The sequence below is a fragment of the Oncorhynchus tshawytscha genome, linkage group LG10, assembly GCF_018296145.1.
Source record: "Oncorhynchus tshawytscha isolate Ot180627B linkage group LG10, Otsh_v2.0, whole genome shotgun sequence".
Classification (NCBI taxonomy): domain Eukaryota; kingdom Metazoa; phylum Chordata; class Actinopteri; order Salmoniformes; family Salmonidae; genus Oncorhynchus; species Oncorhynchus tshawytscha.
In genome coordinates, this window is record NC_056438.1 from 2258697 (window position 1) to 2329812 (window position 71116).

The following is a 71116-nucleotide window of genomic DNA, read 5'->3' on the forward strand; positions in this document are numbered from 1 at the left end:
AATAGGGAAACATTTGAAACGGAGACACTATCATTCTCTAAAGATACACTGTTTAGTCCTTCCTCATCACTCAGTGAACATCAGCTTGCCTGAGAGAGAGGGGGTATAGGGGTGGCAGGTAGCCTAGCAGTTAAGAATGTTGGGGCCAGTAACTGAAATGTTCACTGGTTCGAATCCCCGAGCCAACTATGTGAAAAATCTGTTAATGTGCCCTTGAGCAAGGCACTTAACCTTAATTACTCCTGTAAGTCGCTCTGGATAAGAGCATTTGCTAAACTACTAGAATGTAACATTTTGTGAAGGAGGGAGTGAATACTTAGGTTCCATGTGTAATTGCATGGCACAGTCTGTTCAACACTCATTGACCAATGGCGCCCTCTGATGGTGAAAATAGCACAATGCCTCAAAATTCATATCCTCCCTCTTCACTGTATTGAGCCCCCTAAAGGTCAAAAACAGGGGAATGGTTCCAAACCTTACTCCTCCATTAATTTTTTCATAGGGAATTTTAAAACACTTAAAATAAGGGCTGAGTTTTGTGTAGGCTTTACCCTGACCCTTACCCTTTCATGTCAATATCTTTGGACAGGGTGACTTTTATCAAAATATTCGGCTCTATTTTCTCTCAGATTTGACATGGTTATCAAAACGCCACGTCAGTAAACGTAAACCGACACAAAACACAGCCCTTATTTGAAGTGTTTCTACAATCCCTTATGGGGGGAAATTAATGGTGGAAAAAACAATTGGAACTATTTGCTTGTTTGACCCCTAGGTTTTCTGGGTATTATGACTCATACTGTGGTACTCTATAAGTATGCAGTCATATGGTCTGTTATTATACCCCGTAGGTCGAAGCCATAGATATTGAAACCAGTAGCACGTGGTCCTGTGTGACGACAAATAGTCAGAATGGATCACTATTTAATGAAATATGTAGTAGTCAGAATGGATCAGTATTTAATGAAATATGTAGTAGTCAGAATGGATCAGTATTTAATTAAATATGTAGTAGTCAGAATGCTAACGTATAGAATTGTTTTAAGATGGTCATAAAATAGATCATTTCGACATTTAATTTTTTATCTTAGGACCCCTGTAGGGACAAAAATATATATAAACAGGCCTCCCGAGTGGCGCGGCGATCTAAGGCAATGCATCGCAATGCTTGAGGCGTCACTACAGACCCGGGTTTGATCCCAGGCTGTGTCACAGCCGGGCCGTGACCAGGAGACCCATGAAGAGGCGCACAATTGGCCCAGCATCGTCTGGGTTAGAGGAGGGTTTGGCCGGTCGGGATTTCCTTGTCCCATGGCACTCTAGCTACTCCTGGTGGCAGGACTGGGCGCCTTCAAGCTGACTTCGGTTGTCAGCTGGGCGGTGTTTCCTCCGACACATTGGTGCGGCTGGCTTCTGAGTTAGGTGAGCAGTGTGTAAAGAAGCAGTGGGGGTCGTGCTTGGCAGGGTCGAGCTCTCGACCTTCACCTCTCCCGAGTTGCAGCAAGACTGGACATCATGAAATTGGAGGGGAAAAGGATAAAAGTACACACAAAAAAAGCATATATAATTATATACAGTACCAAGTAAAAGTTTGGACACACCTACTCATTCCAGGGTTTTTCTTTATTTTTTTATCAACACTATGAAATAACACATATGGAATCATGTAGTAACCAAAAAAGTGTGAAACAAATTAAAATATGTTTTATATTTGAGATTCTTTCAAAGTAGCCACCCTTTGCCTTGTATGACTGACAGTAAGCCCTGTATAAACCCTGTATGACTGACAGTAAACCCTGTATAAACCCTGTATGACTGACAGTAAACCCTGTATAAACCCTGTATTACTGACAGTAAACCCTGTATGACTGACAGTAAACCCTGTATAAACCCTGTATGACTGACAGTAAACCCTGTATGACTGACAGTAAACCCTGTATAAACCCTGTATGACTGACAGTAAACCCTGTATAAACCCTGGATGACTGACAGTAAACCCTGTATAAACCCTGTATGACTGACAGTAAACCCTGAATAAACCCTGTATGACTGACAGTAAACCCTGTATAAACCCTGTATGACTGACAGTAAACCCTGTATGACTGACAGTAAACCCTGTATAAACCCTGTATGACTGACAGTAAACCCTGTATGACTGACAGTAAACCCTGTATAAACCCTGTATGACTGACAGGAAACCCTGTATGACTGACAGTAAACCCTGTATGACTGACAGGAAACCCTGTATGACTGACAGGAAACCCTGTATGACTGACAGTAAACCCTGTATAAACCCTGTATGACTGACAGGTAACCCTGTATGACTGACAGTAAACCCTGTATAAACCCTGTATGACTGACAGGTAACCCTGTATGACTGACAGTAAACCCTGTATAAACCCTGTATGACTGACAGGAAACCCTGTATGACTGACAGGAAACCCTGTATGACTGACAGTAAACCCTGTATAAACCCTGTATGACTGACAGGTAACCCTGTATGACTGACAGTAAACCCTGTATAAACCCTGTATGACTGACAGGAAACCCTGTATGACTGACAGTAAACCCTGTATGACTGACAGGAAACCCTGTATGACTGACAGGAAACCCTGTATGACTGACAGTAAACCCTGTATAAACCCTGTATGACTGACAGTAAACCCTGTATAAACCCTGTATGACTGACAGGTAACTCTGTATGACGTCATCGTGCAGCCATCTTGGTACCTCTCCTCCATTGTAAATCATATTTTGGAAGATTTATAAATACATGATTTTTTTGACAATTGTATTATATTAGACACCTTTAATGCATGTTAATTATATTATGTGAGTTAAACATAAAACGTATAAAAGGAAATAATATATATTTAGAAAATACTTAAATATTTTAGTACTAATTTTACTGTCCCAACTACAACATCAACAAAATATACTTAAATACATTTAATTCCATTCATTGACGGAATTCATTGGGGTGGCCTAGTGGTTAGAGCGTTGGACTAGTAACCAAAAGGTTGCAAGTTCAAACCCCTGAGCTGACAAGGTACAAATATGTCGTTCTGCCCCTGAACAGGCAGTTAACCCACTATTCCAAGGCTGTCATTGAAAATAAGAATTTGTTAACTTAACTGACTTGTCTATAGTTAAATCAATTGACTGCTTTTCTGCCAATGACCGGTGGCCATAACATTTATTTAGCGTCATAGCTAAAACGCATAGAATAACACATACGTTTTGAAGTGTCTATCGGAGGGATTTGAAAGCCACGTTATTCGCAGCACATTTACCCCAGATGACTCAGCTGAAGTTGTCACGAGCCCCATGTTAGGCGCAAACGTTATATTGGCGGAAAGAGAGGATTGAGCTGCAGACAGCTCATTTACCCTGCAGACACTACAAGAAACGGTAAATCTAGCAGAAACACACCGGGAACTATTCAATATTCAAAATGACCAACGCACGGGTGCTTCAATCGACTCTAGGGGTTTTAAACTCTCGTAGGGGATCTGCTTATACATAATAGTCTAGGTCTGATAACTCACCAGAGTTGGATTCAATCACCTCTAGGAAAAGGATAAAAAAACAGCCAACACTGGAGTCTAGTCGAGGCTACTTTCAGTTTCAACAACCAATAAGAACAACAGTTGACGACTCCTCATGTTATTCTGTCATTATAACCTGGGAGTGGGCAGCCGGTCAGGATGTGTCACACAGAGTTGTTGGTTATTTACTGGAAATGAGTTATTACCAAATGGCACCCTACATATGGCTCCGGTCAGAAGTAGTGCACTAAATAGGGAATAGGGTGCCATAGAGCTCTGGTCAGAAGTAGTGCACTATATAGGGAATAGGGCTCTGGTCAGAAGTAGTGCACTATATAGGGAATAGGGTGCCATAGGGCTCTGGTCAGAAGTAGTGCACTATATAGGGAATAGGGTGCCATAGGGCTCTGGTCTAAAGTAGTGCACTATATAGGGAATAGGGTGCCATAGGGCTCAGGTCAGAAGTAGTGCACTATATAGGGAATAGGGTTCCATAGGGTTCAGGTCAGAAGTAGTGCACTATATAGGGAATAGGCTGCCATAGGGCTCAGGTCAGAAGTAGTGCACTATATAGGGAATAGGGTTCCATGTGGACTCGTGGTGTTGTCCAGTCAGTCACGGGGGTAGCCTCATCTAAAACTAAATTAGAGAGCTGAGGTGAAACGTTAACTAAACAGCTGATCTGAGTGACTTATATTATGCCCCGGAGTCAGGGACAAGACAGTCCCTCATGATGACGGTGAGTCATTTGAGCTCGAGCTTCAACAACGTTCTGGAACGGGCGGATCGTTGAACGAGAAGTGACTCACTGAGAGGGGAGTGGCCTTGGTGTACCTTATTTGGGCAGGGAGAACCAGTTATCTGACTGAATTTTTTTTTTAAAGACCTTTAAATTTAATCGACACCTTTTTATATGAAATTGGGCTATTATATAAAAATATATATATATAGAAATGAACATTCTGGATAGTTTTGAAAATGGATCAAATGTAATAGGAAGCTATGGGGGCGTGTTTTGATGAAGGGGGCGTGTCTTGTCTGACAGGAGGGGAGCTGTGATTTACACACCCAAGAGGTAAGAGAAGACAAATCAACAGAGGAGGAAGACAAAAAAGGTCACAGACTTGTTTCGAACTTTCACGTTACTGAGCACAGGTAAGCTGTTTTTTTTTATGTGGGGATACATTGTTTAATTAGCCTAACTTGAGAACGTTTGTTGGTTCCTTTTCCCTAAGAGCGCAGGTAAAGTTTTAAGAGTTAGAGAAGGTGTTGTCGGTCGCCATAGCTCACCTTTCAACAGGTGAATTGCTTCCGACTGGCTTTGCGGGTCGAATGTCCAGTTAATATTAAATACTTAACTTAATTTCCAGTACTTAAACACAGAGGACTCCTAACTTATATTTCACCTACGTAAATCCTTCATGTTATTATCGCCCGGTGAGAATGATAATATTTGTTATATACCCGTATGTTGTGATGATGGCGGCGAGAAGGGTTGCTTACTTTGAGCCTGTTCCATTACGCCGATTATGTTGCAAAACGGAATGCCACGGGGAGGGACCTGAATGTGTCCAATAGAAACTCTGGTTTTGTTTTGTTTGGTTCTTAATTAAACTGTAACCGGTTTGCGTTATGTTTACACTCCTCTCCCTTTGACTGTGGCGTGTGAATGATGCCGCGTTCAAGACAACCGGGAACTCGGTAATCTCCGAATTCCGAGCGTTCAAAACAACTGGGAACTATTTGAATGGTCATCCAACCCCCAACTTGGGAACTCGGGCCTCTTGACATTCTAATTGATATTCTAATTGGCATTCTAGTTCTTACATTCTAAACTATGAGGGAATAATGTGGACATTGCCTGACTATATAGATTGGATCCTTGGTGATGTTTCTATGTGCCCAACACATGCACACATAATAAACCCATGAATAGTGGTAGCATTATAATCTCACTATTGCTGTTTTTGTCATCACAAAGTGACCAAAAAAAACAGGTTTCTTTTTTTAATGATAGGATTTGTATGGAAAGCCAAGTTGAAGACAGCATTAGATGTTGTCATTAGATGCACTACTTTTGTGAAGAAAAATAATGAACATTTCAACAACAAAAATAAATAATAATTCAGATTTCTCAGGGGGTGCTGCAGCACCCTTACTTACCACGGCTATGATAATATCCAGAATCATTATTAGGAAGAGCCTTTGGTGTTGCTGCAGTAGTCTATCCGAACAGTAGACGTAGTGTCCAAGACTTAGTGTCCAATCCATATGAAAATATGGAGTAATTTACCTTGATGCTGTAAATCAAGCAGACAACAACAGAGGGCCAATATCACTAGAGATACAGACAACAACAGAGGGCCAATATCACTAGAGATACAGACAACAACAGAGGGCCAATATCACTAGAGATACAGACAACAACAGAGGGCCAATATCACTAGAGATACAGACAACAACAGAGGGCCAATATCACTAGAGATACAGACAAACAACAGAGGACAACAACAGCCAATATCACTAGAGATACAGACAACAACAGAGGGCCAATATCACTAGAGATACAGACAACAACAGAGGGCCAATATCACTAGAGATACAGACAACAACAGAGGGCCAATATCACTAGAGATACAGACAACAACAGAGGGCCAATATCACTAGAGATACAGACAACAACAGAGGGCCAATATCACTAGAGATACAGACAACAACAGAGGGCCAATATCACTAGAGATACAGACAACAACAGAGGGCCAATATCACTAGAGATATCACTAGACAGACAACAGAGGGCCAATATCACTAGAGATACAGACAACAACAGAGATACAGACAACAACAGGGGCCAATATCACTAGAGATACAGACAACAACAGAGGGCCAATATCACTAGAGATACAGACAACAACAGAGGGCCAATATCACTAGAGATACAGACAACAACAGAGGGCCAATATCACACTAGAGATACAGACAACAACAGAGGGCCAATATCACTAGGGACAGACAACAGACAATATCAACAGAGGGCCAATATCACTAGGGACCCAGACAACAACAGAGGGCCAATATCACTAGGGACCCAGACAACAACAGAGGGCCAATATCACTAGGGACCAGAGGGCCAATATCACTAGACAACAACAATATCAGGGCCAATATCACTAGACCCAGACAACAACAGAGGGCCAATATCACTAGGGACCCAGACAACAACAGAGGGCCAATATCACTAGGGACCCAGACAACAACAGAGGGCCAATATCACTAGGGACCCAGACAACAACAGCGGGCCAATATCACTAGGGACCCAGACAACAACAGAGGGCCAATATCACTAGGGACCTTTTTGCATGCCCAATTTTTCAGTTTTTGATTTGTTGAAAAAGTTTGAAATATCCAATAAATGTCGTTCCACTTCATGATTGTGTCCCACTTGTTGTTGATTCTTCACAAAAAAATACAGTTTTATATCTTTGTTTGAAGCCTGAAATGTGGCAAAAGGTCGCAAAGTTCAAGGGGGCCGAATACTTTCGCAAGGCACTGTAGCATGAGTACACTCACTCACTCAATACACTTTTCTCCAACACCGTGTGTGTTACGTAACGGTGTTGTTTAGTTACCTAGGTAATGTAATTGTTTTAGAGGATTGCATTGTGATTCACATTCTATGAATAGCCCTTCCATCCCTCCCTCCACCCCTCCCTCCATCCCTCCCTCCACCCCTCCCTCCATCCCTCCCTCCCTCCACCCTGCCAGTTGTTGTAGCAGTCTGAACTCCTCATTGTTCTGCTTCAACAAGACTATTAAAGCACACAGAGGTGTGTGTGTGTGAAATCACCTGTGGTTTAACGAGTGAGGAATGTGTGTGTGTGAGGTTTTAAGGTGTGGCTCTTTCTCTCTCTGGTTACTCTGAGTCAAAACCAACATTCCTACAGGTAGGATCGGAACATCTCTCACCTGTGTTGACTGAGTGTGACTGTACAGAGAGTGCAGGTAGAAGAGAACACACCTTGTTACCTGCCTGTCCTCTCTGACCACTGAGGGCTGGTTTCCCCAGACACAGACTAGTCCTGGACTAAAAAAGCATTTTAAATAAGGGGCATTAAGAATGCTTTTCAAAATCCTAGAACTAGGCTTAAAATGTGTCTGGGAAACTGCCCCTGAGAGCTCTGAAAACAGCCTGTCTTTCTGTGTGTCAGTGGAGTCTGTTGAGGGGAGGACGGCTCATTATAACGTCTGGAACGGAGCCAATGGAACAGCATCAAATCATGGAAACCATGGAAACTGTTTGATGTGTTTGATACCATGGAAACTGTGTGTTTGATCCCATTCCACTGACTCCGCTCCAGCCTTTACCACGAGCCCGTCCTCACCAGCCTCCTGAGCTATGGCCTGTGAAACAGGTTTTCACCCCTTCCTCCTCTTTTTGTACATTTCAGTTCCCTTTATTTGATCGGGTAGAAACAGGTTCTCGTCTCCTGGACAGTTTCTGATGTCTGTGTATTTGTGTTTTCCAGGTGTTTCCAAAGGTCTCTGACATTGTTGATGACCTCAGAGCTGATTGATTTGACCAGACTAGAGCTGATAGGATTATTGATCACATTGATCAGGTACCTCTAACCCACCAAACATTATCGGAGGTCGGAGGTCACACCTTGCTGGAAGTTTCTGGATTATATATTTGTTTTTGGAGACTGCTGATTGGTTAAAGGACATGTTTGGAGCCTGCTGATTGGCCGGTTGAGTGTCTTAAAACAGCCACCCCAGAACTGATGCACGAAGACGAGGCGAGACCGACTGGAGGCCACTCCCACTTTGAGGTCTCCGTGACAATGGAGTCCCAGCCGCCGCCACCACCTCCTCACATCGTCTCCAACGGCAACCCTCGCGGCAACCCTTCGTCATCAACGATAACGGACCACATCCCTAACACTAAGTCCAAGCATAACCAGGACGACCGACGGACCAAATCCAGCAGACTGATCCGGTCGCTTAGCAACGGTCTCCGGAAACACAGTGACTACGTCAAGATTTCGGTACCGGAAGGCCGAGGGAACCGGTTGCCGCGGGAATGGTGGAAAACAGGGGTGGCGTTTGTGTACGCGTTATTCAACCTCATCCTGACCACCGTCATCATCACCGTCGTACACGAACGGGTACCGGATAAATCGGTCAGTCCCCCGTTACCGGATAAGTTCTTTGACTATGTGGACCGTGTACCGTGGGCGTTTACGGTCACCGAAGTCAACGGGATGGTGTTGGTGGGACTCTGGTTCATACAGTGGCTGTTCCTCAAACACAAGTACGTTCTTTTCAATTCAAATAACTTTATTGGCACTGGAAACACATGTTTACATTGACAAAAGCAAAGTGGGGAAAAAATAAATAAACAATAGACCATAAATATTACACTCACAAACGTTTTTCAAAGGGATAGAGAGATATTTTTAAATGTTATATTATGTCTGTATACGTTGTTATAACCACTGTGACCGAACTGTGTTTTTGGACTATTGGTGTAGACTGCAAGGCTATTGGTGTAGACTGCAAGGCTATTGGTGTAGACTGCAAGGCTATTGGTGTAGACTGCAAGGCTATTGGTGTAGACTGCTGTTCTAATTGTGGTGACTTGGTGTAGACTGCTGTTCTAATTGTGGTGACTTCCCCCTCCAGGTCCATCATCGGTCGGAGGTGTTTCTTCATGATTGGGACGTTGTACTTGTACCGTTGTGTCACCATGTACGTCACCACGCTACCTGTCCCTGGCAAACACTTCACCTGCGCTCCCAAGGTACACAATGATCATCAAATGTATTTATTAAGCCCTTCTTACATCAGCTGATATCTCAAAGTGCTGTACAGAAACCCAGCCTAAAACCCCAAACAGCAAGCAATGCAGGTGTAGAAGCACGGTGGCTAGGAAAAACTCCCTAGAAAGGCCCAAACCTAGGAAGAAACCTAGAGGAACCAGGCTATGAGGGGTGGCTAGGATAAACTCTCTAGAAAGGCAGGAACCAAATGAGGATTCATGATTCACATAGAGACTAGATGACTGATGGGGCACCATTTTGTAAAATATATTTTGGAATCTACAGAAATGCATTTATAGTGAACAAAAAATATGAAGTCAACATGCAACAATTTCAAAGATTTTACTGAGTTATAGTTCATAATAGGAAATCAGTCAGTTTAAATAACTTAATTAGGCCCTAATCTATGGATTTCACATGACTGGGAATACAGATATGCATCTGTTGGTCACAGACACCTTAAAAAAAGGTAGGGGCGTGGATCAGAACCAGTCAGTATCCGGTGTGACCATTTGCCTCATGCAGTGTGACACATCTCCTTCACATAGAGTTGATCAGGCTGTTGATTGTGGCCTGTGGAATGTTGTCCCACTCCTCTTCAATGGCTGTGTGAAGTTGCTGGATATTGGCGGGAACTGGAATAAGCTGTTGTACACGTTGATCCAGAGCATCCCAAACATGCTCAACGGGTGACATTGAAGAACTGGGACATTTTCAGCTTCCAGGAATTGTGTACAGATCCTTGCGACATGGCCGTGCATTATCATGCTGAAACATTAGATTGTGAGGTGTATATATATAACATTTTCCTTTAATTTAAGCACTAATGTTATTGTTCCCACAACAACAACAACAAATAATAATAAAATACATTTAATTTTGTCCTTGAAACTTTTAACTGAAATACTGTAGAATTCCATTCATTCCTATTGGCTCCTGCTGGGTAGGGCCAATTTGGCTGACCGGTGGCTTCAACGCCTCTCATTGAATTCCATTCATTCCTATTGGCTCCTGCTGGGTAGGGCCAATTTGGCTGACCGGTGGCTTCAACGCCTCTCATTGAATACCACATTATGAGTCATAATACCCATGAAACCTAGCGGTCAAACGGGGAAATAGTCACCTTTTTTACTCGGTTATCAAAACGCCCCATCAGGGTAGACCTACATGAAACACAGCCCTTACTTTAAGGTTTTCTAAAATCCCCTATGGGGGAAAATGAATGCTGGAAAAAACGATTGGAAACATTTCCCTGTTTGACCGCTAGGTTTTATGGGTATTATGAAACCTCCACTGTGGGGCTCTATTTGGCCAATACATAGCATCAGCAATTCAAGGATTATATATGTCATTGGACACACACACACACACACACACACAACACACACACTGTTTCTCCCAATGGTTTCACTATTACCAGGAACATTGTAGAAATTATGCATCGAATACACCAGGATCAGTCCATTGCAGTATGTTAAATAAGCCAGGATCAGCCCATTGCAGTATGTTAATTAAGCCAGGATCAGCCCATTGCAGTATGTTAAATAAGCCAGGATCAGCCCATTGCAGTATGTTAAATAAGCCAGGATCAGCCCATTGCAGTATGTTAAATAAGCCAGGATCAGCCCATTGCAGTATGTTAAATAAGCCAGGATCAGCCCATTGCAGTATGTTAAATAAGCCAGGATCAGCCCATTGCAGTATGTTAAATAAGCCAGGATCAGCCCATTGCAGTATGTTAAATAAGCCAGGATCAGCCCATTGCAGTATGTTAAATAAGCCAGGATCAGCCCATTGCAGTATGTTAAATAAGCCAGGATCAGCCCATTGCAGTATGTTAATTAAGGCCAGGATCAGCCCATTGCAGTATGTTAATTAAGGCCAGGATCAGCCCATTGCAGTATGTTAAATAAGCCAGGATCAGTCCATTGTTAACTAAAACTCTCTACCCCCCCTCCTAGCTTTATGGTGACTCTGAAGGGATGGTGTGGCGTATCCTGGGTCTGATTAGTGGAGGAGGCCTGTCAATCACCGGGGGTCACCTCATGTGTGGAGACTTCCTCTACAGTGGACACACTGTAACACTCACACTGGCATACCTGTTTATCCAAGAGTGTATGTACACACACACACACACACACATTCTCTGTAACCCTCACAATGACATACCTGTTTATTTAGTGTAAGAAATGAGAAATTCTTATTTTATTTAGGAAATAGAGAAGTGTTACAGGAAGGAGGCCACCCCTCTAGTGGGACCGGGTCGGGGGCCTCTCTAACCTGAGACCGGGTCGGGGGGCTGTAGCCTCTCTAACCTGGGACCGGGTCGGGGGCCTCTCTAACCTGGGACCGGGTCGGGGGCCTCTCTAACCTGGGACCGGGTCGGGGGCCTCTCTAACCTGGGACCGGGTCGGGGGCCTCTCTAACCTGGGACCGGGTCGGGGGCCTCTCTAACCTGGGACCGTTCTAGATGATTATGTTCTTCCAACTTTGTGGCAACAGTTTGGGGAAGGTCCTTTCCTGTTTCAGTATAACAATACCCCTGGGCACAAAGCAAGGTCCATACAGTAATGGTTTGTTGAGATCAGTGTGGAAGAACTTGACTTGCCTGCACCGAGCCCTGACCTCAACCCCATCGAACACCGTTGGGATGAATTGCCTGCACAGAGCCCTGACCTGAATGCTCTTGTGGCTGAATGGAAGCAAGTCCCCACAGCAATGTTCCAACATCTAGTGGAAAGCCTTCCCAGAAGAGTGGAGGCTGTTATAGCAGCAATGTTCCAACATCTAGTGGAAAGTCTTCCCAGAAGAGTGGAGGCTGTTATAGCAGCAATGTTCCAACATCTAGTGGAAAGCCTTCCCAGAAGAGTGGAGGCTGTTATAGCAGCAATGTTCCATCATCTAGTGGAAAGCCTTCCCAGAAGAGTGGAGGCTGTTATAGCAGCAATGTTCCAACATCTAGTGGAAAGCCTTCCCAGAAGAGTGGAGGCTGTTATAGCAGCAATGTTCCAACATCTAGTGGAAAGCCTTCCCAGAAGAGTGGAGGCTGTTATAGCAGCAATGTTCCATCATCTAGTGGAAAGCCTTCCCAGAAGAGTGGAGGCTGTTATAGCAGCAAAGGGGGACTAACTCCATATTAAAGCCCATGATTTTGGAATGTTTGATGAGCAGGTGTCCATATACTTTTGATCATGTAGTATATTTACCAGTCCTGTGAGGCTCTGAAAAGTGTATTTTGAATTGGGGAAAGGACTGTTTTGGGGGGGAAAATTGGGGGAAAAGACAATTTGACACATGAGGTTGTGTTGTAACTATGTTTATTTGTTTACCTCCTCAGACTCCCCCAAGAAGATGTGGTGGTACGTGTGGTTGTGCTGGTTGCTCAGTGTTGTGGGCGTGGTCTGTATCCTGATTGGTCATGAGCATTACAGCATTGATGTTGTCTTCGCCTACTTTGTTACGTCACGCCTCTTCTGGTGGTATCACACCATGGCCAACACACAGGTAAGAGATATATATATATATATATATATATATATATATTTTTTATTTTTTTTAATTTTTAATTTTACCTTCATTTAACTAGGCAAGTCCGTTAAGAACAAATTCTTATTTTCAATGACGGCCTAGGAACAGTGGGTTAACTGCCTGTTCAGTGGCAGAACGACAGATTTGTACCTTGTCAGCTCGGGGGTTTGAACTTGCAACCTTCCGGTTACTAGTCCAACACTCTAACCACTAGGCTACCCTGCCACCCCATATACACACACAGGTAGGAGATATATATATATATATACACACACATATACACATATACAGTGTCTTGCGAAAGTATTCGGCCCCCTTGAACTTTGCGACCTTTTGCCACATTTCAGGCTTCAAACATAAAGATATAAAACTGTATTTTTTTGTGAAGAATCAACAACAAGTGGGACACAATCATGAAGTGGAACGACATTTATTGGATATTTCAAACTTTTTTTAACAAATCAAAAACTGAAAAATTGGGCGTGCAAAATTATTCAGATATTATTTTTTTGCCTGAAATGTGGCAAAAGGTCGCAAAGTTCAAGGGGGCCGAATACTTTCGCAAGGCACTGTATATGACGGAGAGAGAGACGGAGAGAGAGACGGAGAGTACCATGAGGACAGACTTACTTCTTGAACTGTACATGTGTGTGTGTATATATATATATATATCTCACACTGCTCAAAAAAATAAAGGGAACACTTAAACAACACAATGTAACTCCAAGTCAATCACACTTCTGTGAAATCAAACTGTCCACTTAGGAAGCAACACTGATTGACAATAAATGTCACATGCTGTTGTGCAAATGGAATAGACAACAGGTGGAAATTATAGGCAATTAGCAAGACACCCTCAATAAAGGAGTGGTTCTGCAGGTGGTGACCACAGACCACTTCTCAGTTCCTGTGCTTCCTGGCTGATGTTTTGGTCACTTTTGAATGCTGGCGGTGCTTTCACTCTAGTGGTAGCATGAGACGGAGTCTACAACCCACACAAGTGGCTCAGGTAGTGCAGCTCATCCAGGATGGAACATCAATGCGAGCTGTGGCAAGAAGGTTTGCTGTGTCTGTCAGCGTAGTGTCCAGAGCATGGAGGCCCTACCAGGAGACAGGCCAGTACATCAGGAGACATGGAGGAGGCCGTAGGAGGGCAACAACCCAGCAGCAGGACCTCTACCTCCGCCTTTGTGCAAGGAGGAGCAGGAGGAGCACTGCCAGAGCCCTGCAAAATGACCTCCAGCAGGCCACAAATGTGCATGTGTCTGCTCAAATGGTCAGAAACAGACTCCATGAGGGTGGTATGAGGGCCCGACGTCCACAGGTGGGGGTTGTGCTTACAGCCCAACACCGTGCAGGACGTTTGGCATTTGCCAGAGAACACCAAGATTGGCAAATACGCCACTGGCGCCCTGTGCTCTTCACAGATGAAAGCAGGTTCACACTGAGCACGTGACAGACGTGACAGAGTCTGGAGATGCCGTGGAGAACGTTCTGCTGCCTGCAACATCCTCCAGCATGACCGGTTTGGCGCTGGGTCAGTCATGGTGTGGGGTGGCATTTCATTGGGGGGCCGCACAACTCTCCATGTGCTCGCCAGAGGTAGCCTGACTGCCATTAGGTACCGAGATGAGATCCTCAGACCCCTTGTGAGACCATATGCTGGTGCGGTTGGCCCTGGGTTCCTCCTAATGCAAGACAATGCTAGACCTCATGTGGCTGGAGTGTGTCAGCAGTTCCTGCAAGAGGAAGGCATTGATGCTATGGACTGGCCTGCCCGTTCCCCAGACCTGAATCCAATTGAGCACATCTGGGACATCATGTCTCGCTCCATCCACCAACACCACGTTGCACCACAGACTGTCCAGGAGTTGGCGGATGCTTTAGTCCAGGTCTGGGAGGAGATCCCTCAGGAGACCATCTACCACCTCATCAGGAGCATGCCCAGGCGTTGTAGGGAGGTCATACAGGCACGTGGAGGCCACACACACTACTGAGCCTCATTTTGACTTGTTTTAAGGACATTACATCAAAGTTGGATCAGCCTGTAGTGTGGTTTTCCACTTTAATTTTGAGGGTGACTCCAAATCCAGACCTCCATGGGTTGATAAATTTGATTTCCATTGATAATTTTTGTGTGATTTTGTTGTCAGCACATTCAACTATGTAAAGAAAAAAGTATTTAATAAGAATATTTCATTCATTCAGATCTAGGATGTGTTATTTTAGTGTTCCCTTTATTTTTTGGAGCAGTGTATATACATACAAACATACATACACAGGTAGGACATACAGTGGGGCAAAAAAAGTATTTAGTCAGCCACCAATTGTGCAAGTTCTCCCACTTAAAAAGATGAGAGAGGCCTGTAATTTTCATCATAGGTACACTTCAACTATGACAGACAAAATGAGAAAAAAATGGTAGGATTTTTAATGAATTTATTAGCAAATTATGGTGGAAATTAAGTATTTGGTCAAAATATATATATATATATATACACACACACACACACACACACACACACACAGGATATATATATATATATATGTATATGTATATGTATGTGTATACACACACACATACATATATACATATGTGTGTATACATACATACATACATACGTGTGTGTATATATATATCTCAACCATAATGTCTAGTAATGATGGTTGCTGTGTGAATATAGATAGTTACGTCACACAACAGCCTCAACTGATTTCAAAGTGTTCTCTTTAGTTCAGACTCTAACTCTGACCTTTCTGATTTACATCGGGTCTCTAGGAATCCAATGGCTTATTATACGATTGTCCTTTTCAAAATAAACCCCTCAATATGTATATTTCTTGGTTTTAAAAAAATATTTAAAATTCTAAACCAATCTTTACTTTTTGTGTTCAGGCTCTGCGCGGGGCTTCTAACAACTACCTGTCAAGGACCTGGTGGAACCCTGTGTTTAACTTCCTGGAGCGTAACGTCATGGCAACCGTTCCCTGTGTGTTCTCCTGGCCCGTCTCTCTGCCCTCTGCATGGTGTAACATTAACCCCTGTGAGAGATACTCCATGGTAGAGGGGGATGGGAACAGAGACCAGTAGAGGGCCTGTCTCTGCCCTCCTCGTGGTAACAACAACCCCATGGTAGAGAGGGATGGGACTGGAGACCAGTAGAGGGCCTGTCTCTGCCCTCCTCGTGGTAACAACAACCCCATGGTAGAGAGGGATGGGACTGGAGACCAGTGATCCATTTTTCTGTCCATCCCTCCCTCCTCCTCTGTTCACAGATCCCAGGCTGTAGCTTGGGACTGAAAGAAACCAGTGAAGGGCCTGTCTCTGCCTCCTCTGGTGTTCTTCAGCAACCCCATGGTAGACACATGGGACTGGAGACCAGTGATCCATTTTTCTATCCATCCCTCCCTCCCTTTCCTCTGTTCACAGATCACAGGCTGTAGCTTGTAATGAAAGAAACCTTCCTGAAGGCTCGGTCATTACTACCTCTGGTGTTCTTCAGCACGGACGCTACAGGCTAACACACCTGCGTAGGGGATAGGGGTGCACTGCGTAGGGGACAGGGGTGCACTGCGTAGGGGATAGGGGTGCACTGCGTAGGGGACAGGGGTGCACTGTGTAGGGATAGGGGTGCACTGTGTAGGGGATAGGGGTGCACTGTGTAGGGGATAGGGGTGCACTGTGTAGGGGATAGGGGTGCACTGTGTAGGGGACAGGGGTGCACTGTGTAGGGGACAGGGGTGCACTGTGTAGGGGACAGGGGTGCACTGTGTAGGGGACAGGGGTGCACTGTGTAGGGGACAGGGGTGCACTGTGTAGGGGACAGGGGTGCACTGTGTAGGGGACAGGGGTGCACTGTGTAGGGGACAGGGTGCACTGTGTAGGGGACAGGGGTGCACTGTGTAGGGGACAGGGGTGCACTGTGTAGGGGACAGGGGTGCACTGTGTAGGGGACAGGGTGCACTGCGTAGGGGACAGGGGTGCACTGTGTAGGGGACAGGGGTGCACTGTGTAGGGGACAGGGGTGCACTGCGTAGGGGACAGGGGTGCACTGCGTAGGGGACAGGGGTGCACTGCGTAGGGGACAGGGGTGCACTGTGTAGGGGATAGGGGTGCACTGTGTAGGGGATAGGGGTGCACTGTGTAGGGGATAGGGGTGCACTGTGTAGGGGATAGGGGTGCACTGCGTAGGGGACAGGGGTGCACTGTGTAGGGGACAGGGGTGCACTGCGTAGGGGACAGGGGTGCACTGCGTAGGGGACAGGGTGCACTGCGTAGGGGACAGGGTGCACTGCGTAGGGGACAGGGTGCACTGCGTAGGGGACAGGGGTGCACTGCGTAGGGGACAGGGTGCACTGCGTAGGGGACAGGGGTGCACTGCGTAGGGGACAGGGGTGCACTGCGTAGGGGACAGGGGTGCACTGCGTAGGGGACAGGGGTGCACTGCGTTGGGGACAGGGTGCACTGCGTAGGGGACAGGGGTGCACTGCGTAGGGGACAGGGGTGCACTGCGTAGGGGACAGGGGTGCACTGCGTAGGGGACAGGGTGCACTGCGTAGGGGACGGGTGCAGGGGACAGGGCGTGCAGGGGACAGGGGTGCACTGCGTAGGGGACAGGGGTGCACTGCGTAGGGGACAGGGGTGCACTGCGTAGGGGATAGGGGTGCACTGCGTAGGGGATAGGGGTGCACTGCGTAGGGGACAGGGGTGCACTGCGTAGGGGATAGGGGTGCACTGCATGGAGAATATGGCATCATTTGAGACTGATGTGTTGTGTATTGGGTCAGAGATTGGAACGTCAGAATTGGCAGTGTATTCCCTGTGCACTGTATTAGGGTGCCATTTCAGACATCCCACTGTGAGCGAACCCAAGGACCAAATATTGATGTCATGACGATAACGTGTTTCAACATTTATGCAAATATTTTGTTAGCCTGATCCCAGGTCTGTTTGTGCTCTTGCTAACTACAAACTAAAGACTATTTCCGTAAGGAGCAGAAACCGATCCGGCTGTTTTTTGGTTCAGTAAAATAATGAATATAAAGTCGTATCATCTGTAATCCATGTTACTGAAATATGTTTTGGTTCTGTTTTCATTCTTTTTAATCATATTTAAAGTTGTCGTAACTTGATTGTTGTAATATAATGTTCATTTTGAGGGGAGGGGGGAGGGGGGAGAAACTGAATAAAATGGCCAAACTCTCCTTCAAGACCCGTGTGTGCAGAGATAAGCCTATGAAAGTGCTTCAGTGGATCCACAGTGCATTACCGGTTTGTCCAGGACCAAGTTAACAAGCTGTTTCATATAAGAAAGTAATGACCAGAATGCATTTTAGGGAAAGAATATAGATTTTATTAAATGTATTCAATTGTGAGTTTGATCAATTCCAGTCCCGTTGCCGAGGGGATCCGGGGTCCTCCCAGGGATAACTTTTATGTAGAAGGACTGAGAAGCTCAGTTCTGGGGACTTTTTGGAAAGATGTTCTACTCTAAAATGAACCTATAGCCCAACTGATGCAGCATAGTGGCTAGAAAAGGTACAGAAGCCTGGGGTTGGTCTCACTTCCTGATTGGTATTATATTATTAAAAGGTCCAGAAGCCTGGGGTTGGTCTCACTTCCTGATTGGTATTATATTATTAAAAGGTCCAGAAGCCTGGGGTTGGTCTCACTTCCTGATTGGTATTATATTATTAAAAGGTCTAGAAGCCTGGGGTTGGTCTCACTTCCTGATTGGTATTATATTATTAAAAGGTCCAGAAGCCTGGGGTTGGTCTCACTTCCTGATTGGTATTATATTATTAAAAGGTCCAGAAGCCTGGGGTTGGTCTCACTTCCTGATTGGTATTATATTATTAAAAGGTCCAGAAGCCTGGGGTTGGTCTCACTTCCTGATTGGTATTATATTATTAAAAGGTCCAGAAGCCTGGGGTTGGTCTCACTTCCTGATTGGTATTATATTATTAAAAGGTCCAGAAGCCTGGGGTTGGTCTCACTTCCTGATTGGTATTATATTATTAAAAGGTCCAGAAGCCTGGGGTTGGTCTCACTTCCTGATTGGTATTATATTATTAAAAGGTCCAGAAGCCTGGGGTTGGTCTCACTTCCTGATTGGTATTATATTATTAAAAGGTCCAGAAGCCTGGGGTTGGTCTCACTTCCTGATTGGTATATTATTAAAAGGTCCAGAAGCCTGGGGTTGGTCTCACTTCCTGATTGGTATTATATTATTAAAAGGTCCAGAAGCCTGGGGTTGGTCTCACTTCCTGATTGGTATTATATTATTAAAAGGTCCAGAAGCCTGGGGTTGGTCTCACTTCCTGATTGGTATTATATTATTAAAAGGTCCAGAAGCCTGGGGTTGGTCTCACTTCCTGATTGGTATTATATTATTAAAAGGTCCAGAAGCCTGGGGTTGGTCTCACTTCCTGATTGGTATTATATTATTAAAAGGTCCAGAAGCCTGGGGTTGGTCTCACTTCCTGATTGGTATTATATTATTAAAAGGTCCAGAAGCCTGGGGTTGGTCTCACTTCCTGATTGGTATTATATTATTAAAAGGTCCAGAAGCCTGGGGTTGGTCTCACTTCCTGATTGGTATTATATTATTAAAAGGTCCAGAAGCCTGGGGTTGGTCTCACTTCCTGATTGGTATTAAAAAGAGTTGTTCGGTTGGCTCCCATATTATTAAAAGGTCCAGAAGCCTGGGGTTGGTCTCACTTCCTGATTGGTATTATATTATTAAAAGGTACAGAAGCCTGGGGTTGGTCTCACTTCCTGATTGGTATTATATTATTAAAAGGTACAGAAGCCTGGGGTTGGTCCATCTGCATTTGGACACTTCCTGATTGATTGATTGGTATTATTCATATTTTTTTACAAATAATTAATTAATCACTCAAATGTTAAACATTTTATTTTTTTTAGTTTCTATTACAAATTTATGTTGCCCTTTCTTTTTTTTAAACCCCATTGTCCCCTTTGAGCTCTGTGGCATAGTAACAGGTATTCCGAGTCTGTTCTGTGAGCCGTTCAATTAAGAGTCGTTCGTATGGCTCCGCTCAACTGAAAGAGTCGTTCGTTTGGCTCCGCTCAACTGAAAGAGTCGTTCGTTTGGCTCCGCTCAACTGAAAGAGTCGTTCGTTTGGCTCCGCTCAACTGAAAGAGTTGTTTGTTTGGCTCCGCTCAACTGAAAGAGTGGTTCGTTTGGCTCCGCTCAACTGAAAGAGTTGTTTGTTTGGCTCCGCTCAACTGAAAGAGTCGTTCGTTTGGCTCCGCTCAACTGAAAGAGTCGTTTGTTTGGCTCCGCTCAACTGAAAGAGTCGTTTGTTTGGCTCCGCTCAACTGAAAGAGTGGTTCGTTTGGCTCCGCTCAACTGAAAGAGTCGTTTGTTTGGCTCCGCTCAACTGAAAGAGTCGTTCGTTTGGCTCCGCTCAACTGAAAGATTCGTTCGGTTGGCTCCCAAAAGGGTAAACGGTTCACTACAGGCTTAGAAATGGAAAAGCCATTAATAAATAGTCTAAATTTAAAACCTAAAATGTTACCTACCATTATATCAGTTAGTGAAATGTGAGTTAAAATACATTTTTACCTGACCAAATTATTAGATGGTCTGAATGTTTTTATTTTTTACTCACTGAGAAAATGAGTTTAGACCAGAATGAGGTTCCCTCCTGTCTATATTGTTCCTGCACTGAGGAATTACCATCTTCAGAGAATGTTATTTAAGTAATTGATCTGCAGATAAAACATTTCAATTTTTTTTAAACAGTAGTGTTTCTTACCTTTTTCCAGAAGAGTTGCAGCCTCCTTGATGCTCTGTGGAACTTCCTGAGTAAATCGACCAATCAAATCCAAATCAAATGTATTTATATAGCCCTTCGTACATCAGCTGATATCTCAAATTGCTGTACAGAAACCCAGCCTAAAACCCCAAACAGCAAGCAATGCAGGTGTAGAAGCACGGTGGCTAGGAAAAACTCCCTAGAAAGGCCAAAACCTAGGAAGAAACCTAGAGAGGAACCAGGCTATGAGGGGTGGCCAGTCCTCTTCTGGCTGTGCCGGGTGGAGATTATAACAGAACATGTCAATATGTTCAAATGTTCATAAATGACCAGCATGGTCAAATAATAGGTCTGGGACAGGTAGCACGTCCGGTGAACAGGTCAGGGTTCCATAGCCGCAGGCAGAACAGTTGAAACTGGAGCAGCAGCACGACCAGGTGGACTGGAGACAGCAAGGAGTTCTGGCATACAGCCGTGGACACCTCCACAAGAGCCCTGGGATTTCACTGTGAATATCGTGATGGATTTCACTGTGAATATGGTGACGGATTTTACTGTGAATATCAGGTGACGTGTATTGTGGGGTATGGTGCTAAAACACCTTGGCAACTTTCTAGTCTTTTTGGAGAGTATATTTTATCAAACAGTCCACTGCCTCCCTTCCCTCTTGTCCAATGTTCCCCTCAGTGGTTGCTGGTTTGAAACAAGAAACTCAATAATGTCCACAAATCGCCAACAAATACATGAGATTTTTTTTGCCAGATACCCATCAACAAGTGTTGACCCCGATGTTCCCATAGCACTTCCACTTCCAACTAGCTTTTTTATTTCCACGGTGCAGTACGGATTTTGTGCCAACTTGTCACTCAATCATTTAAAAACTTTGTTGCTATTTTTATACAGGGTTAGGGTTAGGGTTAGGGTTAGGGTTAGTTGTTGTTATTATTATACAGGGACATAACTTCACCAACTGGAGTGGAAATCCTGTACACTTTGTGAAACGAAAGGGGACTAACCCTACGCCCATTAAAACCTCTATTCCACTATCTAACCCTACGCCCATTAAAACCTCTATTCCACTATCTAACCCTACGCCCATTAAAACCTCTATTCCACTATCTAACCCTACGCCCATTAAAACCTCTATTCCACTATCTAACCCTACGCCCATTAAAACCTCTATTCCACTATCTAACCCTACGCCCATTAAAACCTCTATTCCACTATCTAACCCTACGCCCATTAAAACCTCTATTCCACTATCTAACCCTACGCCCATTAAAACCTCTATTCCACTATCTAACCCTACGCCCATTAAAACCTCTATTCCACTATCTAACCCTACGCCCATTAAAACCTCTATTCCACTATCTAACCCTACGCCCATTAAAACCTCTATTCCACTATCTAACCCTACGCCCATTAAAACCTAAAACCTCTATTCCACTATCTAACCCTACGCCCATTAAAACCTCTATTCCACTATCTAACCCTACGCCCATTAAAACCTCTATTCCACTATCTAACCATACGCCCCCTCTATTAAAACCCTACGCCCCCATTAAAACCTCTATTCCACTATCTAACCCTACGCCCATTAAAACCTCTATTCCACTATCTAACCCTACGCCCATTAAAACCTCTATTCCACTATCTAACCCTACGCCCATTAAAACCTATTATTCCACTATCTAACCCTACGCCCATTAAAACCTATTATTCCACTATCTAACCCTACGCCCATTAAAACCTATTCCACTATCTAACCCTACGCCCATTAAAACCTCTATTCCACTATCTAACCCTACGCCCATTAAAACCTCTATTCCACTATCTAACCCTACGCCCATTAAAACCTCTATTCCACTATCTAACCCTACGCCCATTAAAACCTCTATTCCACTATCTAACCCTACGCCCATTAAAACCTCTATTCCAATATCTAACTCTACACCCATTAAAACCTCTATTCCACTATCTAACCCTACGCCTTAAACCTCTATTCCACTATCTAACCCTACGCCTTAAACCTCTATTCCACTATCTAACCCTACGCCTTAAACCTCTATTCCACTATCTAACCCTACGCCCATTAAAACCTCACCACTATTCCACTACATGACCCTATCTGATCCTGCAGCAGGCCGGCAGCCTGGGAGAACGGGACACTATCGTTCATCACACCTTGTAACACTTCTGCAGTAAAATCTCATAACCCGAGGAGTTCTCTGCAGCTACCACCACAACATCTATTTTCAGGTGATTTATGTTCCATCTCTGCGGTACAGTTGATAACCATGGCCATGAACGCTAAGAAACCAACCTTACTGAAACACATATCACTCGTTGTCCGATCCCTCTGTTCGGACATGGATCTACTGCTCACAGGGATCCTCTCAGAATCCTTCACCCTTGACCCATCCTCCTCTACTTTATTCACTGCTTCAGCATACGACACCTTCTGCACTACTCTGACACTAGCCACCTCAACCTGTCTCTCTCACACCGGACACTTCCGTACCCCAGCAACATGTGCATCCCTACAGTTGAGACAACTTTTTCCACCGAAACTACACATTTCTCTATCACATGTCCTCCTGCACACTTCCCCACATTTTGGAATCTCCCTCCTAACACACTGCTGTGACATGACCATACACTTGGCACCTGAAACACTGTAATGGGTTCAGCACAAAAGCTTGCATAGAATAACTGATATATCCTTACTTGACTTTGTTAGGTAAAGACTCGGAGTCAAAACTCAAAAGGACAGACAGTGTCTCTGTTTCACCACAGGGTTTGCGTCATGCCAAACTGCAAGCGTCCCAAACACTGGGAATCTTCAACTTCAATTGATCCACCTCCACAAATAACGCTACTCCAAAAATCACTGGTGCCCTGTTCCTAAGAGCAGAACAAGGAACAGAGTCGCGTGGCAGATCTCCTGCTCCCTCTGGGCGGAACAAAAAAAACATCACAAGTCCACCTGGGTTTACCTTCCACAGATTCAACAGTACCAACTTCTTTTCTACCCAACCCGATACCACATATGGATCAGCCAAAATGGCCTGGATCCACTTTCTTCAAGAATCTCACTCCCACTGGGCCAAAATCATCTTCATCATTGGGGATGAGACTCTTCACCATACCTCCCTTCCAACTGAAGCACTAGGTTCGATTTGATTGACAGCTGCTGCGTTCTAATATTGTTCAAAAGCACCTCTCTCTCCTTTCCTTTCCTTTCGCAACTGGGACCGTTGTGAACCTTCCTAACTGTACCATTACGAACTAACCCATGTTCACTGTTCATCAAGGACGTTAGACAGGTAAAGGATATTAGTTTTTATAAGAGTTTGAGGCTGAAATGACGTGGTTTCCTTTCCTCGTTTCCTTGTCTCATTTGCTTCATCTGATCTCCATCTCATCTACTCTCCCCATCTTTCATCTCTCACTCCTGCCTCAGCCTCGTCCCTCCCTTTATCCAGTCCTCCCAGGGGCTGTGGAACCCCCAGCTAGCACATAACGTTCTCAGAACCATATGTTTCTTCGAGCTTGGTGAGAGCATGGTTGTCCTATGGTTATTTTGCATAGAACTTTCCCACAACCTTCTGGGAATGGTGCAGGATACCCAGCTAGCACATAATGTTCTGAGAACCATATTTTTTTCTTAGGTCGGGAATTTCAGTACTTTAGCATAATGCTTCCTACAGGTTTCCCCATAGTTCTATTTAAAGTAATGTCATTGTTCAGACAACGTTATTCTGTGGGAATATCAGGACTTCAGCATAATGCTTCCTACAGGTTTCCCCATAGTTCTATTTAAAGTAATGTCATTGTTCAGACAACGTTATTCTGTGGGAGTATCAGGACTTCAGCATAATGCTTCCTACAGGTTTCCCCATGAGTCTATTTAAAGTCACGTTCTCAGAACATTAAGAAAATGTTCTATAAAAAACACAACATTAGTAACGTTCAAAGAATGTTCAAAACAGTTAACCTAAGCTAGCAGCGTTATTAAAATTGTTATTGAAACGTTCTCAGAACATTATAATTATGTCAAATAACCAATATTTAGTCAGAGATGATCACAGTTTAGAGATGATCACAGTTTAGAGATGATCACAGTCAGAGATGATCACAGTCAGAGATGATCACAGTCAGAGATGATCACAGTCAAGAGATGATCACAGTCAGATGATCACTGTTTAGAGATGATTGCAGTTTAGAGATGATCACAGTCAGAGATGATCACAGTCAAGAGATGATCACAGTCAGATGATCGCAGTCAAGAGATGATCACAGTCAGAGATGATCACAGTTTAGAGATGATCACAGTTTAGAGATGATCACAGTCAGAGATGATCACAGTTTAGAGATGATCACAGTTTAGAGATGATCACAGTTTAGAGATGATCACAGTCAGAGATGATCACTGTTTAGAGATGATCACAGTTTAGAGATGATCACAGTCAGAGATGATCACTGTTTAGAGATTATCACAGTTCAGAGATGATCACAGTTTAGAGATGATCACAGTTTAGAGATGATCACAGTCAGAGATGATCGCAGTTTAGAGATGATCGCAGTCAGAGATGATCACAGTCAGAGATGATCACAGTTTAGAGATGATCACAGTCAGAGATGATCACAGTCAAGAGATGATCACAGTCAGAGATGATCACAGTTTAGAGATGATTGCAGTTTAGAGATGATCACAGTTTAGAGATCATCGCAGTTAGATCATCCGAGGGTCTTTACACAAGGTGTTGTTCATATTTTCTCACCCTCCTCAACCCAGTTTGATCTAGATCAAGTAACACTGACACATGTATGAGATCACCAGCTGTTCTGGACAACTGTGTAATCACTCTCTCCGTAGTCGATGTGTGTAAGACCTTTCAACAGGTCAACATTCACAAGGCCGCAAGGCCCGACGGATTATCAGGACGTGTACTGCGAGTATGCGCTGACCAACTGGCAGGTGTCTTCACTGACATTTTCAACCTCTCCCTGACTGAGTCTGTAATACCAACCTGTTTCAAGCAGACCACCATAGTCCCTGTGCCCAAGAACACTAAGGTAACCTGATTAAATGACTACCGACACGTAGCACTCACGTCTGTAGCCATGAAATGCTTTGAAAGGCTGGTCATGGCTCACATCAACACCATTGTCCCAGAAACCCTAGACCCACTCCAGTTTGCATACCGCCCCAACAGATCCACAGATGACGCAGTCTCTATTACACTGGCCTTTCACACCTGGACAAAAGGAACACCTATGTGAGAATGCTGTTCATTGACTACAGCTCAGGGTTCAACACAGGGTTCAACAATCCCCTGTATATAGCCTCCACATTGACTCTGTACCGGTACCCCCTGTATATAGCCTCCACATTGACTCTGTACCAGTACCCCCTGTATATAGCCTCCACATTGACTCTGTACCGTAACACCCTGTATATAGCCTCCACATTGACTCTGTACCGGTACCCCCTGTATATAGCCTCCACATTGACTCTGTACCGTAACACCCTGTATATAGCCTCCACATTGACTCTGTACCGGTACCCCCTGTATATAGCCTCCACATTGACTCTGTACCGGTACCCCCTGTATATAGCCTCCACATTGACTCTGTACCGGTACCCCCTGTATATAGCCTCCACATTGACTCTGTACCGGTACCCCCTGTATATAGCCTCCACATTGACTCTGTACCAGTACCCCCTGTATATAGCCTCCACATTGACTCTGTACCGTAACACCCTGTATATAGCCTCCACATTGACTCTGTACCAGTACCCCCTGTATATAGCCTCCACATTGACTCTGTACCGTAACACCCTGTATATAGCCTCCACATTGACTCTGTACCGGTACCCCCTGTATATAGCCTCCACATTGACTCTGTACCGTAACACCCTGTATATAGCCTCCACATTGACTCTGTACCGTAACACCCTGTATATAGCCTCCACACTGACTCTGTACCATAATAACCTGTATATAGCCTTCACATTGACTCTGTACCATAATAACCTGTATATAGCCTTCACATTGACTCTGTACCAGTACCCCCTGTATATAGCCTCCACATTGACTCTGTACCGGTACCCCCTGTATATAGCCTCCACATTGACTCTGTACCAGTACCCCTGTATATAGCCTCCACATTGACTCTGTACCGGTATCCCCTGTGTATATAGCCTCCACATTGACTCTGTACCGGTATCCCCTGTATATAGCCTCCACATTGACTCTGTACCGGTATCCCCTGTATATAGCCTCCACATTGACTCTGTACCGTAATACCCTGTATATAGCCTCCACATTGACTCTGTACCGGTACCCCCTGTATATAGCCTCCACATTGACTCTGTACCAGTACCCCCTGTATATAGCCTCCACATTGACTCTGTACCGTAACACCCTGTATATAGCCTCCACATTGACTCTGTACCGGTACCCCTGTATATAGCCTCCACATTGACTCTGTACCGTAACACCCTGTATATAGCCTCCACATTGACTCTGTACCGGTACCCCTGTATATAGCCTCCACATTGACTCTGTACCGGTACCCCCTGTATATAGCCTCCACATTGACTCTGTACCGGTACCCCTGTATATAGCCTCCACATTGACTCTGTACTGGTACCCCTGTATATAGCCTCCACATTGACTCTGTACCAGTACCCCTGTATATAGCCTCCACATTGACTCTGTACCGTAACACCCTGTATATAGCCTCCACATTGACTCTGTACCAGTACCCCTGTATATAGCCTCCACATTGACTCTGTACCGTAACACCCTGTATATAGCCTCCACATTGACTCTGTACCGGTACCCCCTGTATATAGCCTCCACATTGACTCTGTACCGTAACACCCTGTATATAGCCTCCACATTGACTCTGTACCGTAACACCCTGTATATAGCCTCCACACTGACTCTGTACCATAATAACCTGTATATAGCCTTCACATTGACTCTGTACCATAATAACCTGTATATAGCCTTCACATTGACTCTGTACCAGTACCCCCTGTATATAGCCTCCACATTGACTCTGTACCGGTACCCCCTGTATATAGCCTCCACATTGACTCTGTACCAGTACCCCCTGTATATAGCCTCCACATTGAGTCTGTATTCGGTATCCCCTGTATATAGCCTCCACATTGACTCTGTACCGGTACCCCCTGTATATAGCCTCCACATTGAGTCTGTATTCGGTATCCCCTGTATATAGCCTCCACATTGACTCTGTACCAGTACCCCTGTATATAGCCTCCACATTGACTCTGTACCGGTACCCCCCTGTATATAGCCTCCACATTGACTCTGTACCGGTACCTCCTGTATATAGCCTCCACATTGACTCTGTATTCGGTATCCCCTGTATATAGCCTCCACATTGACTCTGTACCGGTACCCCCTGTATATAGCCTCCACATTGAGTCTGTATTCGGTATCCCCTGTATATAGCCTCCACATTGACTCTGTACCGGTACCCCCTGTATATAGCCTCCACATTGACTCTGTACCGGTACCCCCTGTATATAGCCTCCACATTGACTCTGTACTGGTACCCCCTGTATATAGCCTCCACATTGACTCTGTACCAGTACCCCTGTATATAGCCTCCACATTGACTCTGTACCGGTATCCCCTGTATATAGCCTCCACATTGACTCTGTACCGGTATCCCCTGTATATAGCCTCCACATTGACTCTGTACCGGTACCCCTGTATATAGCCTCCACATTGACTCTGTACCATAATAACCTGTATATAGCCTCCACATTGACTCTGTACCGGTATCCCCTGTATATAGCCTCCACATTGACTCTGTACCGGTATCCCCTGTATATAGCCTCCACATTGACTCTGTACCGGTATCCCCTGTATATAGCCTCCACATTGACTCTGTACCGTAATACCCTGTATATAGCCTCCACATTGACTCTGTACAGTAATACCCTGTATGTAGCCTCCACATTGACTCTGTACCGGTACACCCTGTATACTGCCTCCACATTGACTCTGTACCAGTACCCCCTGTATACTGCCTCCACATTGACTCTGTACCAGTACCCTTGTATATAGTCTCCACATTGACTCTGTACCAGTACCCCCTGTATATAGCCTCCACATTGACTCTGTACCATAATAACCTGTATATAGTCTCCACATTGACTCTGTACCAGTACCCCCTGTATATAGCCTCCACATTGACTCTGTACCATAATAACCTGTATATAGTCTCCACATTGACTCTGTACCAGTACCCCCTGTATACTGCCTCCACATTGACTCTGTACCAGTACCCCCTGTATATAGCCTCCACATTGACTCTGTACCATAATAACCTGTATATATCTCTTACGTTTTGGGGGATTTTCTTAAAACTGCATAGTTGGTTAAGGAGCTTGTAAGTAAGCGTTTCACTGTAAGAGCTACACCTGTTGTATTCAGCGCATGTGACAAATACAAATTGATTTGATTTAAAAAAGGCCACCTAAACCAGTTTGATCTAATTCTATTAAAGGCACCCTCTAGATAAACCAGTTTGATCTAATTCTATTAAAGGCACCCTCTAGATAAACCAGTTTGATCTAGTTCTATTCCTGATGGATTAATTGTATATTTTTCTGCTTAAAGGGTAAGTATAATTTTCCCCCCCAAAAATCAATTTATTCATAAACTCTTTTCTCCAAAGAATTTTGTTTATTTAGTTCCTTCCTCCGTTTTAAAGGCGAGATCTCACATTGAATTTAAATCATTCCCAGTTACTCCCATGCGTTGGTTCTATACTATTGGAATGAAACCAGTCCCTCATTTAAGTTCTAGATGCTCTCAGACTGGATCATTTGGGATTTAATTATTACGTTTCAGGATCCTCGCATGCTACTGGATTTTTCAGAGTTTTCTAACTTGATAATATAATATTATGATCCGTCATACTGTAAGGGGGGGGGGGTAAATAAGAAACAAATACGTTCTGGATCTGATCTCCGTTTGTATTAAAGAAACGCCATGTATCGATCACTGTCAGTTTGAATTAAAGAAACGCCATGTATCGATCACTGTCAGTTTGTATTAAAGAAACGCCATGTATCGATCACTGTCAGTTTATATTAAAGAAACGCCATGTATCGATCACTGTCAGTTTGTATTAAAGAAACGCCATGTATCGATCACTGTCAGTTTATATTAAAGAAACGCCATGTATCGATCACTGTCAGTTTATATTAAAGAAACGCCGTGTATCGATCACTGTCAGTTTATATTAAAGAAACGCCATGTATCGATCACTGTCAGTTTACTGCAAAATATAGGGATATCACTTTTCTGAAATCTCGGCGCTATTTAAATAAAAAAAAGTTTAAAGAGTTTTCAGGTATTTCATTAAAGTTTCCAGCTAATATAAGCCATGCATTTTGTATACTTGTTTTGCAGCTCAGTAAGTTTATCAGCAAGATCTGAAAAGAAAATCGTGTTTGAGGTGTGAAAATTGTAACCATACACATTGCATACAACAAAACCAGCATTATATAGTTTAGAAATCAATATAACCCACCTCCCATGTTTGGAAGCGGAAAATCATTATCTACGTTCTGATTTATTGATTCACTTCAGACCTTATCGAACGTCACGTTCTACAATAAACATTCCACCAATGAGAAGATCTGATTTGAGACGGGAGGGAGAGGTGCGCCCTTCAGTGTATTCAACAGCGATGGAAGTTTTTTATTTTTAAAGTTCCGTATAAACATAACCGGTTCGGTTTAATCGCGTTCGTTCTTTTTTACTTTGTCTCGTGTTTTTGACCATGATTTGGTTCGGTAGAGTTGCCAAACTTCACTACGGAGTTCTCCGCTGCTCGCTCTCCTCTGCCTCTGGAAAAAGTTCCAGCGCGATTCAAGTTCCCTACTTGGTGAGTTCTTATCAATAGGTTTATATCTTGCATGTTATACATAAATGCATACGGAATTATGCACTTTGTGTATGTTATTGTTATACAGTAGACCTAGTATTCATAACCAAAGCTCTCTCTTTCTCCACTCCCCATTTCCGCAGTCTTTTTGGAGAATCAGCTCGAATTCAATGTTAGCCCCATACCGTATCCACAGAGTCAGCCCTGAACAAAGAGAACTAGAGCATGGGGATAAAAACCTGTTTTAACAAGAGTTTCCATTGTCTCAGAAGGTCAGACACTCCCTTCTCTCTCTTATTGATGAGAACGCGCGTCAAGTGTGCACGGTGAAGCCTGGGTGTGTAGGACGGTGGTGAATCATTTGAATGGAAGTGGAGAAGTCTTGGAAAATCACTGACAAAATGGAGTCAAAACTGGCACGAAAATAATCAGCTTCAGCTCAAGAGGAAACATGATATATTTTTACTGCTTTCAGGAAGCTGATAGTGGCGACACCCATAAACAAGGCCAGGACACAGAAAGTTAGGGCAGGTTTGCGGTTAGCCGGTAATAGCAGGCTTTTTGGCCATTAAAAACATTGAAAAGGAGTGTCAATTCTCCAGGAGAAAATGTTTATTCCATTGTGAACTCGTGCTTTTGTTTTGCCGGAACAACATTCGACCGGTCGTGCTTGTCGTTCACTGGGTTAATCTGCATAATTTAGTGGAATTAAATTGGCACGTATTCCTTATGTATCAAACAGTATACGGAGCCTTTGAGAGGAACATCTGTCAAACAGCGCTTTTATAAACCCAATCATTACGCAACAATTGTAAACGCAATCGTGTTAAAAAAAAAATATATATATATTTTTTTTTACCATGATTTAAAAATAGCTACTATTTTTATTTCTCAACTGGTAGTTGAAGCTTCCCAGGCTTCATCTGTGTCACCCACCACTTTGCAATGGCCTGGAGGCAGTTTGAAGACATACAGCTACTTAATAATGTAGCCTAGTGGTTAGAGCATTGGACTAGTAACCGGAAAGTTGCAAGTTCAAACCCCTGAGCTGACAAGGTACTAATCTGTCGTTCTGCCCCTGAACAGGCAGTTAACCTGTTCCTAGGCCGTCATTGAAAATAAGAATTTGTTCTTAACTGACTTGCCTAGTTAAATAAAGGTCAAATATTTAAAAAAAATTTAAATCATGTTTAAAACCTGAACGTTTCACTACATATTATGAGGCATGTTTTACCTTGCTATAAAGTAGCATAAATGGCCCCCTAGTGGCGCAGGGATGTAAAGACACTGCATCTCAGTGCTAGTGGCGTCACTACAGACCCCGGTTCAATCCTGGGCTGTATCACAACCGGTCGTGATCGGCAGACCCATAGGGCGGCTGCACAATTGGCCCAGCATCATCCAGGTTAGGGTTTGGCCGGGGTAGGCCGTCATTGCAAATAAGAATTTGTTCTTAACTGACTTGCCTAGTTATATTTAAAAGAGCCAAGGCAAAATCCGACCATATCGGTGGAGGAAATGATTTACTAATGACTTCAATACAGTATACCATTTACTAATGACTTCAATACAGTATACCATTTACTAATGACTTCAATACAGTATACATTTTCACAACATTTTAACCACTAAACTATTGTTTATTTCTCTCATGTTCTATGAGAGTAAGGAGACAGGTCACAGAGCAGTAAGGAGACAGGTCACAGAGCAGTAAGGAGACAGGTCACAGAGCAGTAAGGAGACAGGTCACAGAGCAGTAAGGAGACAGGTCACAGAGCAGTAAGGAGACAGGTCACAGAGCAGTAAGGAGACAGGTCACAGAGCAGTAAGGAGACAGGTCACAGCGCAGTAAGGAGACAGGTCACAGAGCAGTAAGGAGACAGGTCACAGAGCAGTAAGGAGACAGGTCACAGTGCAGTAAGGAGACAGGTCACAGAGCAGTAAGGAGACAGGTCACAGAGCAGTAAGGAGACAGGTCACAGAGCAGTAAGGAGACAGGTCACAGAGCAGTAAGGAGACAGGTCACAGTGCAGTAAGGAGACAGGTCACAGAGCAGTAAGGAGACAGGTCACAGAGCAGTAAGGAGACAGGTCACAGAGCAGTAAGGAGACAGGTCACAGTGCAGTAAGGAGACAGGTCACAGAGCAGTAAGGAGACAGGTCACAGAACAGTAAGGAGACAGGTCACAGAGCAGTAAGGAGACAGGTCACAGAGCAGTAAGGAGACAGGTCACAGTGCAGTAAGGAGACAGGTCACAGAGCAGTAGACAGGTCAGACAGGTCACAGAGCAGTAAGGAGACAGGTCACAGAGCAGTAAGGAGACAGGTCACAGCGCAGTAAGGAGACAGGTCACAGCGCAGTAAGGAGACAGGTCACAGAGCAGTAAGGAGACAGGTCACAGAGCAGTAAGGAGACAGGTCACAGCGCAGTAAGGAGACAGGTCACAGCGCAGTAAGGAGACAGGTCACAGCGCAGTAAGGAGACAGGTCACAGCGCAGTAAGGAGACAGGTCACAGCGCAGTAAGGAGACAGGTCACAGCGCAGTAAAGAGTCAGGTCATTCCATCCTTGACTTGTATGTTCTGTTAATATTAGTTACCAAAATGGGAAGGAGGGAGTGAAGGAGAGAGTGAGGGAGTGAAGGAGAGAGTGAGGGAGAGAGTGAGGGAGAGAAGGAGGGAGAGAAGGAGGGAGAGGAAGGAGGGAGGGAGAGAAGGAAGGAGGGAGGGAGGGAAGGAGAGAGAGAGAGAGGGAGGGAAGGAGGGAGAGGGAGAGAGAGAGGGGGAAGGAGAGAGGGAGAGAGGGAGGGAGGGAAGGAGAGAGGGAGGGAGGGAAGAAGAGAGTGAGGGAGGGAAGGAGAGAGTGAGGGAGGGAAGGAGAGAGTGAGGGAGTGAAGGAGAGAGTGAGGGAGTGAAGGAGAGAGTGAGGGAGAGAGGGAGAGAGGGAGGGAGGGAAGGAGGGAGGAGAATACTGCTGAGGGCTGCTGATTGTATCCATGTGTGTCTCGAGTTGGATCAAATCTCTTGCTCTGTCTCTCTCTCTCTGTGCCTCTCTTTCTCTGTGTGTGTCTCTCTCTCTCTCTCTGTCTCTCTCTCTGTTTGTGTGTGTTGGATGTAACATAAGGAGACTATCTATGTTGTCTCTTTCTCCCTGCCTTTCTCTCACTCATAGTTGGCTATTATCTTCAGGCTTTCAGCCAGCTCTGCTGACTGCAATCACAACCATAATAATTGGGTTAAGAGAAGAAAAAAAACTCCAACACTCTCCCTCTTTCTCTCGCTCTCTATCTCTCTGTGTCTTTGTCTCTCTCTCTCCTTCCCTAGCTGTGCTGGCTGAACAGTATTGATGGTATCCTAGTGACAGGTTGGCAGTGTGTTGGTATCCTAGTGACAGGTTGGCAGTGTGTTGGTATCCTAGTGACAGGTTGGCAGTGTGTTGGTATCCTGGTGACAGGTTGTCAATGTGTTGGTATCCTAGTGACAGGTTGGCAGTGTGTTGGTATCCTAGTGACAGGTTGGCAGTGTGTTGGTATCCTAGTGACAGGTTGGCAGTGTGTTGGTATCCTAGTGACAGGTTGGCAGTGTGTTGGTATCCTCGTGACAGGTTGGCAGTGTGTTGGTATCCTAGTGACAGGTTGTCAATGTGTTGGTATCCTAGTGACAGGTTGGCAGTGTGTTGGTATCCTAGTGACAGGTTGGCAGTGTGTTGGTATCCTAGTGACAGGTTGTCAATGTGTTGGTATCCTAGTGACAGGTTGGCAGTGTGTTGGTATCCTAGTGACAGGTTGGCAGTATGTTGGTATCCTAGTGACAGGTTGGCAGTGTGTTGGTATCCTCGTGACAGGTTGGTAGTGTGTTGGTATCCTAGTGACAGGTTGGCAGTGTGTTGGTATCCTAGTGACAGGTTGTCAATGTGTTGGTATCCTAGTGACAGGTTGGCAGTGTGTTGGTATCCTAGTGACAGGTTGGCAGTGTGTTGGTCTCCTAGTGACAGGTTGTCAATGTGTTGGTATCCTAGTGACAGGTTGGCAGTGTGTTGGTATCCTAGTGACCGGTTGGCAGTGTGTTGGTATCCTAGTGACAGGATGGTAAATGTTTCTCTCTCTCTCTCCTCCAGTCCAGACAGTGGTGTAGATATGGGGCACCAAGACCAGGTCACTACTACAGCACCCTACCACCTGCCACAGGTAACTCAGGTAACACACTGTTTTAAAAGTCTCTGTTTTGTTACTTGCCTACCTGTTTCATTTGGATCTACACGACTTTTTGAAATCCATCGCTTCTCACGTTAGATGACTGTCTTTCCTGTAGTTTTTAGTGTTGCCAACGTGCACGACACTAAACACTCTGGATGGGGTTGTCACACAGTAGAAGATTCTTCACTTTGGTCGTGAGGATTCTCCATGCCGCCACGCTGTCTCACAAAAAAAACTATGATGTGATGATTAGATTTGTTAGCGTGGCTATAAACGAGTTGTGGCTCAAACCAACCTCCATAAAAGTTAAAAAGTCAGACGTTCTTGACATACAGAGGTGAATTTTCCAGTCCAATGTTTTGTTGAATAACTTCAGAGCTGTAAAGAATTTGACACTTTAGCTTTTGGCTAAAGGCAGTCATCACTCCTGCTCCAGGGGACTTCTGGGTAATGCTAAACAGAGGTCATCATCCTCATCTCACTGGCTTCTTCCCTGACCAGCTCTCATTGGCTGATCGCCGTTCTCAGAACTTGTCTTGGCACATCTCACACTACAAGAACATTGCCGGTTTTGTAGAAAACATCGGGACGTCCGGGACTGCTCGAAGACGGGATCTGTAGCGGCTGTCTACATTCCTGCTGTTTAAATCTGACCTGAAACCTGCCCTGTCTGGAACTGTGTTGCTACCAAAGATACAGGTGGGAGTACTGGAGAGGACAGTGGTGTTGTTACCAAGGTGGGAGTACTGGAGAGCACAGTGGTGTTGTTACCAAAGATACAGGTGGGAGTAATGGAGAGGAGAGTGGTGTTATTACCAAGGTGAGAGTAATGGAGAGGACAGTGGTGTTGTTACCAAGGTGGGAGTAATGGAGAGGACAGTGGTGTTTCTACCAAGGTGGGAGTACTGTAGAGGACAGTGGTGTTGTTACCAAGGAGGGAGTACTGGAGAGGACAGTGGTGTTTCTACCAAGGTGGGAGTACTGTAGAGGACAGTGGTGTTGTTACCAAGGAGGGAGTACTGGAGAGGACAGTGGTGTTTCTACCAAGGTGGGAGTACTGGAGAGGACAGTGGTGTTTCTACCAAGGTGGGAGTACTGTAGAGGACAGTGGTGTTGTTACCAAGGAGGTAGTACTGGAGAGGACAGTGGTGTTTCTACCAAGGTGGGAGTACTGTAGAGGACAGTGGTGTTGTTACCAAGGAGGGAGTACTTGAGAGGACAGTGGTGTTGTTACCAAGGTGGGAGTAATGGAGAGGACAGTGGTGTTGTTACCAAGGTGGGAGTACTGGAGAGGACAGTGGTGTTGTTACCAAGGTGGGAGTAATGGAAAGGACAGTGGTGTTGTTACCAAGGTGGGAGTAGTAGTGAGGACAGTGGTGTTGTTAGAGGAGAGAGGAGGATATCAGACCTGAAGAACAGTCCTCCCAGTGAGAGGTGGATATCAGACCTGAAGAACAGTCCTCACAGGGAGACTTGCAGCAAGATGAAAACAAACAGGAAGTCCTCTCAGTATAATATTCCATTTTATTTGGAACGACGAGCCAGACAAAATATAATGGGCCTATTTATATAATAATTATGAATTTGGAGGACAGAAATGATTACATTGTAAAACACTAGACCTCTTACTAAAGGCTTCAGTCATACAAAAGTTAGACTTAAATCCAAACAGGTTCTCTAGCAGATTATTACAAATGTCTCCCCCATGTTCAAGAATGGCCTTTCTTCTTTTTATTCAGATTACAACCTCTCACTTTAGGTTATTTCAAAATGGAATATCCAAAATATCGCTATTTTTAAAACCAGTATTAGAAAATGTGTTGAAACTTCAGTTCAACCAGAAAAGACAACCAATATTATTATTATTATTACTATTATTATTATTATTATTATTGCTATTATTACTATTATTATTATTACTATTATTATTACTATTATTACTATTATTATTATTACTATTATTATTACTATTATTATTACTATTATTATTACTATTATTATTACTATTATTATTATTACTATTATTACTATTATTACTATTATTATTATTACTATTATTATTACTATTATTATTATTACTATCATTATTATTACTACTAATACTATTATTATTATTACTATTACTATTGTTATTATTACTATTGTTATTATTACTATTATTATTACTATTGTTATTATTACTATTATTATTGCTATTATTATTATTACTATTATTATTATTACTGTTATTATTATTACTATTATTATTATTACGATTATTATTATTACTATTATTATTATTACGATTATTATTACTATTATTATTACTATTACTATTATTATCATTACTATTACTATTATTATTACTATTATTATTATTACTATTACTATTATTATTATTACTATTATTATTATTACTATTATTATTATTACTATTATTATTACTATTATTATTATTATTATTACTATTATTACTATTATTATTACTATTATTATTTTTATTATTACTATTATTATTTTTATTATTACTATTATTATTATTACTATTACTAATATTATTATTATTACTATTATTATTATTACTATTATTATTATTACTATTATTATTATTTATTATTATTATTATTATTATTACTACTATTATTATTACTATTATTATTACTATTACTATTATTACTATTACTATTATTACTATTATTATTATTATTACTATTTTTATTATTACTATTATTACTATTATTATTATTACTATTATTATTATTACTATTATTACTATTATTATTATTACTATTATTATTATTATTATACTATTATTATTACTATTATTATTACTATTATTATTACTATTATTATTACTATTACTACTATTATTACTATTATTATTATTACTATTATTATTATTATTATTACTACTATTATTATTATTACTATTATTATTATTGCTTTTATTATTATTACTATTATTATTATTACTATTATTGTTATTGCTATTACTATTATTATTATAATTATTATTACTATTATTATTATTACTATTATTATTACTATTACTATTATTATTATTATTATAATTATTATTACTATTATTATTATTATTACTATTACTATTATTATTATTATTATTATTATTATGGTTCAACTCAAATATACAGATTGATTCAAAAATATATATTTTGGGGAAAAAAATGCTTAAATGGTATAATCTTTGTAAATTACATCATAAATAGGACTGGTGGTGTTGCACATGCAGCTAACAAATATATATGGACATGTAGCAGCACTACCTTACCAATGGAAGAGGCAAGGTGAACGGGGGGTAAGGAACAGATCCAATTGGTTAAAGAAATAGTAAGAAATAGCAAAATAGTTGGGAAGAGATTTTCGATGTCCCGATTCCACGACACCGATTAACCCATTATCGGTTAACGAACTGATACCCAAAATGAAGCCGGATTACAAAATTAGAATTGTTCAATTTAAATATTACAAAATTCTTGCAACCAATAGAATGTTTTTTATATTTATATATATACACATATACATATATATACACATATATATATACACATATATATATACACATATACATATATATATACACATATATATACACATATATATACACATATATATATACACATATATATACACATATATATACACATGTATATACACATGTACATATATATATACACATGTACATATATATATACACATGTACATATACACAGCGCATTTGAAAGTATTCCGACGCGTTGACTCTTTCCACATGTTGTTACGTTACAGCCTTATTCTAAAATAGTTATTATAAATTTTTCTTTTTAAAATGTCAAAGCGTCTGTAAATACTTATGTAAATGTTCTTATGTTTTTAATTTTTAATTACATTTGCAAAAATGTCGAAAAACCCATTTTTCGGTTTGTCGTTATGGAGTACTGTGTGTAGATTGAGGGAAAACCCAGTCCTGTGAAATCCATAGATTAGGGCCGAATCAATTTATTTCAGTCGATTGATTTCCTTATATGAACTGTAACTCTTCTCTCTCTCCTCCCCCCTCCGTCTCCTCTTTCTCCACCCCCCCCCTCTTCTCTCTCCTCCCCCTCCGTCTCCTCTTTCCCCCCCTCTTCTCTCTCTCCGTCCCCCTCCGTCTCTCTTTCTCCACCCCCACCTCTTCTCTCTCCTCCCCCTCCCCCTCCTCTTTTTCCACCCTCCTCTCTCTCCACCCCCTCTTCTCTCCTCTCTTTCCACCCCCTCTTCTCTCTCCTCCCCCTCCGTCTCCTCTCTCTCCTCCCCCCTTCGTCCCTCTCCTCCTCCTCCCTTCGTCCCTCTCCTCCTCCCCCATCTCCGCTCTCCATCTCCTCTCCAGATATATCTATACAGTATAAGTATGGACGACCAGTGTTGTCTCTCCCCCTGCCCTCCCGCAGTGAGTTGTGTCAGTTCAGTCTGCGTCCCATGTTGATGACAGTAACAGACTTCCTGTCAGACATACAGAGAGAGGACCCTGGAGTAGCTATCGCAGCTGTACTGAACACAGGTAGGTGAACACACACACACCTCTGCAGGCTTCAAGACTGCGTTAGCCTGCTGAGCTAAAGCCGAGGCATTAGCTCCAGGAACTAACAGAAGTCTTCAGGTCTCAGGCAAGATCTGTTAAGTTGTGGATTCACAACCATCGTGTAAAAATATCAACATCTCCACTATAACCTATTCTGACAGTACAACATCTCCACTATAACCTATTCTGACAGTACAACATCTCCACTATAACCTATTCTGACAGTACAACATCTCCACTATAACCTATTCTGACAGTACAACATCTCCACTATAACCTATTCTGACAGTACAACATCTCCACTATAACCTATTCTGACAGTACAACATCTCCACTAACCTATTCTGACAGTACAACATCTCCACTATAACCTATTCTGACAGTACAACATCTCCACTATAACCTATTCTGACAGTACAACATCTCCACTATAACCTATTCTGACAGTACAACATCTCCACTATAACCTATTCTGACAGTACAACATCTCCACTATAACCTATTCTGACAGTACAACATCTCCACTATAACCTATTCTGACAGTACAACATCTCCACTATAACCTATTCTGACAGTACAACATCTCCACTATAACCTATTCTGACAGTACAACATCTCCACTATAACCTATTCTGACAGTACATCTCCACTATAACCTATTCTGACAGTACAACATCTCCACTAACCTATTCTGACAGTACAACATCTCCACTATAACCTATTCTGACAGTACATCTCCACTAACCTATTCTGACAGTACAACATCCCTTTGTCTTCTCTCCTTTCCTCCCCCTCCCCTCATCTTCCTCTTCTCCTCCTCCTCTCTCTCCCCTCCTCCCCTCCCTCCCCTCATCATCTTCCTCATCTTCCTCCTGCTCCTCTCCCTCCCCTCCTCCTCCCCTCCTTCTCCTCCCGTCCTCCTCTCTCTCCCCCCTCCCCTCCCTCCCTCCCCTCCTCCTCCTCCCCTCCTTCTCCTCCCCTCCTCCCCCTCCTCCCTCCCGTCCTCCTCTCTCTCCCCTCCTCCTCCCCCCGTCCTTCTCCTCCCCCTCCTCCTCCCCTCCTTCTCCTCCCGTCCTCCTCTCCTCTCTCCCCCTCCTCCCCTCCTTCCCTCCCGTCCTCCTCTCTCTCCCCTCCTCCCCTCCTCCTCCTCCCCCTCCTCCCCTCCTCTCCTCCCGTCCTCCTCCTCCCCCTCCTCCCTCCTTCTCCCCTCCCCCTCCTCCCCTCCTTCTCCTCCCCTCCTCCTCTCCTCCTCTCTCTCCCCTCCTCCCCCTCCCCTCCTCCTCCCCTCCCCTCCTCCCCTCCTCTCTCCTCCCCTCCTCCTCTCTCTCCCCTCCTCCTCCCCTCCCCCTCCTTCTCCTCCCCTCCTCCCCTCCCTCCCCTCCTCCTCCCCCTCCTTCTCCTCCCGTCCTCCCTCCTCCTCTCTCCCCTCCTCCCCTCCTTCCCCCCGTCCTCCTCCCCTCCTCCCCTCCTCCCTCCCCTCCTCCCCTCCCTCCCTCCCCTCCCTCCTCCCGTCCTCCTCTCTCTCCCCTCCTCCCCTCCCCTCCTCCTCCCCTCTCCTCCCCCCTCCTCCTCCCCTCCCCTCCCTCCCCCCTCCTCCCCTCCCCTCCTCCCCTCCTCTCCCTCCCCTCCTCCTCCCCTCCTCCCCTCCTTCTCCTCCCGTCCTCCTCCCCTCCTCCTCTCTCTCCCCTCCTCCCCTCCTTCTCCTCCCCCTCCTTCTCCTCCCCTCCCCTCCTCCCCTCCTCTCCCCTCCCCTCCTCCTCCTCCCCTCCCCTCCCTCCCCTCCTCCCTCCTCCCCCCCGTCCTTCTCCTCCCCTCCTCCCCTCCCCCCTCCTCCTCCTCTCTCCCTCCCCTCCTCCTCCCCTCCTTCTCCTCCCTCCCGTCCTCCTCTCTCTCCCCTCCCCTCCTCCCCTCCTCCTCCCCTCCTCCTCCTCCTCCTCCTCCCCTCCTCCCCTCCCTCCCCTCCTCCTCCTCCCGTCCTCCTCTCCCTCCCCCCCCTCCTCCTCCCCTCCTCCTCCTCCTTCCTCCCCTCCTCCCCTCCTCCTCCCGTCCTCCTCTCCCTCCCCCTCCTCCTCCCTCCTCTTCCTCCCCTCCTTCTCCTCCCCCTCCTCCTCTCTCCTCCCCTCCCTCCCCACCTCCTCCTCCCCCCCTCCCCCTCCTCCTCCCCTCCCTCCCCTTCTCCTCCCGTCCTCCTCTCCCTCCCCTCCTCCTCTCAGATGGAGAGAGAGTTTGCTCTAGCACCTCTATAGACACAGTTCTCAATCAGGACTTCCAGATCCTCATCAACAGCACCATCTACAGGATACACTCCCGGGCAGAGGTACCGAACTCTGTGTGTGTGTATGGTGTGTGTGTGTGTGTGTGTGTGTGTGTGTGTGACAGTGTAATAACCCATGACCAGGGTAGAGTGTAGTGTGTGTATGTGTGTGTGTGTGTGTGTGTGTGTGTGTGTGGTGACAGTGTAATAACCCATGACCAGGGTAGAGTGTAATGTGTGTGTGTGTGTGTGTGTGTGTGTGGTGACGTTGTAATAACCCATGACCAGGGTAGAGTGTAATGTGTGTGTGTGTGTGTGTGTGTGTGTGTGGTGACGTTGTAATAACCCATGACCAGGGTAGAGTGTAATATGTGTGTGTGTGTGTGTGTGTGTGTGTGTGTGTGTGATAACATTGTAATAACCCATGACCAGGGTAGAGTGTAATGTGTGTGTGTGTGTGTGTGTGACCAGGGTGTGTGTGTGTGGTGGTTGTAATAACCCATGACCAGGGTAGAGTGTAATATGTGTGTGTGTGTGTGTGATAACATTGTAATAACCCATGACCAGGGTAGAGTGTAATGTGTGTGTAATAACATTGTAATAACCCATGACCAGGGTACAGTGTAATGTGTGTGAGTAATCAGACTTCTTTTTGTTGATAACGGACTAACCGAACACGTTACGTTTTTAACAATTTAAGTAATAATTGTTTTTGGGGTTAACAGGGACAGACTGCTGTAGTTTGTTTTAAAATATGCTTTTACAATATTATTTAACATTTTCTTTGTTAGCACAAATTTTTATAAAATAATGAAAATCCCTCCTATGTTTGGTCGCCGTTGGCTCTTCCTGTTTCTGCTCTGGACTCTCTTGACCAATCAACATGATGCAAATGTACATGACCCAGGTAAACAGGGACAGACTGCTGTAGTTTGGGGTTAACAGGGACAGACTGCTGTAGTTTGGAGTTAACAGGGACAGACTGCTGTAGTTTGGGGTTAACAGGGACAGACTGCTGTAGTTTGGGTTAACAGGGACAGACTGCTGTAGTTTGGGGTTAACAGGGACAGACTGCTGTAGTTTGGGGTTAACAGGGACAGACTGCTGTAGTTTGGGGTTAACAGGGACAGACTGCTGTAGTTTGGGGTTAACAGGGACAGACTGCTGTAGTTTGGGGTTAACAGGGACAGACTGCTGTAGTTTGGGGTTAACAGGGACAGACTGCTGTAGTTTGGGGTTAACAGGGACAGACTGCTGTAGTTTGGGGTTAACAGGGACAGACTGCTGTAGTTTGGGGTAAAGACTGCTGTAGTTTGGACAGACTGCTGTAGTTTGGGGTTAACAGGGACAGACTGCTGTAGTTTGGGGTTAACAGGGACAGACTGCTGTAGTTTGGGGTTAACAGGGACAGACTGCTGTAGTTTGGGGTTAACAGGGACAGACTGCTGTAGTTTGGGGTTAACAGGGACAGACTGCTGTAGTTTGGGGTTAACAGGGACAGACTGCTGTAGTTTGGGGTTAACAGGGACAGACTGCTGTAGTTTGGGGTTAACAGGGACAGACTGCTGTAGTTTGGGGTTAACAGGGACAGACTGCTGTAGTTTGGGGTTAACAGGGACAGACTGCTGTAGTTTGGGGTTAACAGGGACAGACTGCTGTAGTTTGGAGTTAACAGGGACAGACTGCTGTAGTTTGGGGTTAACAGGGACAGACTGCTGTAGTTTGGGGTTAACAGTTAACAGGGACAGACTGCTGTAGTTTGGGGTTAACAGGGACAGACTGCTGTAGTTTGGGGTTAACAGGGACAGACTGCTGTAGTTTGGGGTTAACAGGGACAGACTGCTGTAGTTTGGGGTTAACAGGGACAGACTGCTGTAGTTTGGGGTTAACAGGGACAGACTGCTGTAGTTTGGGGTTAACAGGGACAGACTGCTGTAGTTTGGGGTTAACAGGGACAGACTGCTGTAGTTTGGGGTTAACAGGGACAGACTGCTGTAGTTTGGGGTTAACAGGGACAGACTGCTGTAGTTTGGGGTAAACAGGGACAGACTGCTGTAGTTTGGGGTTAACAGGGACAGACTGCTGTAGTTTGGGGTTAACAGGGACAGACTGCTGTAGTTTGGGGTTAACAGGGACAGACTGCTGTAGTTTGGGGTTAACAGGGACAGACTGCTGTAGTTTGGGGTTAACAGGGACAGACTGCTGTAGTTTGGGGTTAACAGGGACAGACTGCTGTAGTTTGGGGTTAACAGGGACAGACTGCTGTAGTTTGGGGTAAACAGGGACAGACTGCTGTAGTTTGGGGTTAACAGGGACAGACTGCTGTAGTTTGGGGTTAACAGGGACAGACTGCTGTAGTTTGGGGTTAACAGGGACAGACTGCTGTAGTTTGGGGTAAACAGGGACAGACTGCTGTAGTTTGGAGTTAACAGGGACAGACTGCTGTAGTTTGGGGTAAACAGGGACAGACTGCTGTAGTTTGGAGTTAACAGGGACAGACTGCTGTAGTTTGGGGTTAACAGGGACAGACTGCTGTAGTTTGGGGTTAACAGGGACAGACTGCTGTAGTTTGGGGTAAACAGGGACAGACTGCTGTAGTTTGGGGTAAACAGGGACAGACTGCTGTAGTTTGGGGTTAACAGGGACAGACTGCTGTAGTTTGGGGTTAACAGGGACAGACTGCTGTACAGTGGAATGTCTGACCCGTGTCTTATCTCTGACACCCTGCAGAGTTCTGTCTTCACAGTCACACATTTCTCAGATCTTTATAAAAGGCAAAGAGACCAGAAAAACACTGTAGAACAAATACTAAACCTCTATAATGAATATATATATATATATATTGTTAATCTGTAGGACCCTATAAATATAAAGAGGGAGGGGTCTTATAACCACTCCCCTTCTATTAATACAACATTAGCATAATCCATTATTATAATTCATCAAGCCCCTATCATGACCCCTAGGTGAACCCTTTCAGTGTTTTTGCATTGATCTGTGTATCAGGTGGAAACTCGGTTTGGTCTCCTGTGATTGGAGGAAATAGAGATGTGGCGACTGAAGGCCTAATTGTGCAGCAGGAGCTCATCACACTGTTCAAAGACCAACGTTCAAACAACGTTACTTACTGTGGAAAGTCACAGAACTCTTTTAATGGAAGTAGCGCTGGAACCTAACAAGTCACTGATAAAAATAACGTTCCCCAACTGGCCAGGAACCTTATATCCTTTCTTTCTGCTCCTCTCTCCTCCTCTCTCCTCTCTCTGCTCCTCTTCTCCTCTCTCTGCTCCTCTCTCCTCTCTCTGCTCCTCTTCTCCTCTCTCTGCTCCTTCTTAACCCTCTGACTGCTGTCCTTTCTGCTCCTCTCTCCTCTCTCCTCCCTCTGCTCCTCTCTCCTCTCTCTGTCCTCTTCCTTAACTGCTCCTCTCTGCTCTCTCCTCTCTCTGCTCCTCTCTCCTCTCTGCTCCTGTACTGGAATGTCCTCCTCTCTCCCTCTCTGCTCCCTTCTCCTTCTCTGCTCCTCTTCTCCTCTCTCTGATCCTCTCTCCTCCCTCTGCTCCTCTCTCCTCCAAATCTCCCTCTCTCTCTGCTCCTCTTCTCCTCTCTCTGTCCTCTTCTCCTCTCTCTGCTCCTCTCCCTCCCTCTGCTCCTCTCTCATCCTCATCTCCATTCTCTGCTCCTTCTCCTCCCTCTGCTCCCCTCTCTCCTCCTCTCTCCTTCTCTGCTCCTCTTCTCCTCTCTCCTCTCGTGAACTGTGATTGGAGGAAATAGAGATGTGCTCCTCTCTCCTCAAACAACGTCTCTGCTCCTCTCTCCTCTTTCCCTCTGCTCCTCTCTCCTCCTCTCTCCTCACTGCTCCTAACGTTCCCTCCCACTGCTGCTCTCTCCTCCCTCCCTGCTCCTCTCTCCTCCCTCTCTCTGCTCTCTCTCCTCCCTCCCTGCTCCTCTCTCCTCCCTCTCTCTGCTGCTCTCTCCTCCCTCCCACTGCTCCTCTCTCCTCCCTCTCTCTGCTGCTCTCTCCTCCCTCTCCTCCTCTCTCCCTCTCTCCTCCCTCTGCTCCTCTCTCCCCTCCCTCTGCTCCTCTCCTCCCTCTGCTCCTCTCTCCCCTCTCTCTGCTCTCTCCTCCTCTGCTCCTCTCCCTCTGCTCCTCTCCCTCCCTCTGCTCCCCTCTGCTCCCCTCTCCTCCCTCTGCTTCTCTCTCCTTTCTCCTCCCTCTGCTCCTCTCCTCCCTCCCTCCCTCTGCTCACTCTGCTCCTCTCTCCTCCCTCCCCCTATGCTCCTCTCTCCTCCCCTCCCTCTCCTCCTCTCTCTCCTCCCCCTCTGCTCCTCTCTCCTCTCTCCTTTCTCCTCACTCTGCTCCTCTCCTCCCTCCCTCCCTCTGCTCCTCTCTCCTCTGCTCCTCTCCTCCCTCTGCTCCCCTCTGCTCCCCTCTCCTCCCTCTGCTTCTCTCTCCTCTGCTCCTCTCTCCTCCCTATGCTCCTCTCTCCTCCCTCTGCTCCTCTCTCATCCCTCTGCTTCTCTCTCCTCCCCTCCCTCTGCTCCTCTGCCCTCCCTCCCTCCCTCTCCTCCCTCTGCTCCTCTCTCCTCCCTCCCTCTCCTCCTCTCTCCTCCCCCCCTCCGCTCCTCTCTCCTCTCCTCCTTTCTCCTCACTCTGCTCCTCTCTCCTCCCTCCCTCTCCTCCTCTCTCCTCCCCTTTCCACTCCTCTCTCTGCTCATCTCTCCTCCTCTCTCTCCTCTCTCCTCCCCCTATCAGAGTCTCCAGAACATTCCACCAGTATAGATGACATGAAGACAGTAGTCCACATGCTCCAGTCAGCTCTCAACCTGCCAGAACACCAACTACTGAGACAGATTCAGCTTCTCCGCAGACTGGATACACTGAAGCAGGAGCTGGGACCTCTGGAGGAGGTACTGTAGACAGACGGACGGACAGACAGACAGACGGAGAGACGGACGGACGGACATAGAAACAGACACCATTGTTGTCTATGGGCTTAATAACACGTTAGGTAATGTCTCTCTGTGTGTGTGTCTTTCTGTCTGTGTGTGTGTGTGTGTGTGTGTGTGTGTCTTTCTGTCTCTCTGTGTGTGTGTTTTCTGTCTGTGTGTGTGTGTCTTTCTGTCTGTGTGTGTGTGTGTGTGTGTGTGTGTGTCTTTCTGTCTGTGTGTGTGTGTGTGTGTGTGTGTGTCTTTCTGTCTGTGTGTGTGTGTGTCTTTCTGTCTGTGTGTGTGTGTCTTTCTGTGTGTGTGTGTGTGTCTTTCTGTCTGTAATGTGTGTCTTTCTGTGTGTGGGTTACAGTCTTTCTGTCTGTGTGTGTGTGGTGTTGTGTGTGTGTCTTTCTGTCTGGGATTACAGACACACACACACACACAGGTGTGTCTTTCTGTCTGTCTGTGTGTGGGTTACAGACACACACACACACACTTTCTGTCTGTGGGTCTTTCAGTCTGTGTGTGTGTGTGTGTTACAGTGTCTTTCTGTGTGTGTGTTGTAGGTGCGGGCCCACAGTGGCTGGGAGGGCGGAGTCTCAGGGATTACAGACACACAGTGGGCGGTGCTTGCCTTTCTTTCTCACAGGGAAGCTTTCAGACATACCTGACTTGGGATTAGACACACACACACAGGGATTACAGACACACACAGGGATTACACACACACACAGGGATTACAGACACACACACAGACACACACACACACAGGGATTACAGACACACACGCACACAGGGATTACAGACACACACACACAGGGATTACAGACACACACACACAGGATTACAGACACACACACACAGGGATTACAGACACACACACACACACAGGATTACAGACACACACATTACAGACACACACAGGGATTACAGACACACACACACACAGGGATTACAGACACACACACACAGGGATTACAGACACACACACACGGGATTACAGACACACACACACAGGGATTACAGACACACACACACAGGGATTACAGACACACACACACAGGGATTACAGACACACACACACAGGGATTACAGACACACACACAGGGATTACAGACACACACACACACAGGGATTACAGACACACACACACAGGGATTACAGACACACACACACAGGGATTACAGACACACACACACATGGATTACAGACACACACACACAGGGATTACAGATACACACACACAGGGATTACAGACACACACACACAGGGATTACAGACACACACACATAGGGATTACAGACACACACAGGGATTACAGACACACACACATAAGGGGATTACAGACACACACACGGGGATTACAGACACACACACATAGGGATTACAGACACACACAGGGATTACAGACACACACAGGGATTACACACACACACACAGTGATTACAGACACACACACACACAGGGATTACAGACACACACGCACACAGGGATTACAGACACACACACACGGGGATTACAGACACACACACACAGGGATTACAGACACACACACACAGGGATTACAGACACACACACACAGGGATTACAAACACACACACATAGGGATTACAGACACACACACAGGGATTACAGACACACACACATAAGGATTACAGACACACACACACAGGGATTACAGACACACACACACACAGGGATTACAGACACACACACACAGGGATTACAGACACACACACAGGGATTACAGACACACACACACACAGGGATTACAGACACACACACAGGGATTACAGACACACACACACAGGGATTACAGACACACACACACAGGGGATTACAGACACACACACACAGAGATTACAGACACACACACACAGGGATTACAGACACACACACACAGGGATTGCAGACACACACACACAGGGGATTACAGACACACACACATAGGGATTACAGACACACACACACACACAGGGATTACAGACACACACACACAGGGATTACAGACACACCCACACAGGGATTGCAGACACACACACACAGGGATTACAGACACACACGCATATGGATTACAGACACACACACACACACAGGGATTCAGACACACACACACATGGATTACAGACACACACACACAGGGATTACAGACACACACAGGGATTACAGACACACACAGGGATTACAGACACACACACACGGGGATTACAGACACACACACACAGGGATTACAGACACACACACATAGGGATTACAGACACACACAGGGATTACAGACACACACAGGGATTACAGACACAGGGATTACAGACACACACACACACACACACACAGGGATTACAGACACACACACACACAGGGATTACAGACACACACACACAGGGATTACAGACACACACACACAGGGATTACAGACACACACACACAGGGATTACAGACACACACACACACACACAGGGATTACAGACACACACGCACACAGGGATTACAGACACACACACAGGGATTACAGACACACACACACAGGGATTACAGACACACACACACAGGGTTACAGACACACACACACAGGGATTACAGACACACACACAGGGATTACAGACACACACACACACAGGGATTACAGACACACACACACATAGGGATTACAGACACACACACAGGGATTACAGACACACACACATAAGGATTACAGACACACACACGGGGATTACAGACACACACACACACAGGGATTACAGACACACACACACGGGGATTACAGACACACACACGGGGATTACAGACACACACACACACAGGGACTACAGACACACACACAGGGATTACAGACACACACACACAGGGATTACAGACACACACACACAGGATTACAGACACACACACACGGGACTACAGACACACACACACAGGGATTACAGACACACACACACAGGGATTACAGACACACACACACACACACACACACACACAGGGATTACAGACACACACACACAGGGATTACAGACACACACACACAGGGATTACAGACACACACACATATGGATTACAGACACACACACACACACACACACACATAGGGATTACAGACACACACACACACACACAGGGATTACAGACACACACACACAGGGATTACAGACACACACAGGGATTACAGACACACACAGGGATTACAGACACACACAGGGATTACAGACACACACAGGGATTACAGACACACACACACACAGGGATTACAGACACACACACACGGGGATTACAGACACACACACACACACGGGGATTACAGACACACACACACATGGATTACAGACACACACACATAGGGATTACAGACACACAGGGATTACAGACACACACACAAACACACACAAACACGGGGATTACAGACACACACAAACACAAGGATTACAGACACACACACACACACAGGGATTAATCTGTGCCCCGCCGTCCCATCCAGGTTTGTGTTTGCCTGGGACGTGATGGAACCAGTCACCTACTTCATCACCTACGCTACCAGCATGGGCTTCCTGGGTTACTACATACTCACTAAACAGGCAAGACAGACAGACAGACGCAGAGACAGACAGACAGACGCAGAGACAGACAGACAGACGCAGAGACAGACAGACAGACGCAGAGACAGACAGACAGACGCAGAGACAGACAGACAGACGCAGAGACAGACAGACAGACGCAGAGACAGACAGACAGACGCAGAGACAGACAGACAGACAGACGCAGAGACAGACAGACAGACAAGACGACAGACAGACAGACAGACAGACAGACAGACACAGACAGACAGACAGACAGACGCAGAGACAGACAGACAGACGCAGAGACCGACAGACAGACAGACGCAGAGACCGACAGACAGACAGAGACGCAGACACAGACAGACAGACACAGAGACCGACAGACACACAGACACAGAGACCGACAGACACACAGACACAGAGACCGACAGACACACAGACACAGAGACCGACAGACACACAGACACAGAGACAGACGACAGACACACAGACACAGAGACCGACAGACAGACAGACACAGACAGACACAGAGACCGACAGACACACAGACACAGAGACCGACAGACAGACACAGAGACAGACAGACACACAGACACAGAGACCGACAGACAGACACAGAGACCGACAGACAGACACAGAGACCGACAGACAGACACAGAGACCGACAGACAGACACAGAGACCGACAGACAGACACAGAGACCGACAGACAGACACAGAGACACAGAGACCGACAGACACAGAGACACAGAGACCGACAGACAGACACAGAGACCGACAGACAGACCAGACCAAACAGACAGACCAGACCAAACAGACAGACCAGACCAGACAGACAGACCAGACCAAACAGACAGACCAGACAGACAGACCAGACAGACCAGACCAGACAGACAGACAGACCAGACCAGACAGACAGACAGACCAGACCAGACAGACAGACAGACCAGACCAAACAGACAGACAGACCAGACAGACAGACAGACAGACAGACCAGACCAGACAGACAGACAGACAGACCAGACAGACAGACAGACAGACAGACCAGACCAAACAGACACAGAGACAGACAGACAGACCAGACCAAACAGACAGACACAGAGACAGACAGACAGACCAGACCAAACAGACAGACCAGACCAAACAGACAGACCAGACCAGACAGACACAGAGACAGACAGACCAGACCAAACAGACAGACACAGAGACAGACAGACCAGACCAAACAGACAGACAGACACAGAGACAGACAGACCAGACCAAACAGACAGACAGACAGACACAGAGACAGACAGACCAGACAGACAGACAGACAGACCAAACAGACAGACCAGACCAGACAGACAGACCAGACCAAACAGACAGACCAGACCAGACCAGACCAAACAGACAGACCAAACAGACAGACCAGACCAAACAGACAGACCAGACCAACAGACAGACCAGACCAAACAGACAGACCAGACCAGACAGACAGACCAGACCAGACCAAACAGACAGACCAGACCAGACAGACCAGACAGACCAGACAGACAGACAGACAGACCAGACCAGACCAGACCGACAGACAGACCAGACCAGACCAGACCAGACCAGACCAAACAGACAGACCAGACCAGACCAAACAGACAGACCAGACCAGACAGACAGACCAGACCAGACCAACAGACAGACCAGACCAGACCGACAGAGACAGACAGACAGACCAGACCAGACCAGACCAGACCAGACAGACCAGACAGACAAACAGACCAGACCAAACAGACAGACAGACCAGACCAGACCAAACAGACAGACCAGACCAAACAGACAGACAGACCAGACCAGACCAAACAGACAGACAGACCAGCCAGACCAAACAGACAGACCAGACCAAACAGACAGACAGACCAGACCAGACCAAACAGACAGACACAGAGACCGACAGACACAGAGACAGACAGACAGACAGACCAGACCAGACCAAACAGACAGACACAGAGACCGACAGACACAGAGACAGACAGACCAGACCAAACAGACAGACCAGACCAAACAGACAGACCAGACCAAACAGACAGACCAGACCAAACAGACAGACCAGACCAAACAGACAGACCAGACCAACAGACAGACCAGACCGACAGACAGACCAGACCGACAGACAGACCAGACCAACAGACAGACCAGACCGACAGACAGACCAGACCAGACAGACAGACCAGACAGACAGACCAGACCAAACAGACAGACCAGACCAGACCAAACAGACAGACCAGACCAGACCAACAGACAGACCAGACTGACAGACAGACCAGACAGACAGACAGACAGACCAGACCAGACAGACAGACCAGACCGACAGACAGACCAGACAGACAGACAGACAGACCAGACCAGACCAGACCAGACCAAACAGACAGACAGACCAAACAGACAGACCAGACCAAACAGACAGACAGACAGACCAGACCAGACCACAGACCAGACCAGACCAAACAGACAGACAGACCAGACCAGACCAAACAGACAGACCAGACCAAACAGACAGACAGACCAGACCAGACCAAACAGACAGACACAGAGACCGACAGACACAGAGACAGACAGACAGACAGACAGACAGACCAGACCAAACAGACAGACACAGACCGACCACAGACAGACAGACAGACCAAACAGACAGACCAGACCAAACAGACAGACCAGACCAAACAGACAGACCAGACCAAACAGACAGACCAGACCAAACAGACAGACCAGACCAGACCAAACAGACAGACCAGACCAGACAGACAGACCAGACCAAACAGACAGACCAGACCAGACAGACCAGACCAGACCAAACAGACAGACCAGACCAAACAGACAGACCAGACCAAACAGACAGACCAGACCAAACAGACAGACCAGACCAAACAGACAGACCAGACCAAACAGACAGACCAGACCAAACAGACAGACCAGACCGACAGACAGACCAGACCAAACAGACAGACCAGACCAAACAGACAGACCAGACCAAACAGACAGACCAGACCAAACAGACAGACCAGACCAAACAGACAGACACAGAGACAGACCAAACAGACAGACCAGACAGACCAGACAGACCAGACCAAACAGACAGACAGACCAGACCAAACAGACAGACAGACAGACACAGACAGACAGACACAGACCAGACAGACCAGACCAAACAGACCAGACCAGACAGACCAGACCAGACCAGACCAGACAGACCAGACCAAACAGACCAGACCAGACAGACCAGACCAGACAGACCAGACCAGAACAGACCAGACCAGACCAGACCAGACAGACCAGACCAGACAGACCAGACCAAACAGACCAGACCAACAGACAGACAGACAGACCAGACAGAGACAGACCAAACAGACCAGACCAACAGACCAGACAGACAGACCAAACAGACAGACCAGACCAAACAGACCAGACCAAACAGACCAGACAAACAGACCAGACCAAACAGACAGACCAGACAGACAGACCAAACAGACCAAACAGACCAGACCAAACAGACCAGACCAAACAGACCAGACCAAACAGACCAGACCAAACAGACCAGACCAAACAGACCAGACCACCAGACCAGACCAGACCAGACCAGACCAGACCAGACCAGAACAGACCAGACCAAACAGACCAGACCAAACAGACCAGACCAAACAGACCAGACCAAACAGACCAGACCAGACAGACCAGACCAGAACAGACCAGACCAAACAGACCAGACCAAACAGACCAGACCAAACAGACCAGACCAGACAGACCAGACCAAACAGACCAGACCAGACAGACCAGACCAGACCAGACCAAACAGACCAGACCAAACAGACCAGACCAGACAGACCAGACCAGACAGACCAGACCAAACAGACCAAACAGACCAGACCAAACAGACCAGACCAAACAGACCAGACCAAACAGACCAGACCAAACAGACCAGACCAGACAGACCAGACCAGACAGACCAGACCAAACAGACCAGACCAGACAGACCAGACCAGACAGACCAGACCAAACAGACCAGACCAAACAGACCAGACCAAACAGACCAGACCAGACCAGACCAGACCAGACAGACCAGACCAGAACAGACCAGACCAGACAGACCAGACCAAACAGACCAGACCAGACAGACCAGACCAAACAGACCAGACCAAACAGACCAGACCAAACAGACCAGACCAAACAGACCAGACCAGACAGACCAGACCAAACAGACCAGACCAGACCAGACCAGACCAGACAGACCAGACCAAACAGACCAGACCAAACAGACCAGACCAAACAGACCAAACAGACCAGACCAGACCAGACCAGACCAGACCAGACCAGACAGACCAGACCAAACAGACCAGACCAAACAGACCAGACCAGACAGACCAGACCAAACAGACCAGACCAAACAGACCAGACCAGACAGACCAGACCAGACAGACCAGACAGACCAGACCAAACAGACCAGACCAAACAGACCAGACCAAACAGACCAGACCAAACAGACCAGACCAAACAGACCAGACCAAACAGACCAGACCAAACAGACCAGACCAAACAGACCAGACCAGACCAAACAGACCAGACCAGACAGACCAGACCAGACCAGACCAGACCAGACAGACAGAGACCAGACAGACCAGACCAAACAGACCAGACCAAACAGACCAGACCAGACAAACAGACAGACAGACAGACCAGACCAGACCAGACCAATAGACAGACAGACAGACAGACAGACAGACAGACAGACAGAGGGTGATCTGTTGCGTGTGTCAAGCTTCTCCTCTTGTAAAAGTAGAGTCTTAAGAGTGTGTGTTCGTGTCTGTTTTCCTATGTGTTTGTTCTGGTGTGTGTTAACGGTGTGTGTGTGTGTGTGTTAACTGTGTGTGTGTGTGTGGGTGTGTGTGTGTGTAGGAGTTGCTCTATCCGGATGCTAAGGACCGTCAGTTTCTTCACTTCTTCCACAAGAGAGCAGCAATGGAACACTTTGACACACACAGATACAACGCACTACGAGACCAACTGGCTATGGTGAGGACAAACTACCAGGCTATAGTGAGGACAAACTACCAGACTATAGTGAGGACAAACTGCCAGGCTATAGTGAGGACAAACTACCAGGCTATAGTGAGGACAAACTACCAGGCTATAGTGAGGACAAACTACCAGGCTATAGTGACTACACACTACCAGGCTATAGTGAGGACAAACTACCAGGCTATAGTGACTACACACTACCAGGCTATAGTGAGGACACACTACCAGGCTATAGTGAGGACACTACCAGGCTATAGTGAGGACACACTACCAGGCTATAGTGAGGACACACTACCAGGCTATAGTGAGGACACACTACCAGGCTATAGTGAGGACAAACTACCAGGCTATAGTGAGGACAAACTACCAGGCTATAGTGAGGACAAACTACCAGGCTATAGTGAGGACAAACTACCAGGCTATAGTGACTACACACTACCAGGCTATAGTGAGGACACACTACCAGGCTATAGTGAGGACACTACCAGGCTATAGTGAGGACACACTACCAGGCTATAGTGAGGACACACTACCAGGCTATAGTGAGGACACACTACCAGGCTATAGTGAGGACACACTACCAGGCTATAGTGAGGACAAACTGCCAGGCTATAGTGAGGACAAACTACCAGGCTATAGTGAGGACAAACTACCAGGCTATAGTGAGGACAAACTACCAGGCTATAGTGAGGACAAACTACCAGCCTATAGTGACTACACACTACCAGGCTATAGTGAGGACACACTACCAGGCTATAGTGAGGACACTACCAGGCTATAGTGAGGACACACTACCAGGCTATAGTGAGGACACACTACCAGGCTATAGTGAGGACAAACTACCAGGCTATAGTGAGGACAAACTGCTATAGTGACTACCAGGCTATAGTGAGGACACACTACCAGGCTATAGTGAGGACACACTACCAGGCTATAGTGAGGACACACTACCAGGCTATAGTGAGGACACACTACCAGGCTATAGTGAGGACAAACTACCAGGCTATAGTGAGGACAAACTACCAGGCTATAGTGAGGACACACTGGCTATAGTGACACAGACACACTACCAGGCTATAGTGAGGACACACTACCAGGCTATAGTGAGGACACACTACCAGGCTATAGTGAGGACACACTACCAGGCTACACACTACCAGGCTATAGTGAGGACACACTACCAGGCTATAGTGAGGACACACTACCAGGCTATAGTGAGGACACACTACCAGGCTATAGTGAGGACACACTACCAGGCTATAGTGAGGACACAGACACATTACCAGGCTATAGTGAGGACACAGACAGACTACCAGGCTATAGTGAGGACACACTACCAGGCTATGGTGGGGACACAGACACACTACCAGGCTATAGTGAGGACACAGACACACTACCAGGCTATAGTGAGGACACAGACACACTACCAGGCTTTACACACAGACACACTACCAGGCTATAGTGAGGACACAGACACACATACCAGGCTATAGTGAGGACACAGACAGACACACTACCAGGCTATAGTGAGGACACAGACACACTACCAGGCTATAGTGAGGACACAGACACACTACCAGGCTATAGTGAGGACACACTACCAGGCTATAGTGGGGACACAGACACACTATCAGGCTATAGTGGGGACACAGACACACTACCAGGCTATAGTGAGGACACAGACACACTACCAGGCTACAGTGAGGACACAGACACACTACCAGGCTACAGTGAGGACACAGACAGACACACTACCAGGCTATAGTGAGGACACAGACACACTACCAGGCTATAGTGAGGACACAGACAGACACACTACCAGGCTATAGTGAGGACACAGACACACTACCAGGCTATAGTGAGGACACAGACACACTACCAGGCTATAGTGAGGACACAGACACACTACCAGGCTATAGTGAGGACACAGATACACTACCAGGCTATAGTGAGGACACAGACACACTACCAGGCTATAGTGAGGACACAGACACACTACCAGGCTATAGTGAGGGACACAGACACACTACCAGGCTATAGTGAGGACACACTACCAGGCTATAGTGGGGACACAGACTCACTACCAGGCTATAGTGAGGACACAGACACACTACCAGGCTACAGTGAGGACACAGACACACTACCAGGCTTTAGTGAGGACACAGACACACTACCAGGCTACAGTGAGGACACAGACAGACACACTACCAGGCTTTAGTGAGGACACAGACAGACACACTCTCAGGCTATAGTGGGGACACAGACACACTACCAGGCTATAGTGAGGACACAGACACACTACCAGGCTACAGTGAGGACACAGACACACTACCAGGCTACAGTGAGGACACAGACAGACACACTACCAGGCTATAGTGAGGACACAGACACACTACCAGGCTATAGTGAGGACACAGACACACTACCAGGCTATAGTGAGGACACAGACACACTACCAGGCTATAGTGAGGACACAGACACACTACCAGGCTATAGTGAGGACACAGACACACTACCAGGCTATAGTGAGGACACACTACCAGGCTATAGTGGGGACACAGACACACTACCAGGCTATAGTGGGGACACAGACACACTACCAGGCTATAGTGAGGACACAGACACACTACCAGGCTACAGTGAGGACACAGACACACTACCAGGCTACAGTGAGGACACAGACACACTACCAGGCTTTAGTGAGGACACAGACAGACACACTACCAGGCTTTAGTGAGGACACAGACATACACACTACCAGGCTATAGTGAGGACACAGACAGACACACTACCAGGCTATAGTGAGGACACAGACAGACACACTACCAGGCTATAGTGAGGACACAGACACACTACCAGGCTATAGTGAGGACACAGACACACTACCAGGCTATAGTGAGGACACAGACACACTACCAGGCTATAGTGAGGACACAGACACACTACCAGGCTATAGTGAGGACACACTACCAGGCTATAGTGGGGACACAGACTCACTAGGCTATAGTGAGGACACAGACACACTACCAGGCTACAGTGAGGACACAGACACACTACCAGGCTACAGTGAGGACACAGACACACTACCAGGCTTTAGTGAGGACACAGACAGACACACTACCAGGCTTTAGTGAGGACACAGACAGACACACTACCAGGCTATAGTGAGGACACAGACAGACACACTACCAGGCTATAGTGAGGACACAGACATACACACTACCAGGCTATAGTGAGGACACAGACAGACACACTACCAGGCTATAGTGAGGACACAGACAGACACACTACCAGGCTATAGTGAGGACACAGACAGACACACTACCAGGCTATAGTGAGGACACAGACAGACACACTACCAGGCTATAGTGAGGACACAGACACACTACCAGGCTATAGTGAGGACACAGACACACTACCAGGCTATAGTGAGGACACAGACAGACACAATACCAGGCTATAGTGAGGACACAGACAGACACAATACCAGGCTATAGTGAGGACACAGACAGACACAATACCAGGCTATAGTGAGGACACAGACACACTACCAGGCTTTAGTGAGGACACAGACACACTACCAGGCTACAGTGAGGACACAGACAGACACACTACCAGGCTTTAGTGAGGACACAGACAGACACACTATCAGGCTATAGTGGGGACACAGACACACTACCAGGCTATAGTGAGGACACAGACACACTACCAGGCTACAGTGAGGACACAGACACACTACCAGGCTACAGTGAGGACACAGACAGACACACTACCAGGCTATAGTGAGGACACAGACACACTACCAGGCTATAGTGAGGACACAGACACACTACCAGGCTATAGTGAGGACACAGACACACTACCAGGCTATAGTGAGGACACAGACACACTACCAGGCTATAGTGAGGACACAGACACACTACCAGGCTATAGTGAGGACACACTACCAGGCTATAGTGGGGACACAGACACACTACCAGGCTATAGTGGGGACACAGACACACTACCAGGCTATAGTGAGGACACAGACACACTACCAGGCTACAGTGAGGACACAGACACACTACCAGGCTACAGTGAGGACACAGACACACTACCAGGCTTTAGTGAGGACACAGACAGACACACTACCAGGCTTTAGTGAGGACACAGACATACACACTACCAGGCTATAGTGAGGACACAGACAGACACACTACCAGGCTATAGTGAGGACACAGACAGACACACTACCAGGCTATAGTGAGGACACAGACACACTACCAGGCTATAGTGAGGACACAGACACACTACCAGGCTATAGTGAGGACACAGACACACTACCAGGCTATAGTGAGGACACAGACACACTACCAGGCTATAGTGAGGACACAGACACACTACCAGGCTATAGTGAGGACACACTACCAGGCTATAGTGGGGACACAGACTCACTACCAGGCTATAGTGAGGACACAGACACACTACCAGGCTACAGTGAGGACACAGACACACTACCAGGCTACAGTGAGGACACAGACACACTACCAGGCTTTAGTGAGGACACAGACAGACACACTACCAGGCTTTAGTGAGGACACAGACAGACACACTACCAGGCTATAGTGAGGACACAGACAGACACACTACCAGGCTATAGTGAGGACACAGACAGACACACTACCAGGCTATAGTGAGGACACAGACAGACACACTACCAGGCTATAGTGAGGACACAGACAGACACACTACCAGGCTATAGTGAGGACACAGACAGACACACTACCAGGCTATAGTGAGGACACAGACAGACACACTACCAGGCTATAGTGAGGACACAGACACACTACCAGGCTATAGTGAGGACACAGACACACTACCAGGCTATAGTGAGGACACAGACAGACACAATACCAGGCTATAGTGAGGACACAGACAGACACAATACCAGGCTATAGTGAGGACACAGACAGACACAATACCAGGCTATAGTGAGGACACAGACAGACACAATACCAGGCTATAGTGAGGACACAGACAGACACAATACCAGGCTATAGTGAGGACACAGACAGACACACTACCAGGCTATAGTGAGGACACAGACACACTACCAGGCTATAGTGAGGACACAGACAGACTCACTACCAGGCTATAGTGACGACACAGACTCACTACCAGGCTAGTGAGGACAGACATTCTTACAGCTCACCCTGTACCAAGTACTAATGGTGTGTGTGTGTGTGTGTGTGTGTGTGATTGTGTGTGTGTGTGTGTGTGTGTGTGTAGGTGGAGAGTGATCTGAAACGCCTGAGGAAACCTATTCAACTACAGCTACCAGTGGACCCCATTCAGCCCAGCAACTAAACACCACACACTACACACACACTACACACTACAAAAGGAGTAATATTGTAGCACCTTAATTTGTTCCGCGTAACACCAGCTCTACATTACATCTCACATGGACTCAGAGAAATATGTCATACGCCTGGGTTCAAAGAATATAATTTCAGAGATTTACTATATGAAATAAATTCATCATTTTTATCTGTGCTTGATTGAGCTTGTCTGGATTAATGGACCAATCGAATAGTCCCAAAACCTTAAACCCCGCCCATTTGGCACTTCAGGCAGGCTAAAACAAACGCTCAAAGTGTTTCAATATTTGTTTGAACGTCTGGTCTCGGGGTCTCTGTCTGTTGGGAACACTGAAACTAACTCTTCTCAAAAAAACATTGATATTCACTTCCTGTCCAGGTGTGGTCTATGGGATCTTTCTGTGCAGCATCTTTGTTCTGAAGTAGAGTATCTGGGTTCTGTGTAGCATCTTTGTTCTGAAGTAGAGTATCTGGGTTCTGTGCAGCATCTTTGTTCTGAAGTAGAGTATCTGGGTTCTGTGTAGCATCTTTGTTCTGAAGTAGAGTATCTGGGTTCTGTGTAGTATCTTTGTTCTGAAGTAGAGTATCTGGGTTCTGTGTAGCATCTTTGTTCTAAAGTAGAGTATCTGGGTTCTGTGTAGTATCTTTGTCTCGTGGTTCAGTCAGTGTCTTCAGAAAGCATTCAAACCCCTTGACCTATTCTACATTTTGTTGTGTTAGAGCCTCAATTCAAAATGGATTCAATATAATTATGATATCCTTCTTTTCTCACCCATCTAATAATGACAAAAGGAAAACTGGTTTTTATACCCCTTGAATGAAATACAGAAGTATCTAATTTAAGTATTCAACCAAGCTGAGTCAATACATGTTAGGATCACCTTCGACAGTGATTACAGCTGTGAGTCTTTCTGGGTCAGTCTCTAAGAGCTTTGCACACCTGGATTGTTGGTTGTTGATCATTGCTAGACAGCCATTTTCAAGTCTTGACATATATTTTCAAGACGATTTAAGTCAAAACTGCAGTGTATATTTGGCCTTGTCTTAGGTTACTGTCCTGCTGAAAGGTGAATTCATCTCCCAGTGTCTGTTGGAAAGCAGACTGAACCAGGTTTTTCCTGTCCTTAGCTCTATTCCATTTATTTTTATCCTGAAAATCTCCCTAGTCCTTGCTGATGACAAACATACCCACAACCTGATGCAGCCACCACCATGCTTGGAAATAGAAAGAGTTTTACTCAGTGACGTGTTGGATTTGCCCCAAACATAACGGTTTGTATTCAGGACAGTTCATTTCTTTGCCACCTTTATTGCAGTATTACTTTAGTGCCTTGTTGCAAACAGGATGCATGTTTTGGAATATTTTTATTCTGTACAGGCGTCCTTCTTTTCACTCTGTCATCTAAATTAGTATTGTGGAGTAACTACAATGTTGTTGATCCATCCTCAGTTTTCTCCTATCACAGCCATTAAACTCTGTAACTGTTTTAAAGTCACCATTGGTGAAATCCCTGAGTGGTTTCCTTCCTCTCCGGTAACTGAGTTAGGAAGGACACCTGTATCTTTGTAGTGACTGGGTGTATTGATACACCATCCAAAGTGTAATTAATAACTTCACCATGCTCAAAGGGATATTCAATGTCTGCTTTTTATTTTACCCATGTGTGGGGTACAGAGATGAAAATCGTCATTCAAAAATTAAACACTATTGTTACACACAGAGTGAATCCATGCAACTTATTATGTGACTTGTTAAGCACATTTTTACTCCTGAACATAGTTAGGCTCCTTACCATAACAAAGGGCTTGAATACATTTGACTCAAGACATTTCAGCTTTTCATGTAGAAATGAATTAACAACATGTTTAAGTGGATCCTTTCTGAAAGCACTGCTGTAGTGGTGGTAGAGTTACTGTACATTGGGTTCAGTGTATATGGAATCTGGTATAGTATTGTCAATCTGTAGTAGAGTATCTTGATTCAGTAGAGTCTGTTGGTTCAGTAGAGTATCTTGATTCAGTAGAGTCTGTTGATTCAATAGAGTATATTGGTTCAGTAGAGTATCTTTTCTTGGTTCAGTAGAGCATCTTGATTCAGGAGAGCATCTTGGTTCAGTAGAGCATCTTGGTTCAGGAGAGTATCTAGGTTCAGGAGAGCATCTTGATTCAGGAGAGTATCTAGGTTCAGTAGAGCATCTTGATTCAGGAGAGTATCTAGGTTCAGGAGAGTATCTTGATTCAGGAGAGTATCTTGGTTCAGTAGAGTATCTAGGTTCAGGAGAGTTTCTTGGTTTAGTAGAGTATCTTGGTTCAGGAGAGCACGTGTCAAACTCATTCCACGGAGGGTCGAGTGTCTGCGGGGTTTTTGCTCCTCCCTTGTACTTGATAGAATAATTAAGGTCACTGGTTAGTTAGGAACTCCCCTCACCTGGTTGTCTAGGTTTTAATTGATTAGTTAGGAACTCCTCTCACCTGGTTGTCTAGGTTTTAATTGATTAGTTAGGAACTCCTCTCACCTGGTTGTCAAGGTCTCAGTTAGGTACTCCCCTCACCTGGTGGTCTAGGTCTCAGTAAGGACCTCTCCTCACCTGGTTGACTAGGTCTTAAGTGATTAGTTAGGAACTCCCCTCACCTGGTTGTCTAGGTCTTAATTGATACGTTAGGAACTCCCCTCACCTGGTTGTCTAGTTCTTAATTGATACGTTAGGAACTCCCCTCACCTGGTTGTCTAGGTCTTAATTGATTAGTTAGGAACTCCCCTCACCTGGTTGTCTAGGTCTTAATTGATACGTTAGGAACTCCCCTCACCTGGTTGTCTAGGTCTTAATTGATTAGTTAGGAACTCCCCTCACCTGGTTGTCTAGGTCTTAATTGATTAGTTAGGAACTCCCCTCACCTGGTTGTCTAGGTCTTAATTGATTAGTTAGGAACTCACCTCACCTGGTTGTCTAGGTCTTAACTGGACACAAATTGAAAGGAAAAAAAACAAAAACCAGCAGACAAGCCTTTCATGGAATAGGTTTGACACCCCTGCAGTAGAGTAGTTTGTCTCAGTGGAGTATCTTGATTCAGTAGAATATCTTGGTTCAGTAGATTATCTTGCTTCAGTGGTGTATCTTGGTTCAGTAGAGTATCTTGCCTCAGTGCTTCTTGATTCTAGTGCAGTATTGTGAACTTAGAATACTAGAATGGGATAAATGTCAGCCATTTTGGTGTTAACATCTGCCCTATGTTAACCAGACAGTTTTCGCGAAATTATTCCATAAAATGCCAATATTATTTAACAAGACAAGTCAGTTAAGAACAAATTCTTATTTACAATGACGGCCTAGGAACAGTGAGTTAACTGCCTTCTTCAGGGGCACAACGACAGATTTTTACCTTGTCAACTCAGGGATTCGATCTTACAACCTTTCGGTTACTAGTCCAACACTCTAACCACTAGGCTACCTGACACCCCAATAGGTCAACATTCTATTCAAACAATGGAGCCAATCCACAGCCATACACTGGCTGTCCTCAGTCTAATCAAAGCCTATCACACGAAAGCACTTAGACAAGTCCCAAATGCACTGATATTGTGTCATATAATAGCACTCACAGCTTTTCAAGAAAACTACAACATTTATGGTCTGTTTTCATATATTTTAATATGTTTTCAAACTCATATCAACTGTATTTATAATTATGACATTATTTTAGATTTGTCAATTCTATTACACAATTTCTGATATATCACCTGCCTTGGTACAATAGGTCGTAGGTCGTTATCATTCCAATTAGACTGGTTTCCAATAGGTCGTTATCATTCCAATTAGACTGGTTTCCAATAGGTCGTTATCATTCCAATTAGACTGGTTTCCAATAGGTCGTTATCATTCCAATTAGACTGGTTTCCAATAGGTCGTTATCATTCCAATTAGACTGGTTTCCAATAGGTCGTTATCATTCCAATTAGACTGGTTTCCAATAGGTCGTTATCATTCCAATTAGACTGGTTTCCAATAGGTCGTTATCATTCCAATTAGACTGGTTTCCAATAGGTCGTTATCATTCCAATTAGACTGGTTTCCAATAGGTCGTTACCATTCCAATTAGACTGGTTTCCAATAGATCGTTATCATTCCAATTAGACTGGTTTCCAATAGGTCGTTATCATTCCAATTAGACTGGTTTCCAATAGGTCGTTATCATTCCAATTAGACTGGTTTCCAATAGGTCGTTATCATTCCAATTAGACTGGTTTCCAATAGGTCGTTATCATTCCAATTAGACTGGTTTCCAATAGGTCGTTATCATTCCAATTAGACTGGTTTCCAATAGGTCGTTATCATTCCAATTAGACTGGTTTCCAATAGGTCGTTATCATTCCAATTAGACTGGTTTCCAATAGGTCGTTATCATTCCAATTAGACTGGTTTCCAATAGGTCGTTATCATTCCAATTAGACTGGTTTCCAATAGGTTGTTACCATTCCAATTAGACTGGTTTCCAATAGGTCGTTACCATTCCAATTAGACTGGTTTCCAATAGGTCGTTATCATTCCAATTAGACTGGTTTCCAATAGGTCGTTATCATTCCAATTAGACTGGTTTCCAATAGGTCATTCCAATTAGACTGGTTTCCATCATTCCAATTAGACTGGTTTCCAATAGGTCGTTATCATTCCAATTAGACTGGTTTCCAATAGGTCGTTATCATTCCAATTAGACTGGTTTCCAATAGGTCGTTACCATTCCAATTAGACTGGTTTCCAATAGGTCGTTATCATTCTGGTTTCCAATAGGTCGTTATCATTCCATTAGACTGGTTTCCAATAGGTCGTTATCATTCCAATTAGACTGGTTTCCAATAGGTCGTTATCATTCCAATTAGACTGGTTTCCAATAGGTCGTTACCATTCCAATTAGACTGGTTTCCAATAGGTCGTTATCATTCCAATTAGACTGGTTTCCAATAGGTCGTTATCATTCCAATTAGACTGGTTTCCAATAGGTCGTTATCATTCCAATTAGACTGGTTTCCAATAGGTCGTTACCATTCCAATTAGACTGGTTTCCAATAGGTCGTTATCATTCCAATTAGACTGGTTTCCAATAGGTCGTTATCATTCCAATTAGACTGGTTTCCAATAGGTCGTTATCATTCCAATTAGACTGGTTTCCAATAGGTCGTTATCATTCCAATTAGACTGGTTTCCAATAGGTCGTTATCATTCCAATTAGACTGGTTTCCAATAGGTCGTTATCATTCCAATTAGACTGGTTTCCAATAGGTCGTTATCATTCCAATTAGACTGGTTTCCAATAGGTCGTTATCATTCCAATTAGACTGGTTTCCAATAGGTCGTTATCATTCCAATTAGACTGGTTTCCAATAGGTCGTTATCATTCCAATTAGACTGGTTTCCAATAGGTCGTTATCATTCCAATTAGACTGGTTTCCAATAGGTCGTTATCATTCCAATTAGACTGGTTTCCAATAGGTCGTTATCATTCCAATTAGACTGGTTTCCAATAGGTCGTTATCATTCCAATTAGACTGGTTTCCAATAGGTCGTTATCATTCCAATTAGACTGGTTTCCAATAGGTCGTTACCATTCCAATTAGACTGGTTTCCAATAGGTCGTTACCATTCCAATTAGACTGGTTTCCAATAGGTTTCGTTATCATTCCAATTAGACTGGTTTCCAATAGGTCGTTATCATTCCAATTAGACTGGTTTCCAATAGGTCGTTATCATTCCAATTAGACTGGTTTCCAATAGGTCGTTATCATTCCAATTAGACTGGTTTCCAATAGGTCGTTATCATTCCAATTAGACTGGTTTCCAATAGGTCGTTATCATTCCAATTAGACTGGTTTCCAATAGGTCGTTATCATTCCAATTAGACTGGTTTCCAATAGGTCGTTATCATTCCAATTAGACTGGTTTCCAATAGGTCGTTATCATTCCAATTAGACTGGTTTCCAATAGGTCGTTATCATTCCAATTAGACTGGTTTCCAATAGGTCGTTATCATTCCAATTAGACTGGTTTCCAATAGGTCGTTATCATTCCAATTAGACTGGTTTCCAATAGGTCGTTATCATTCCAATTAGACTGGTTTCCAATAGGTCGTTATCATTCCAATTAGACTGGTTTCCAATAGGTCGTTATCATTGAAACGTTACAGTAAGTTGCAGAGTGTTCAATTTCCCAGCTGGGAGGCAAGGAGAGACACACAGCTCCACTAAAACCATAGTTAAACAAGATTACAACTGATCAGTCAAGGAGAGACACACAGCTCCACTAAAACCATAGTTAAACAAGATTACAACTGATCAGTCAAGGAGAGACACACAGCTCCACTAAAACCATAGTTAAACAAGATAATAACAGATCAGTCAAGGAGAGACACACAGCTCCACTAAAACCATAGTTAAACAAGATTACAACTGATCAGTCAAGGAGAGACACACAGCTCCACTAAAACCATAGTTAAACAAGATTACAACTGATCAGTCAAGGAGAGACACACAGCTCCACTAAAACCATAGTTAAACAAGATTACAACTGATCAGTCAAGGAGAGACACACAGCTCCACTAAAACCATAGTTAAACAAGATTACAACTGATCAGTCAAGGAGAGACACACAGCTCCACTAAAACCATAGTTAAACAAGATTACAACTGATCAGTCAAGGAGAGACACACAGCTCCGCTAAAACCATAGTTAAACAAGATTACAACTGATCAGTCAAGGAGAGACACACAGCTCCACTAAAACCATAGTTAAACAAGATAATAACTGATCAGTCAAGGAGAGACACACAGCTCCACTAAAACCATAGTTAAACAAGATTACAACTGATCAGTCAAGGAGAGACACACAGCTCCACTAAAACCATAGTTAAACAAGATTACAACTGATCAGTCAAGGAGAGACACACAGCTCCACTAAAACCATAGTTAAACAAGATTACAACTGATCAGTCAAGGAGAGACACACAGCTCCACTAAAACCATAGTTAAACAAGATTACAACTGATCAGTCAAGGAGAGACACACAGCTCCACTAAAACCATAGTTAAACAAGATTACAACTGATCAGTCAAGGAGAGACACACAGCTCCACTAAAACCATAGTTAAACAAGATTACAACTGATCAGTCAAGGAGAGACACACAGCTCCACTAAAACCATAGTTAAACAAGATTACAACTGATCAGTCAAGGAGAGACACACAGCTCCACTAAAACCATAGTTAAACAAGATTACAACTGATCAGTCAAGGAGAGACACACAGCTCCACTAAAACCATAGTTAAACAAGATTACAACTGATCAGTCAAGGAGAGACACACAGCTCCACTAAAACCATAGTTAAACAAGATTACAACTGATCAGTCAAGGAGAGACACACAGCTCCACTAAAACCATAGTTAAACAAGATTACAACTGATCAGGCAAGGAGAGACACACAGCTCCACTAAAACCATAGTTAAACAAGATTACAACTGATCAGGCAAGGAGAGACACACAGCTCCACTAAAACCATAGGTAACCAAGATTACAACTGATCAGTCAAGGAGAGACACACAGCTCCACTAAAACCATAGGTAACCAAGATTACAACTGATCAGTCAAGGAGAGACACACAGCTCCACTAAAACCATAGTTAAACAAGATTACAACTGATCAGTCAAGGAGAGACACACAGCTCCACTAAAACCATAGTTAAACAAGATTACAACTGATCAGTCAAGGAGAGACACACAGCTCCACTAAAACCATAGTTAAACAAGATTACAACTGATCAGTCAAGGAGAGACACACAGCTCCACTAAAACCATAGTTAAACAAGATTACAACTGATCAGTCAAGGAGAGACACACAGCTCCACTAAAACCATAGTTAAACAAGATTACAACTGATCAGTCAAGGAGAGACACACAGCTCCACTAAAACCATAGTTAAACAAGATTACAACTGATCAGTCAAGGAGAGACACACAGCTCCACTAAAACCATAGTTAAACAAGATTACAACTGATCAGTCAAGGAGAGACACACAGCTCCACTAAAACCATAGTTAAACAAGATTACAACTGATCAGTCAAGGAGAGACACTCAGCTCCACTAAAACCATAGTTAAACAAGATTACAACTGATCAGTCAAGGAGAGACACACAGCTCCACTAAAACCATAGTTAAACAAGATTACAACTGATCAGTCAAGGAGAGACACACAGCTCCGCTAAAACCATTTTGTGCGAGTCGTTTTCAAGGGATTTTTACGTAAATGTTAGCCAATTTGGTTGTGATATCAACAGCTCTTGAAGAGCATAGTTAGACCTACAAATGTCAAATTATTCCATGCAAAACAATTGCGCACATTTATCTCTATCATCAGAGTAATACAGGAAGTAACTGTTTAGCTCTATCATCAGAGTTATACAGGAAGTAACTGTTTAGCTCTATCATCAGTTATACAGGAAGTAACTGTTTAGTTCTATCATCAGAGTTATACAGGAAGTAACTGTTTAGTTCTATCATCAGAGTTATACAGGAAGTAACTGTTTAGTTCTATCATCAGAGTTATACAGGAAGTAACTGTTTAGTTCTATCATCAGAGTTATACAGGAAGTAACTGTTTAGTTCTATCAGAGTTATACAGGAAGTAACTGTTTAGTTCTATCATCAGAGTTATACAGGAAGTAACTGCCTGTTTCTCATAACAGTAAACATCAGTTGATCATGTCATTTTAGATACGTAGGGTAGTCTTGCGATATCTCTCAATGTTCGCCACCATTAACTGGATATTTTAGTGATATAAAAGTGAAGTGACAATGAGTGGTGGCCAATAGTGGTTTAGGTTGATTTCCCATCCTTTGTGGGCTCTGCCTGTCAAACAGCAGAAGGGCCATGTAACATTATCGTTAGCTGATCATGTTTACTATGAAAGCTATAGGTATGAACTTGGTACAGTTGGCTAAACATAGTGGTAAGTAGAAGTAATGTACTTTCTTCTCCAACCAATATAGGACCAACTAGCGAAGATAGACAACATTATCCCATTTTCAACATTTGTTTTTAAGAGTATTTAATTACGATTTCTGCTGACAAGACATGATAGACTACATTGATTGATGGGCCACAGTCAAATTGTCTAGCTAGCTAATAACAGATCAGTCAATATGGCTAGTTAACTAATAACAGATCAGTCAATATGTCTAGTTAAAAAGCTAATAACAGATCAGTCAATATGTCTAGTTAAAAAGCTAATAACAGATCAGTCAATATGGCTAGTTAAAAAGCTAATAACAGATCATGTCAATATGGCTAGTTAACTAATAACAGATCAGTCAATATGGCTAGTTAAAAAGCTAATAACAGATCATGTCAATATGGCTAGTTAACTAATAACAGATCAGTCAATATGGCTAGTTAACTAATAACAGATCAGTCAATTTGGCTAGCTAGCTAATAACAGATTAGTCAATATGGCTAGTTAACAAGCTAACAACAGATCAGTAAATATGGCTAGTTAACAAGCTAACAACAGATCAGTCAATATGGCTAGTTAACAAGCTTTCAGGGGATAAACTAGATGGTTAGTTAACAAGCTTTCAGGGGATAAACTAGATGGTTAGTTAACAAGCTTTCCGGGGATAAACTAGATGGCTATATTTATTTCATTTTCTTGCCATCTATAGCGGTAGTGACAGATGTCCGACTGACAACTTTACCAGGACGAGGACAAGTTCTTTCCAAAAGCCTCATCTCTGAGGAAGCTAAATGACACGTCGTTTGCTAAGCTTAGCTAGCTAGCTACACGCCAAATGGATCTGACTACCCTCACGTTTTTCTAAATACAAGGACCAATGGATGTTTACTGATCATGAAAAGCATACAGTTAATTGTTGTATACGTCTGACGATAGAGCTCAATGTGGAATAATAGGAAATGTGTAGATCCCACGAGGCTCTTCAAGACGTGATGATATTAAAACTAAAAGAGTTCATTTACATTTATTTAACAATTGCTTGAAAACGGCCCATAGTTGTCAACGGTTTTAGTGGAGCTGAGGGTCCACCCCTAGCTGCCAAATCAAACGCTTTTCACCTTATTGTGAAGCTTTACTGATAACGACCTATTGGACTGGTTTGGATTTCTCCCTGACCAATATGGCTGCCATTTTCAGCCCATTCTGGAACTTTGAGGGTTTATAACACAGCACCCCCCCCCCCCTCCTCTAGTAATTTAATAGGATCTCTATGATTGCGAATTGGTAGTGGAGTATCTTGTCTTAGTGCAGTATCTTGATCTTGTAAAAATATATTTTGTTTTTTAGTGTCTCAGAATATCTTTGTTTAGTGTCTTGATTCTGTAGAGTAGAATGTCTTGTTTTGACCCGGGAGTAGATAATGTAGAATGTCTTGCCTCAGTTGAGTATCTTGAATCTGGTACAGTATTGTAAGGGCTCCAGGGCTAAGGATTGAATTGAGACATAAATCTGTGTTAGAGGTTCATATGAGTATTGTGTCTTCTATCTTGTCTCAGAGCTTCTTGGATCTGAAGTAAAGTTGCCATCTTGTCTCAGAGCTTCTTGGATCTGAAGTAAAGTTGCTATCTTGTCTCAGAGC

General features: G+C 44.8%; 2 protein-coding genes and 1 long non-coding RNA gene across 3 annotated transcripts; all 3 read left to right on the forward strand.

Moving 5' to 3' along the window:
- The first annotated feature begins 4571 nt into the window (after nucleotides 1–4571).
- Nucleotides 4572–16198, forward strand: LOC112240270 (phosphatidylcholine:ceramide cholinephosphotransferase 2). The gene is made up of 6 exons (XM_042327989.1): nucleotides 4572–4703; nucleotides 8075–8859; nucleotides 9231–9348; nucleotides 11329–11482; nucleotides 12705–12871; nucleotides 15792–16198. The coding sequence occupies exons 2-6, from the start codon at nucleotides 8330–8332 to the stop codon at nucleotides 15984–15986; spliced, it is 1164 nt and encodes a 387-aa protein (XP_042183923.1). The 5' UTR covers nucleotides 4572–4703; nucleotides 8075–8329; the 3' UTR covers nucleotides 15987–16198.
- A 1292-nt stretch (nucleotides 16199–17490) lies between these two features.
- On the forward strand, nucleotides 17491–19526 carry LOC121847368. Its single transcript, XR_006084227.1, has 2 exons — nucleotides 17491–18704; nucleotides 19080–19526. It is a non-coding gene; the product is annotated as an uncharacterized LOC121847368 (long non-coding RNA).
- A 10830-nt stretch (nucleotides 19527–30356) lies between these two features.
- LOC112240271 (calcium uniporter regulatory subunit MCUb, mitochondrial) lies at nucleotides 30357–60661 on the forward strand. Its single transcript, XM_042329299.1, has 9 exons — nucleotides 30357–30625; nucleotides 34741–34819; nucleotides 39165–39335; nucleotides 41570–41698; nucleotides 46364–46523; nucleotides 47106–47118; nucleotides 49899–50102; nucleotides 55004–55120; nucleotides 60395–60661. The coding sequence occupies exons 1-9, from the start codon at nucleotides 30521–30523 to the stop codon at nucleotides 60470–60472; spliced, it is 1056 nt and encodes a 351-aa protein (XP_042185233.1). The 5' UTR covers nucleotides 30357–30520; the 3' UTR covers nucleotides 60473–60661.
- The last annotated feature ends 10455 nt before the right edge of the window (nucleotides 60662–71116 follow it).

Bases quoted from the DNA above. Each gene is read 5' to 3' on its own strand.
- LOC112240271 (XM_042329299.1), top strand. From the start codon at position 30,521: ATGATTTGGTTCGGTAGAGTTGCCAAACTTCACTACGGAGTTCTCCGC. The intron at 30,626-34,740 runs GTGAGTTCTTAT...TCTCTCCTCCAG, and splicing joins CGATTCAAGTTCCCTACTTG to TCCAGACAGTGGTGTAGATA. The intron at 39,336-41,569 runs GTAGGTGAACAC...TCCTCCTCTCAG, and splicing joins CGCAGCTGTACTGAACACAG to ATGGAGAGAGAGTTTGCTCT.
- LOC112240270 (XM_042327989.1), top strand. From the start codon at position 8,330: ATGCACGAAGACGAGGCGAGACCGACTGGAGGCCACTCCCACTTTGAG. The intron at 11,483-12,704 runs GTATGTACACAC...TTACCTCCTCAG, and splicing joins ATACCTGTTTATCCAAGAGT to ACTCCCCCAAGAAGATGTGG. The intron at 12,872-15,791 runs GTAAGAGATATA...TTTTGTGTTCAG, and splicing joins ACACCATGGCCAACACACAG to GCTCTGCGCGGGGCTTCTAA.